The following is a 72,089-nucleotide window of genomic DNA, read 5'->3' as shown; positions in this document are numbered from 1 at the left end:
TTTGATCTCACCATAGAAAGGGATTTTTGTGTCGTGGATGGTGACCAACACTGAAGGACTGCATGAAAGCGTCTGGTGGCAATCTAACAAGCACCCAGTGCTTCAGACACTTATATTGATTATTTTCAAATCAATTGGTATTACAGCTCGGTCTTCGGGTTGTATCAACTATCCCCTGCTACTACATAAATCATACCCAATGGAATGTTCGGTAGCTACTAATGGATCCAAATGTTGTTTGCTTAATCACAGTTTATGTTCCTGTCAGTTGTCGGTCATTCTGATGAAGGACAACAAGATGGCAGTTGAAGTGTGGCAGAAGGGAAGCATGTGTGATTGGAAAATGTTGCTGATTAATGTATATATACCCCCTAGTATTAAAGCACTGGATGATATACAAATAGCTCTCGAGGAGCTTCTGCTAACTGACGATGGGAACTTTGTTTAATATATGATTATACTGTAGGAGATTTAAATGCTAAATGTATGGATGTAAATACTTACCCAGCATATTCTAAGGTTTTTAAAAAAGTGCACCATGATGCATGGTATTGGCAATTGTAAGGGTAAAGACTGGGGCGCATTTATGGGACAATGGGACCTTTTTATGTTAAATGGCAAAGCCCATGGAGATATACCTGGGAGCTATACTTGGAGGGGAAATGAGGCCGAGGCCACATTAGATTACTACTTTGGAAATAATGCTTGTCTAATTGCGACAAAAGAATTAAGGATTGTCACTACAGAATATAGTGATCACAATATCATATCACTGAGTATTTATATTCAACATAACAGACTAATTGTCAGTAGGTGCATTGAAATCCATACTAATCATGCAGGTAATTGCATTTATTGGTCTGCAAATCACCTACAAAAAATTGATAATTTAATATCCAAATTGCAGGATATTGACCTCATAGCTTTGGGACATATGCAAAGTGATGAAATAGACAAGTGGATTAGTACACTTTATATTGAAATTGCTACAGTTGGTAATAAATCCAAGAGTGTATTTTGTGGCAAATCCTTGCACACATTTGATGTTGCAATCAGAGACACAAAGAGAGCTATACGAAAAGAGATACGCCTGATACAGAACTCTGGACTGGAAGCTCTGCTGATGGCCAGGTGTGTCCATGTTGTCAAGAGACAGTATCAAGGCTGGCTCAGGAGATGGAAGCACTGACCTTAATGTCAATTAACAAGAAATGTTTGACACTCTTAGTAGTGTTGTACCAGAGGAAAATATGGGTTATGCTAGCCAAAGCCAAGGGGTAAACAACGTTTAGTGAATCCAATAGGTGAAAAAGATTGGGTGGATTACATTCAAAAGCAAGGTGGTGAATCTATAGTGGCCCCTCACCCAGTTTATATGGCCCAGGGATGGCCTTTGAAATTTGATGAAGACTATATCCACTGGACTATTAGTAAACTTAAAAACTCGAGGTTGTCTGGCCCTAATGGGCTGGCCAATATAGTTCTAAAACAGAATACCAATATATGGGCCTGCATACTAAGGGGCTTAGGCCAGGTGACCAAGATCCACTTGCACCTGCTCCCCATCTGCAAAGGAAAAGAGAATAAGAGAAGAAATTATGAGGATATTATATAAAGCAAAGATTGATTGCATATTGTTCATCAACATTTCTATTACAGGCAAACTTGGAAGCAAAGACAGTATGTGCCAACGAGGTGCATTTTGAGCAGGAAGATGCCTGCAATATGCTGCATGCAAGGAACGTCACTGAACCGTGAACAATGTACTGTTGCAAAGTCCTGACACATAATCATTGTATTTCAAATCGTTGGTCAGAGATCAGCCTATAACTAGCACCAGTGTTTATTATTAGAGCTGCATTGTGTACGCATACGCACCCTATTACTTAGCCCCTGACCTCGAAACGTGACATCGTTCACAGTCTCTAGTCAGAGCAGACAGAAACGTCTTCATGTTTATTTAGAGGAATGAAAATGCAGACTCGCAGCACAATATGGTAAGCGGTGACTCAAGACACGGTCTTGCTGCAGGAAGCAGAGATTGACAAAAGGACAACTCAGAATGAACGCTGGGCACACGAAATGGAGGGAAACTCTGATGTGACTCTCTGCGTGGCACAAAGGAAACATGGAATTACTCACCCTCCTTGGTTAATGTGTAAAAAAAAATGAAGTGCCAGGTTGCAAAATGTGTGTCAGGAGGCTGCAGGTCATCACATACCGTGGACACTGATGCTCTTACTGAGGCCTGCTCGGCAACCATTTAGATTGTGTTTGGCTTGGGATCATGTTGCTCTCCTATATTAACTTGTAAACACAGTCCCTTACTGTCCCTATTGTCTTTCTCATGCCCATGCTACTCAATAGATCTTAAACCTCAGTTGCATAAGTCTTGCACTACCCCTTTCACTCTGTGTCTTTCTATCTCTGCCTCTCCCTAACAGAGCATCTACCCCTGCGTTTCTCACTATTTCTCTGTCCTGCACATCCTATTTCTACCCTAGAATCTGTTGCCTACAACTATTTTAGAGTCGGATTAGGCATTTTAATAAAAGGATCTACAAACGCATATATTTTGGAGACACTACATTTCAATGAATGACACGTGCACACATTTCACAAAGGGCACCTCAATGACTACATCACACAACCAACCATGAACATCCTCCTTTTCGCACCATTTGAGTGATTGCTTAAATCAGTGAGGATATCTACACATTTGAAAGTGTATCCTGAATTCACAAACAGGATGTATTTTAAAATGGTCAGAACACAGAAGCAATAACTTGTGCCTGCCTGAACTGACCATTGACATGTCCAATGCAAGAGATTTTAATTTCTCACCAATTCAGGGCGGCAGCAGCATTAGGAACTGCTGCAGCCACTCCAGCATTCTATCCAACATACAGAGATAGATTTTTGAAACACTTCCTAGGCATTTGTCAATGATGTTCTTTCCAAGGTTTCTCATCAAACAAATGGCAACACATTTGTTCTGGTGCACTGCCCTCCAATTAACGCACAGATCACTGTTGTGAATATGGTAACCTGCATATGTTTTTAAATCATGCAATTAAAATAATGCAGAATCTATTTTTTATTATTATTCTACTTTATATTGTGAGATTTGAATTGAAAGGTTTCTCTTTAAGATTGTGCGTGTATAAATATAAAATGCACTTTTTAAAGTAGAGGTGGATTGTGAGAAAGGATGGCCTTAAATGAAGTACGTGAGGCCTAGTCGTCCATGTTTCTACTATTGAAAACAAAACAACGAAAGCGACATTGCACGCTGCTATGTTGCACACACGAGCATTGTGCGGCTTGCTGTGTTGTGCTTGTTTTGGCTTGTTTAAAGTGCGATTATCGATGATGGTACAGAACTCTGTTCTTTGAAGGTCTTGCACCCTGATGACGCTGGTCTCGTCACTGAAGTGTTGTGAACAGAGGTGTGGCGTAAGGTTTAGCACATTCAGCTAAATCAGTGCTGCCAAGAGATCTACACTAATGCCATCTCCATCTCTGAGAATGTGTGAGAAAAACATAGTAAACTGGTGGAGGTTGTCAGTGTTTGGGAGACTGTGTCTGTGAACAGTGAAATGGTGATAGCAGTCTACATGCTCGCATGTTTAACTTATTATACATAATGTTCACAATAATATACATAAGTAAGTTATACAAATATAGACTGATTCACAGTTGAGGGGATATTAACACATTGTGCAAAGTAATGGAGAGAAAACAGTTGTCTCCACTCTTCTATTTGGCATGAAAAGCTCAAGTGTTGGTTTTGCCCTTAAAAGTAATGAATCATATCCTATGAATTGTGAGAAATTTGACCATCCGCATGGTGGACGTGGGCTCGCCTGGGCTTTTTTGACATTTTTAAATAAATTGAATGATGGTCGACCGACCTCAGGAAAATGTGTGGGACTAATCCACACACATGTTCCTATGCTCACACCAGAACAAAACATAGACACATGTACTCCGGGGTGGACCCCTCCTACAGGAACAGTCCACTCCTGTCATATTTAGTTGGAATGTGACAGCTGAGTAAGGCACAAGGTCATCCCAGGAAGGGGGAGGCCAAACTTCCCCCTGCCATGGTGAGCCTGATTAACTGACAAAGACTCCATGGAATTTCCCTGCTCTTTTGTTAGGCCCTGCAGCTAATAGCAGCAATTATCATACCAGTAGAGGGTACTTAAAACTGGCCCCCAGGGGGCTTGACTGCAGAGGAAAACAAAGGAGACAATAACAGCAACAACCTTTCAATGGGAACTGTGTCAACCAGAAGCCAGCTCCTGCCTTTCAGTATCAATGACAGTAAACTGGCATGTCTGGGTCTATTGTTGCAGTAGGTCATCCCGCTAGATGGGGCACCCATTCATGAGGTAGGAGAATTTGGTTTGCAGAAGCCAGAAAGTCTGGTTTCTCAGCATCTTCAAGGGAGATTTGCCACTTTAATCAGGAACCACAATTAACCAGAGAGACTCTTTGACCACAGCAGACAGGAAGGTGGGTGGGATCTAGTAACACAAGGGAGTGAGCCCAGAGCTCTTTCTGTTGAGAGGAGGTTTCCGCCATCTTGGTTCTGGAATACCCCTATTTCTGTTTCACCCATTTACATTTTCCTGTAAAGTACTCTGGTTAAGACCTCACACATTTGTAAAAGTGTTGGTAGGGACCCCATGATTGATTTACTAAGGTAGGCCTAGCCTACACCAATTAGTGTGGCACACTTGGCTTAAAAAGAGGATCTGAAGACTTCACAAGAAGTATGAAAGAAAAGCTCATCTGTGGACCCTGGCTGAAGGTACAGTCTTCCTTACAGCTTCCATCAGTGAAGGAAGGCCAGGAGAATGCAAAGAGGGAAGCAATATCCCTCCGATTAACTTCCCCCAGGGAACAGTGGGAGAAAAAAACCCAGAGGACACTCCAGCCACTTCAGAACTTGTTCTGAGCCAGCACACAGCGTACCCTGCTAGGCTCTGCAGCAAGCTTCCTGGACAGGGAGTGCCAGCAGGCTGCTGAGCCCTACTACAAGGACACGGCAGCTGACTGCAGCACACTCCCAAGTTTAGGGCTGTCTGTCTTAAAGGACAATTCAAGCCCATTGAAGAAGCTGTGAGAAGTGCAACGACAAGCACCTACTGAAGAATCTACCGCTATCCACCCTTAAACACATTTTCGAGTCAGTTGAGTTCCTCGATCCACAACTGACTGCAACGCTGACCACTGTCAAGCCACAAGCTACGGCTGTCAAGCTGCAGTTACTGAAAGAAATGGCTGTGTTGTAATTAACCAACGCCAACGATGCACAACCTTTTGGGGAGATAAGCCTGACATTTCTTCCAGATTCCCTGAATTGGACAAGGAGGTTTAAAATTGTAATTGTATGCTTGTTTATTCCGATCCTGATTGATGGTTTAAAAAATGATATTTACACCTGGTCGACTGGTACCCAGGAATATGATTCATCACATGAATGATGTTGCATGATATGTCACAGCAAAGATGTGATACCCAACTTATTCCCAGAATTCCCATGAACACAGTTGTAGTGCACAAAATAGAGGTTGGCTGGTGCTGTTGTTTATGGTATGTAGAAATTTCACAGATTGTACTTCCTTGCTAGAACCATTCATTTTCTCTTTCTATACTCTTCTGGACGCAAAGGGTTCTGATGGCAGTGGCAGAGCTGGTGTTGTTGCTGCTACATGCTGACATTTTTCACATGCCGATCAGGCAGGCTTTTGTTACACTTGAGGAAGAACATTGTTTTCCTTCCCACCTATCAGTGGAACCAGTGTGTTTTCCTCGTGATCCTACTCTATACCACTTGTTTACAAAATCATGCAAGACTCAGATAGATCAATACCTTTATCTTGCCTATCATCAACATCATTTTCCTAAGACTGATTATCAGTGGATATCAGGGGTGGCAGTGGAGATCATTAACATCCCACACCCTGCACCTTTCTGCTCGTTTCTCCCCACTTATCAGTAGAAACAACTCACAATTCCTTGACCCCTTTTACCGTAGAGGTAGTGGACTGTACCTGTTCACATGTGATTTGCTCTTCATTTAACTTTTGGATGCTTGAGAAAAGATTCCCTTCCCCAAATGCACAAAGAATACCACGTTGCAGGCATACTTACATTCACAGAATCAATTCTCTTGCCTAAAACAAAATCTAACATGTCTTAATCATAACTTGGCAAGCACCACGCATGTGTTCACGCTATTGATAGTTGGCACACTAATTAACACCCTCTGAATATAATGTTATCTCCTGCCTGACTCAAAACAATGCAATGACTCTCTACACTGACAAGAAATGTCACATACATTTATATATTTCAGGGTGGCCAATCACTGGGATTGCCTCTTCCCATGTACTACAATGGAGCAGTCACATACCATCACTTAATAGAATTGCCTCCTGTCAACCGAGAATCATATTTTCCTCAACAATTAGATGTTTTTCTGGCTAAAACAAGATGACACACTCACAGCCAATGAATGCCATCTCCCCCTTCCTACAATGAAGTATACAACTTTTTCTCTGCATCTAGTATTCGGCTGGTTGCCACAGAACAATTACACATTTAATTACAGCCCCTGAGTACAGTCTCTTTCCTAAAAAGAATTTATAAGGTTGGTTTTTCGCCACTTCCGCAAATGTGACAAATATTTGCTGTCACCATTAAAATGTGGAACACTGATTTACAGCCACTGTATCTCTCATTCATACCAAGAATTTATTTTAAAACATGTTTTCTACAACTAGTATTTGGCATGAGAAAATATGGCACACTTAATTATAGATACTGAATGCACTCTCTTGCCTAAAACACATTCTAATATTGGTTTTCCACAAGTTTGCAGGCAACAGGAATTTGGTCTGGTTAAAGACGACACACTAATTTAGAGCCACTGAATACGATCTATTCCATGCTTCCCTTCAAACAATTATGTGATTTGATTTTCCTCACATTGACAAAAAATGTCAAATGGATTTAGCAATGTAAGTTAAGGTGGTTTGTCACGGGATTCTCTCCTCTGAAACACTAAAATGGCAGTAACATATAACCACGTAATTTAATCTCATTGTTCATCCTACCTATCAAGAAGTATAGCATTTTTTCTCAGCATCTAATGTATTCTCAGTCCACACACTAAATACAATCTCATTCTTACCAAAAAATATAATTTCTTTCTCAGCAAAATGTATTTGATCTGGCCACACACATTTTACATACTTAATTACAACCACTGAACACACTCTCTCGCATATGAAGAATTCCATAATTTGTTGTTTTCAACTTTGCAACTTGCTACAAGTATTTGATCTTACCACTAAACGACGGTGCCCTGATTTACAGCTAAAGCATTTAATACATTTAAGCCTACAAAGGATCATTAGACTTTCTCTGTACAACTAGTATTTGGCCTGGCCTGAAAATGGTGACACGCTTAAAGACATGGAATGCCTGGTCTGTTTAAAAGGAATTCTAAGATGTGGTATTGCCATCTTTGTTAGCAGCAAGTGTATGGCCTGCCACTAATTTGAAAAAGTTATTTCCATTTGAGATGAAAATTAAAATGGGAGGTGGAGCAAGCCATTATCTCAAAGGCCTGCTTATTCCTGCCTCTACAGGAGCGCACATCTCAGAACAGAAATGTCTTACAGAGACATAGAATAAAGAAGACACCAACCATTTGGAACATCTGAAGGAAAAGATGCAAGCTCACTCTCATTGTCCGATGTCATGCGTGCACATTAGGTGTACAATGAGAAAGGTACATGTACGATCATGGTGGTGCAGTGAGAATGTGAAGGAGATTCAAGAGAGTAGAGAGATGGAACAGTGAGAGGAGGAGAATGAGAGAGTTACTGTAAAGGAAGAATAAAGGAACATTTGAAAGTATTAGAGGAGCAAAGAGAATATGGAATAGGAGTATAATGGAGAGAATGGAGAGGAGGAAGTGATAAGGAAAGAAAAAGCAAATAATCTTTAGCATGTGTCCATTCATAAAGGGTGAAGATTTGATTTGATTTGATTTGTTTATTTGTAAAGCGCAGCCAGGCCCTTGGGCAACCGGGCGCATCATCTTTCATACAGGTTACAGTTGTTACGTTACAGTTACAGTTACATACAAAAGATTGTTACAAAAATTCAATAAGACAGGCCGTAGAGACAAGGTTTCCCTCTCACAAAGATAGTGGGAGAGCAAACAAGTAGTAGAGGCGAAACAAGTAAATAAGTAGGATAGGTGCAAATAAAATACGTCAGTAGTTAGACTTTCATTTTGTCCATGTCCTGCAACCAGTGTTTAGTGTTGCGCTTGAATACATGGAAGGAGGGTTCTGATCTGAGAGCAGTAGGGAGTGTGTTCCATAACTTTGAAGCCAGTACAGGGAAGCTGGCACCTCCCGAGTTCTGGAGTTTGAATCTCGGTATGGACATAGTTTGTATTTGGGCCATTCTGAGAGGTCTTGATGACGTATGAGAAGTGAATTGATTCGTGAGGTAGGCAGGGGCAAGATTGGCCCTAGCTTTGTGTGTTAGAGCAAGTGTTTTGAGGGATATTCTATGCTCTACTGGAAGCCAACGCAGGTTTCGTCTAGTCTCAGAAATATGCGATTTCTTTGCTATTTTGAGGGCTGCCCTGATGGCGTTATTCTGAATTACTTGTAGTTTGTTAATATTTTTGCGGCTAGTACCCAGATAGAGGGCGTTACAATAATCAATTTTGGACAGAACTAGAGTTCTGGCGAGTGTGATACAATTAGGCGTGGTAATGAACTGCCTGCATGCAGTGATTAGTTTACAAGTATATGCGGATGATGCTGCTACCACGTTGCTTTGTCTAGAGAAGGATAGTGTGGTGTCAAGGTAAATGCCAAGAGTTTTAGTGTTGTTAGAGACTTTGATAGAGTTGCCATCTATCATGAAGGATTTGAAGGCACGGTTAATTGCTTCAGTTTAGTGTGAGTGCCGAGTATTAGCAACTCAGTTTTTTCGTCGTTAAGACAGAGACTCTGTTGTGCCATCCATGCTTGTATCACTGAGTAGATTTCGTTAAGGGTTTTGCTGTCAGTTGCATAGTCTCCAGAAATGGGAATGAGTGTCATCGGCATAGTTAGTATACGTAACACCCAGATAGTCAAGGATGTCAAACAGTGGCTTTGTGAAGACATTGTAAAGCGTAGGTGACACGCAGGAGCCCTGCGGAACCCCACAGGGAACCGGGGATGGTTCAGCAGAGTCAGTAGGAGAGAAGACCCTCATGCTTATGTTCGCCAGGAAGGAGCTGATCCAGGAAGTGGCAGAGTCGGAGAAATAAGCTGCAGATTTCAAATGGTGGCAAAGTGTTTGGTGATTGACCAAATCAAAAGCTGCTGACAGATCAAGCAGTAGGAGGAGTGCCAGTTTTCCATTGTCTTTTAGTACTTGAATTTGTGTGGTGAGATCTATCAAGGCAGTTTCTGTGCCGTGTCTTGGATGGAAACCAGATTGCCTCAGTCTCAATAGATTGTTAGATTCTAGATCAGCCTGTATTTGCAGGTAAGCTGCTCTATCCATTATCTTTAGTAAAAAGCGTACCGTAGTAATAGGCCTATAGTTAGATGGATTGGCTGGGTTACGAGTCGGTTTTTTGATTAGCAGGATGACCCAAGTGTCTTTTAAATTATCAGGCACTACTCCAGTTTTGAAGGAGGCATTGATAAGGTTGATGATAAACGGTGCTAGGTCATGTGCAGCTGCCTTGATGGTCGGAGCAGGGCAGGCGTCGCTTTGGCAATTGGATGGTTTGAGTTTCCTAATGATATTCTCCACATCCCAAATTGACAAAGGTAGGAATCTTACTAGGATATTGTTTGTAATCAGGGTCAGATAGTAACATACATTTTTTCACGTTGATTTTGGATTGAAGTCAGGCTATTTTATCCAGGAGAGCCTTCTGGATGTTAGTGCACCATAATGCATCTGTGGTACATTTATCGACAGGAGCAATAGGCGATTCCAATTCTTTTACAATCTTAAAAAGTTATTTTGTGTTCGACTCCGCTTGTAAGATCCGTTTGTTATAGGTATCTTTTTTAGCAAGTATAATGGCCTTTTTGTAGTTGGATGATGCTAGTGTCAACTCATTCTTATTAGTTACTGACAGGCACTTTTTCCAATGTGCTTCTGAAGTTCTCTTAGTTCTCTTAGTTTTGCGCAGTTCCCTATATTGTGGCATGAACCACGAATTCAGGTGGCGTTGAGGTTTAGATTTACGCAGTTTTAGGGGGGCGATAGTATCCAGTGCTTTAAGTATTGCCTGATTATAAATATCCAATAAGACTGTGGAGTCAGAGGTGGAAGTATTGTTGAGGAGGGGTAGTATTAGAGGAAAAAGTTTGTCAGGCGTAATGTTTTTCTTGTTTCTGGTGAAGGTAGGCGGGGCAATGATAGGTGCGGGACAAAGTGTGGTAGTTTTGATGGAGAATGTTATTTTGTGGTGATCGGACCAGATGCATGGTTCATTAGATAACAGATCGATGGTGTAGTTAAGGTTAGTGAGCCAGTCTAATGTTCTTCCTTTAATGTGTGTGGGCTCGTGAATGATATGGGTGTGACCAAGATCTGACAAGGTGTTGGCTAGGTCAATGGCGTTTGTGTTTAAAGGATCATTAAGTCCAAGATTGAAATCACCAAGTAAGATACTTTGTGAGTTAGGTTTGGTATTAGTAGATATGAGAGACTCAATGTCCTCAGTGAAAGTGGAGATAGGTCCAGGTGGACGGTAGATAAGGTGCACAGTTGCTGTATGGTTCGGTGATAATGGGAGTTTGATGGACAAGGATTCAGCAGAAGGGATTTGTAAGTCCTGAATGACTCTAATGTCGATAGTGTTTTTGAAGATGAAGGCAAGTCTGCCTCCCTTCACCTGGTTGGTGTTTCTATCACATCTAATGATAGCATAGCCATTGGGAATAGCTAGGGCTAGAGGGGGCCAGATGCTGTGTTTAGCCAGGTTTCAGTGACCGCAAGTAGGTCAAGCTTTTCGGAAGTTATAAAATCAGCAATGTCCAAGGCCTGGGCAGGTCGGGACCTAGCATTCACTAAGGCTGCTTTAATGACGGAGTCTGTTGCAGGAGTTTTCTGTGTTGGTAGGGGAACGTCAGTCGGGGTGTTAGAGGCAAGGCTAATATCTGATTCATTAGAGTGATTGGCTAGGTTGTTTTGCAGAGGCATGTGTTTTTATTCTCTTGTGGGGGTGGAGTTGAGGAGTTTTGGTCCACAATCGAGCTCCTAATCTGATATTTCTCCATGTGATGCTCGGGTTGTAATAGTGTGGTGTGAATTGCGCATAATTGCTTGTGATATTGTTGGGAGATGCTAATGAACTATTATAAAGCTTAGGATATGAGCACTGGTTTAATGGGGAGGCTCTGGAGTTCAATCTCAGGTTTCTGGTGGTACTAGTGCAGGATTGATTTGGTGTTGCTCTGGTAGCAAAGTGTTGCATCCAAAGTGCAGGATCGTCCAGGTAAGGGTTAGCGCCGACCATAGTGTTAAACCCCAATGTGTGGGTGTTAGCTACATCAGGAGTGAAGGTGGACGTGTGGAAGCCAGTATGTCTGTGAGATAGGAATGTCCAATGTCTGGTGTAGATGTACAGTAAGTGAAGAAGAGTAGATAGGAACCAATACAAAATGGATGTAAGAGAGGTGTTTGTAAGCAGGAATAGTGTGCTAATACTCTAGATCTAAGGGTCAGATGGTATGCTAACTAACAAGATACAGTCAGCCTACTATGAGAGACATTTTATATTCCAGATATTTTATGTATGCAATCCCTTCTGTACTAGTGGATAGGAATGGCAGATACACTTGTATTAGTCAATATAACAGGCAATACAGAGTATAGCTTATTTGAAATTACAGAGTGCTGCTAGGCAACAGAGATCAGGATGCAAAAGTCATAGGCAAGCCGCATAAACATGGAATCAAAATGGAACCAGACCATATATGCCTGCTAGACATGCTAAATGCAAAAAGCTAATCATAATATGCCAGAGAGCTCAAATGACAAGGAATTCACTGCAAGGGAGGCGCTGTGCCAGCTAGACATGCTAAATGCAAAAAGCAAATCACTGCACAGTACTGTGCCTGCTCAACATGCTAAATGCAAAAAGCTAATCATAAAATGACAGAGAGCTCAAATGACAAGGTATTCACTGCGAGGCACCGTGCCTGCTCAACATGCTAAATGCAAGAAGCTAATCATAAAATGCCAGATGGCTCAAGTGACAGAGTATTCACTGCAAGGGAGGCGCTGTGCCAGCTAGACGTGCTAAATGCAGGATGCTAAACATAAAATGGCAGAGGGCTCAAAATGACAAAGTATTCACTGCGAAGTACTGTGCCAGCTAGACCTGCTAAATGCAAAAAGCTATAACATTAAATGCCAGGGGGCTCATTTGTCTTAGTGAGCAATCAGGATGCAGGGGACACGGCCGTACGTTGTCAGGGAGTGTGGAAGGTTAACTTTGCGGCAGTGGGTTGATTTAAGGGCGGGCCACCTGGGCGTGTGGGCAATTTCAAGGCATAAAGGAATACAGTAAAGATACTACAGGCAATTACAGAATAGGGCTAAGGTTACGACATGAGCCCAAGATATGGAGCTCAGCATGTAATGCACATAGAGTCACGTATGTTAATGGAAGTTGGTAGTCTTACCCGGTGTCGGAGGGGTTTCCAAATAATGGGTCCAAGTGGGCGTGGGAAGCACAACCAGAGTTCCTGACCCTGGTCTCTGCCGTCTCTGGACAGGATCAGGACAGGAGCTAGTTCCTTGTTGGGTTCCTTAGTGGGTTGGCCGACACTTGCCTGCCGGCGAGGGATTGGACCTCTTAAGGGGAGAGGAGCCAATCAGGGCAACCTGGAGAGCCTGGTAATGGTTGCCACAAGGCTGCATCAGTGGACAGGCAGAGAATGTGAAACAAATGTTAAATCATTTTTCTTCCTAGTGGCTCTGCAGACTAATCCAATAAACTCACCAGACAACTTTTAATATCTGCATGCTGAATTTATGTGACCAGTGAGAGGGACAACAGTTCTTCCGGGTTCCCGAATTTTAATAAACCAAACACTCTGGGGAGTCCTAATTTAGGCTGCCTCTGGCATAAACAAGAGGGCTATTACGACAGAAGCAGTATCACTAAAGACTCAATAGTGAAGAAAGCAGACAAGTACAATGAACGTGTAGGCACAGTTTTGGATTTGATTGCAGATAACTGGAGCAATGCCTTGTCCTGTCGGAGCTAAACACCGGGAAATCCATAACATAGCTGTCATTGCTATTATGTTTCAATACAGACATCCCACCCTGTCTACAAGCAGACAACTGTGGCACACTTTTCGCCGCACCTTATTGTGTTCTGTTGTGACCTCGTTTGAACTCTCCCAGTCTGGATACTTAAAACACCATACGCTATGCAACCTTCTTCCTGTGGCATTGCAATCACCCCATCTGCTAGCATATATAGATGTAAAGGCTGCAACAATCTTTTTCAGACTTTGGGCCTCATTGCACTGTAGGTGGTAAACCATGGCGCTATTAGTACCATGGTTCATGCAGTTAATTTACCGGTACCGCTTTGGAGGAAAGGGGAATTACCGCCCTATTCCAAGGTTGGGAAGGTGGTAATTCCTCCTTCCTCCATTGCCCTTCCCCATTCCCATTTTGGCCCCATAGGGCATAATGGGAATGGAGAAGGTGCTAATTATGGTACCACAAATTGTGGTATCGTAATTAGCACCCCGGTCCCTTTGCGGGTTCGTTTTTTAACGCCTGCTAAAAGCAGGCGTTAATGTACCAACCCGCAAAGGGACCTCGTAGTAAGGTAGTAAGGGATTACCGGTACCGGTAAAATACCGGTACCAGTAAACCCTTACCGCCTACCGTGTAATGAGGCCCAAAGAGATGCAAAGATAGGATAGTTGTTCAAAGAAGCAGCTGTTTCTTTTTTAAAGTGCCAAGGACGAGTATACTCGTCCTTTTTACATAGACTTCAATAATAGCCTGGCACGTAAGGGGTTAAACCAACAGTATCCAACAGTACGAACATACATCCCAGGAAATATATTGTCCTGGGCCCTCCATCATCATCAAGGACGTGTTGAACAATAAGTTAGCTCTCCACTTAGCATAGATATGGTGTATGACATTGTCTGCCACGTGCAAATACGATTCTATTTGTTGACACGATTTGATCAAGTACTGGGGTTTCATCATGTCGATAGAAGCACATGTTCATCCCATTGGGGAAACTTCAAACGTGTGTCCAAAAATCTGCTTTTCTTTGGGAGCACATCACAGATAATAGTGGCCAAAGTCAAAAACAAAAGGCACCCTTGGTTCCCCACATAATATGTGAATTGCAGAACTAATAGCAGGTGAGTAGCCGAGAAAAGTGGGCGTCTCTTTTGAGAAACTTTGATTAAGTATATTTGCACAATTTCATGAATTACCTTATCTTTGAGATACAGGGTATGGGTAACCAGTGCAGTGATCTCAAGGCTGGAAAAATGTTTCCATAATAATCCAGTCTAAATCGGATTCAGGGACCAGTCTGAAGTCTTTTCATTTCACCTTTAAGAGCACCCAAATAAACATAGTTGCAAAAACCTAGCTGAGCCAAGCTAACAACATTTAATGCTGTACTTTATGCCATTCCTCTTAACGATTATCGAGAGGGCTGCATACATCCAAATACAGGCCTATCTAGAAACCTATAATATCCTTGGAATGTGCCAATCTGGCTTCTGACCTGGTCACAGTACAGAATCAGCTCTTCTAAACCTCAAAATCCAACTTGACTAATTTAAAGATGAGGGCAAGCCTGCTCTCCTCCTCCAACTTGAACTCTCTGTCGCTTTTGACGTAGTAGACCACAACACACTATACCACCACCTCATAGCCTCAGTAAGATTCTCCCACAAAGCCACCTTATGAACTGACTCCTTCCTGGAAAATAGGTCCATGAGAATTATGTCAGACACTGCCAATGCCCCACCTATCCCAATACCTTGTTGGTTGCCCCAAGGCTGCTGTTCTCTCTCTCACTCTACAATACCTTCAGCAAACCCCTTTTTGACCTCCTTGACTCAGTTAGCATCTCCTACACTTATTACATAGACAACACCCAAATCCTCCTCCCCCTGACAGGATCATTCCAAGAAGACTCCATTGCCATCAACAATATCTAATCCTCCATACGGACCTGGATTACCTCAAACCATCTATGCCTGAATGATGATAAAACAGAGGTTTTACTAGTTGGATCACTGACCATGCTCAAGAAACTCAGTGCCAAATTATTCTCCTTCACCAGAGATCAAATCCAAATCCCTGTCTCCTCCTTGGTAAATATGCTAGGTGTCCACTTGGATGCCACTCTCTCTCTGACCAAACAAGTGAAAGCAATTGCCTCCTCATTGTGCATACACAGCAAAACCTATCAATGATGCTTGACACTTCCTCACCCAGACTAGCTGCCTTACTATCAGCAGAGGTATCATTGGAGCCAAATTGGACTATTGCAATGTCCTCTTTGCAGAAACCTTAAAACAGAAGCTGCCCAAATTACAGGTGATTCAAAACAATGCCCTATTATCATCACTGGACATCTCCAAAAGGGGCCATATCTCAGCTGCCAGAAAAAAAAGTGAATTGACTCCCCATTTAAGAAAGGATCATCTTCAAAACTCTCTCCTTCATGCTCAAGTACCTCTCAAACACAGCCCCCAATAGTTTACCCAGAAAATTGAGAGATCCAAATCCACTAGACCTGGAAGTGTCACTCATACACACTGTCTAGCCCTATGAAAGGTGAAAAGAGTGAGAGGAGGAGAGACCGGTTTCCCTACAGTAGCTGCAACCTAGTGGAATGCCCTCCCCGCTGACTTAAGAGCGGAAACCTCATACCGGCCCATACACAAGGCCCTAAATACTTGGCTCTTTGTTTAGGGGTCCTCCAGGTACCTACGCCTTATCGGAACAATAATGGACCAGCTTTGCCATAACTCCTTTCTATGGCTTTGTCAATTGATATGATTGATATGTCTGTTGGCGTACTAGCCGCCTGCTTCAGATGTCCCACCAGATGGAAACAGCACCCCGATGCCCTCTGGCTTCAGCGCTTTACAAATGCAAATAAATAAATACAACTGGAAACTGTGGAACCAGGAAGCGCGGGCTCGAACCCCCACTTTCCAAATTTCACACATTATGTGATAGTGTGCCAATCACTTTTCATCACTTTGCCTTATTTTCCTTAACTCTCTGTATGGAAAGACTCATTCACATGTGTATATAATCTTTAGTGTTACTCCATAAATAATTTTTGTATTAATCATTCATAAAATGCGCACTGCTGGGGAGGCAGTATACCAAGTGAGGTTGTTTTGTTGTGAGGGGTGTGCAGAGAGGGTGCCAGGTGTGGGCTTTGTGCTGTGCTGAGGTGGGAAGACAGTCATGGGTTTCTTGCTGTAGCAGATCTTCATTCTCTCTTATAGTGAAGCCAGAACCCGCTGGCTCAGCTCTGGCTTGGCTCTTATAAGAAATTGTCGAGCTTCCTTACCTCTTTAAATTGTTTTACGAATAACAATAAAATGGGATGGGAAGAGGTGTAGCCTGCTATCAAACTGAAAACTGTGACATGAGGAAATTTAGCCTCAAATCTCAGCTTTACCATTTCACAAAATTATATATTATCCTTCACTTTACTATTCTTGGTATGTGGGACCAGCTTCTCTAAAACCTACAAATGTGCATTAAAAGAAAGCAATAGCAATAGTGTCTAGTATATATACAAGAGTCAGTGCGGGTAGCTGAGGGATTGGTACTGAGTTTTGTTGTAGTGGAAGCTGGGGCTGCTGCACCATGGGTCAGAGAAGTGTACATGCTCCGCAGGCCAAAAGTTGCCAGTCCTCCCCTAGCTCCTGGGAGCTTCTAACCAATACTTTGATCTTCCTACTTACATGCGAAAGATAATCAAGTCTGATTGTATGGGGTTCAACCACAGTTTATTTTTGGCCATCCAGGTAGACACCTTCACGTAACAGGTCTGAACCAAGTCCTTTACAAGACTTGCTTCACTTTCACACTTAGAAGAATTTGTGTGTCTTCAGAATACATGCAAAATTAAAAGAAGATCAAAGGCATTGAACAAATTATCCTAGGGTTGTCCATACAAATTATGCAATAAACGAATCTGGGGAGCCACACAATGACACTCACCACCGAAAACTCTCCTAATTTGGATTCTAATATGTGTCCATTTATTAAATTGGATCCATTCTTCAGAAAATATGCCAACAATATATACAATTCACAGGAGAATACATCTTGCAAAATCTGGTGGCCTATGTTTTAGAAGGATCTAATGGATCCAATTAGAACATCATACAATTACCTGCATTATCCTCCGGCCTCTTGATTTTGTGAAGCACCTGAAAGGACTGATGTTGTGCTTTCTCCTAAGTGGAAGCCGACTTGTAAATAATCTACAATACTGTGTTCGTCCAAACACATTGGAAACATATACATTATAAACTTCTCGGGGGTTTAGCTGGTAAAGGAAGTAGGAAAATAGGATAGAAACTATTTGGATCCGATTGGCGCTCGATAGATTTCTTGTAACACATACATACCACATATTTACTTTTAATTATGGGCAGACAGCCTGATCGGATGAAGGTAATAACCAATCTTTTGAAATCGCCCTGAATCAAGGGGCATAGATGTTTTCTTATTTTGATGAGACAAGAGCACGGAGGGTATCATATTGATTCACAGGCAGAAAAACCTTCAAGATGATGCCTACTATGTAGTCCTGGAAATTATGTTGATCATTTTTTGTCTGATGGTCACCTTTGAACGCTGGCTCAGCAACGCAACAGCAGGTGTTCATCAACTCCTGATATGAGATAGCGTTTAATTTTATGTGCAAAGAACATAGCATGATCATCACAAACTTTTTGGGATGATTTGATAAATGTTTTGCTGCAGCTCAGGATTTGAAATCTCTACCCCGGAAAACATGATACTTTTACAACAAAACATCACCTTTTTAATGAGAATTCGTATTACGTTTTAAAAAGTGTAATATTCATATGTTGGCAAACTTTTTTGATATAATTTCGTTTTCGCTTGGTCGAGAAACACTCTTGTCTTGGCCATATCTGTTGAGAACAACGTTAAGTGCATTGAGTTTATTTTGGATTTGGCCACTTTTAAATACCTTTAAACTTAGTGCCAAGATTGGCCTTTGTGAATAGCACAACAACACCGTATTCATGTCTCGTAAAAACCCTTCAACCACTCTTGCCAAACCATTGCAGACTAGGAAATCCACCCTTATTGCCTGGAAGAATAGTAGATTAGGGGGTGAATAGTGTAAACAGGCTGGACCATAAGAAGGAAAAAAAGTCATTCATACTAATAACTGCATCCCAGTGGAAAAGGGGCTTTACATGTAATAACATTGTTATTTGTGAATATAGGATTCATAGGAGTACTCTTGCTTTGGTTGAAAGATTTAACGGTGGATCATGGCCTAGATCAGACACCATCACACTGACTAGATCAGCATTAGTTGAATTTGGTCATGAAGCCATGGTTACGCCACATAACACTGTCATACATGAACTCGAGGAATTCATTGGCCAAACTGTGTCTTTTAAACCGATACAGGAGACTAAAATGGAAACAGAGTACAAGCATGAGCTGCCTCTTATTTTAATCTGATATTTGCCATTTGCCAGGAAAGTAGTTCAAGGCATGCTGGGAGACAACCAGATGCATACATAAACATTATGTGCAGTATTACCAACAACCCCAATACTCCAAACATGCTCGATTCTCTCACCTGCACAACCTGGCAGAGAGAAAGAAATGAGTGCAATTCGTTTGAAACCATGGCCCTCATTACGACTCCGGCGTTAACCAATGGCACTAATAGCGTCATGGTTAACACCGGTAACTTACCGATTCCGCCAATGGTAAATGGGCAATTACCACCCCATTCCAACGTTGGCGGGGCGGTAATTCCCCATTTACCATAGGCCCTTCCCCATTCCCATTTTTGCCCCATAGGGCTCAATGGCACTGGGGAAGACGGTAATTACGGTACCGCAAATTGCAGTACCGTATTTACCTCGAAAGTCCCTTTGCGGGTCCCTAATTTATTGGCTGGTCCATACCAGCCGTTAAGGTCGGGAGCCGCAAAGAGACCTCGTAATCAGGCGTTAAGGGTTTAACGGCCCTGACACCTTTTACGGCGCCGTTAACCCCTTAACGCCAGGATCGTAATGAGGGCCCATGATTCGCTCATAAAAGCTACCTCATAGTTGTATCACTTAAGAGACCATGGGGCCTCATTATGACATTGGCGGTAGCCGTGCCCGGAATACAGGCACGGCAGCCGCCGGTGTAATTATTTTTCTGGCGCCCACGAATGGGCAATTACCGGCTCATTACTGCCCTTCCGGACCTGGTAATTGCCCATTTGCGGGCGCTGGAAAAATGATGCCCCTCATTCCCATTCGGCCCCATAGGGCCGAATGGGAATGGGGAGGCCCGATGCACCGGCACCGTTTATAACAGTGCGTCAGACATGCTGTGTACGCGGGTGCCGCTCTGCCCGCCACATCCGACCTGGCAGGCAGAAAAGCACCCCCGAGCACAACTTGTAGTTTGCCGGTCCCGGAACTATGGTACTGGCAAGCTTACCGGTACCGTAGTTCCCGGACCGGCAAACATATAATGAGGCCCCATGTCTTCGTCACCATTTAATGGTGTGGATCACTTAACTCAATCATTGAGCTGTCATGGCAGCAAAATGACTCTTCTTGTTTCTGACTGCCTAGAAACTAATATTCTCAGGGCACCTACATCTGATGATTGTCATATAACTAATTTGGTACTGAAAACTGACACAGAGGAAATTCATGCCAGAAGATCTGATTCAGGAAAAGATATTAAGGTCCCTGTAAGTTCCACCTTCATGCTTAAGCCTGTGACCGCACTTCCTGTTCCTAGTATTTTAGACCACAATTACGTAGTGTGCAAGGTACATTAGACACCCAACGAAGCAGCATACCTTCCTGCATCCTCATGCTTACTTCTAGTGAAGGACTTAGTTGTATGTCAAAGTGAAAGAAGCCTACTGAATCAGAGAATTTGTACTCACCTCTAATGCCTCAGCATAATTATACTGGCTCTAGGGAAGTCAAACTTCATTGCTCTACACCAAGTTTTGTACTAATCAAGTGCCTGCCAGTTCTTCTTGCTATCATCTGGAAGCACTTGAATACCTTTTATAACCTCTTACTAACCTCTGCCAAGATTTGCATAATCTAGGGGTGGTCTAAATCCCAAATAGACCCAGAGGAATCTAACTCAGTCCAAACAAGACACAATGACAGAGTAGACAAAGTGCATGGCAATACCCAGCTTTATTCAAACAACAAAACAAAGCTGTGACAGCATACATGCATTCACGTCTCGCTACTCTCTACATGGTAATTGTAAAGAATGGAGGGGGGTCTGTACTTCTGCTCTCTATACAGCAGATGAGAGGCACAGAGGACCCCAGCCAAGATTCTCTATTATTGGTATGTGGTCGAGCAATCAAGGCCTGGCTTCTCAGGAGGTGATGCAGGCTGGTTCTTAAGTACAGTGTAGTCCTCGAGCCCCCCACAAAGGAATGTCCACACACTGTATTATTTAAAACACAGGCTTTATATAATTAAGTTCAAGGTTATGTACACAATCACAATAACTCACTTTGTGCTCAGTGAATCTACAATGGCAAATATATACAGTTCTAAAGTGGTCCCACAATTATTATCAGATCTCATTAAAGTGCATCAACTATACTCTGGTTAAATGTCACACAAATCACTTAATAAAGGCAACCAACAATAAACATAGGAGGTAAGCAGTTGGTTTAGAAAAATTGGCAGAATATTGGTCCCTACCACTAGACACAGTTCTGTGTGGAGATCCCCCCACCTGGGCAACCTATAAAGTAAAGATATATCACAAGCCCAGACCATATATTGTTCTAGAAGTCTTATTTCCTTCTAAGATAGTTCTACAACCCCAATGTACCTGGAATAGCAGAGTTCATCATCAGGTCGTCGATGGATCTTTCTTGAGTGGCTCTTTTAAGGCAGGAGCCAAGGATTGTCGAGATCCCACGAAGAAAGAGGATTGAACTACGACGGTGAGGTGGCAGCTTCGTTCCTAGCGGTGCTTATCATCGACGGAGCGTTGGCATCCTGCAAGGAAGAGGCGTGTTGGGCACCTCGGTGACAATGGTTCAGGACCGCAAAGAGATTGTGAAGAACTGTGGCCCATGTGTCGTCAGGCGTCCCTACAGTCGTCAGGTGGTGGGAAACCCCATGCTCCTCGGTGCGTCGGTGGCCTCAACTTTCTCCGGCGGGACAGAGCAGTCGACGGTGCAGGCGATAGCGTCCTTGATCAAATGTTACTTAGGCAAAGGGAGCACAGCGGCTCCGGTCGGCGATGGCGGTCGGCGACAGTGATGGAACACAGTGTCCAGGCGCTTCCCCTTGTGATTCCGCGGTGGTCCCCGTCTCCGGTCAGCAGCCCGTCATAGGTCTGTCTAGCAGGGAGCTTTGGCAAAGATTAGCTGGTGCACGATGGTCCCTCGTAGCTTGGGAAGAAGGCGCCAGGTCCTCTCTGGGTCAGTCCTTGGAGACACAGCAGCTTTCAGATCGACAAAGTAGAGCAGCAGCAAGACTTCTCTTCCAGCAGGGCTTCAAGGTTAAGCTTCAGTTTCAACTCCAGTTTCTCCTCAGCTTCTGAACATGAATTCTAGTAGTGAGAGGCCCCCAGATATACTAGTTGATCTCCCATTCATCCTGCTGGGGCACACTCAGGCAACCAATCAGTCAGAAGGGCATTCATGCATGCAGGCAGCCCATCAGGTGCATAGTGCAAAAACAAGGTAACAGGCAATAGAAAGCAGGAGGCCACAGGGGCCATCTTGCTTCCTATCAGGAATCAACTGATTCCAATGGCAGGGCCTGGGTATCCCCAAAATGGAGGATACTCATAGCACCTGTCAAATTCAGCATGGAGCTGCCACCAGTCCATACCTGCTATGTGGGCCACACAAAGGTGGCCCACAGTCTTCCCAGACTCCTGGGAAGAAAACAATACAGAACACAAATGAAAAAAGACTACAGGACCAGGACAGGGAGGCCCTGTCCCTCCAATGCATTTCCAGCATCACAGTAATCAAATAAAATTGCTGAAGTACTGAAAACTCCTCATTAAATGATGACACAGCATGCTATTAGTTCACAAAACCTATGGGGAATAGGGATAGATTTGTGGGTTTGGCTGCCTACAGATTTCATAAGGGCTTTTAACACACAAGAGGTTGAAAGGGCAGCTGGACCGGCCACATTGCCAAGATCATCAAACACACTAAAAGTGTTGGTCCATTCCAATTATCTTACTTATATATCACATTTTATGACACACTATTCTATCCATCCAACCAATGCTAGCTGGCCCTGGATGTGTTTTTTGCCCTAGGATGTGCTGGTGAGCCTGCTATCCAGGGTGAAGGATAGGGGAGAGAAAACTGACCCTATCTCATAATAATAAAGTTATTTAAATATAAATATTTGGTACACAGAGGACAAATAAGTGAGTATGGAAAGGAGTTCTTTCCCAATGCTCCCTTCTCATCTGCTAAGTGTATTTAAAACAAAGCAATTAGAACAGGTACTCAATTAGTACATCAGCATCCCCGAGAAAAGGTTGACCGGTTTCAGTGGTCTCTGCATACTTCTACCACTTTCTTCAGGACCAGGGGTCACTTATCTCTTCTTACAAAAAGCCAGTGGTCAAAGGTTCCTGGCCTCAGGACTTGCTAACAATTTCTTTTGTTTTAATTCCTCCTAGTTCACATTTTGATTCCTACCACGGGGAGGCAATAAACACATATTCCAATGCTTGGTCATTTATGATTATGTGTATGGCATAGATTTTTTTAATTTTAATTTTATTTTTATTTACCACCCATCAATATTGCTTGTAGCATACCTAAAGCTCACCTTGATTTAATCATGTTTAATATTGTTGTCGAGATGTAACTGTTACTTCATCTCTGTAAATATTAAATACTGAGATCTCAGTCAGAGCAATAGTGCATCAGGAGATACTTTATATAATTATTTATAAAGAGCACAGAAACATGCTTCTGAGCTGCTCACTAACCTATGTCCGCATGTTGTGGAATCACAAATTGCCAGCGCAGTGAGGCAATCCTTAATGGTACATGCGACAGTCATTTTAATTAATGTCAGAGGGTCTGGATATGCACTGCTGCATGTCTCAATAACATGACTGCTCGTTTATAGGATAGTCAAGAAGAAAAACGCTGGGGCCATCTTAAAACGTACCACACACACTGGCTTCCCTGCCAATAGTGGGATTCTCTCACATCCGCTTCCATTATAATAACCCTTCTTAAGCATACAAAAAAATCTGAATTGACATGCAAAATTTCACATAGCAGGAATTCAAGGTCTTTTTTTAAAAAATGTTTTAGTAAACATGTGAAAATCATATCTCCTGCCTTCTCCTCCATAAACAAAATATATTTATTTTCTTCTTATAACCTCCAATTGTATTACAAAGGGTGTATTACATACACCACCTAACTTTTCCAACGTGTATTTTGGTGTTTCGCCTCACAGAGGGGTCTCTTAATTCACCATATGTTTGTGTCGGTCCCTAAGGGAAGAGGCTGCAAAGACGTCAGCCATCTTAGAATGGACCAAGCACGTCCCATTATTATCTATAAATCAGTTACTTTTATGCTGTCAGGATAAATATTGGATATGGTATGCCCATCTAGTCCCACTAGGAGTCATGCAACATACTGATATGAAAATAATCAATATAAGATGGTGAGGCACAATGGGATAACTCCATATAGTGTAACTAAAAAGAGGAGCTCGCTTGAATCCCTTGGGTGTTGGTTACATTGTCGCCAGACTTTGCCAGCAGATGCTTTCCTGCAATCCTTCAGTGTTGGTCTTTAAGAAAAAGATCCACAACTCTTCTCTTTTAAGCAGAAGAGAAGTTATATTCCCTCTTCTTTGAGAAATTGTAATCTTTACAATTATAGTTCATGTGAATTCCATGTATGTGTGCCCCTGATCAACAAAGTGTTGCACCATCGGGGCAGTACAGTTCTCATCATCTTCATATTAAGTTTATTCTGAAGCAAATTATCCATAAACCATACACAAAATAGAACTGCATAGTAATACACAATCCAATTCAACATTTTCTTTTTTAAAAAAAGTCCACGGCATTAACTTACAACCATTAAATATGTATAAAAAAAGATTAACATGTACATGTGTGTAAATCAAGATAAAATCCACAGGAAGCGTCCAAAGTACAGTTCTTTGTTCTTATACATGGTCTGTGTTCACAGATCTGAACTTTTATTGGACGTGTAGTTATAACCACATAGCTCAATGTGCATGGGCATGTGATGAGATATATAACATTCAGAGTGTTGCAATTAGTAACTGCTTTCTGACAACATAGAAAACCCCAACCAATATTAATGTGCATACTTCTTTTTGTCTGTGTGCATGAGTTACAATTTCCACACTGGGCATGCACTTTGGGCTTAGAGACATCCCATAAGGTACCTTGTCATATCATCTCTTTTTCAAGTTAAGTAGTGTTCAGGGAGTCCTGTAAGTTCCTTCTGCATTTCATCACAAGCCTAGGTAGAGAGAGATGTATTTTACCTACATTCACAATTGGCCACAGTTTGACTATTTGGTTTTTTATGCATGTGGCTTATGGTGAGTAATTTAATACTGCTGCAATTGTATCTGTGGTCAATTTGCGAGCAGTATGTTGTGTTAAGGTTTTATACCTTGGTATATTTCTAGCTCATTTACGATCATGACACACTATTCTTCTTAAAAATCCTTGTGTCCTTAGTATCTGGGACAGTTGTTCTGATTGTAAGTCATACTCTCTCAATGTTGAGCTGTTTCTTCAGTACCCTAGAAATTGACCAAAGGGCAAATTAGTTTTTAGACTCTGGGGATGGTAACTTTGGAACTACAGTAGGTAATTGCAACTTGAATGTTCTTGATAGACAGTCGTAGTTAGTTGTCCCGCATGGACAGTTATGATTAAATCCAAGAAGTTGACACTTGTCTTACTACGTGTCCTAGTGAAGTTCAAGTACCAATTTTGACCATTAAGCCAAATAAAGAAAGTGCCATATTCCTCTGAAGTTACCTCAAATACGAGCAGTACATCTTCTATGTACCGTGCCCATTTTTTGATCTGACCATAGAAAGGGATTTTTGTGTCGTGGATGGTGACCAACACTGAAGGACTGAATGAAAGCGTCTGGTGGCAATCTAACAAGCACCCAGTGCTTCAGACACTTATATTGATTATTTTCAAATCAATTGGTATTACAGCTCGGTCTTCGGGTTGTATCAACTATCCCCTGCTACTACATAAATCATACCCAATGGAATGTTCGGTAGCTACTAATGGATCCAAATGTTGTTTGCTTAATCACAGTTTATGTTCCTGTCAGTTGTCGGTCATTCTGATGAAGGACAACATGATGGCAGTTGAAGTGTGGCAGAAGGGAAGCATGTGTGATTGGAAAATGTTGCTGATTAATGTATATATACCCCCTAGTATTAAAGCACTGGATGATATACAAATAGCTCTCGAGGAGCTTCTGCTAACTGACGATGGGAACTTTGTTTAATATATGATTATACTGTAGGAGATTTAAATGCTAAATGTATGGATGTAAATACTTGCCCAGCATATTCTAAGGTTTTTAAAAAAGTGCACCATGATGCATGGTATTGGCAATTGTAAGGGTAAAGACTGGGGCGCATTTATGGGACAATGGGACCTTTTTATGTTAAATGGCAAAGCCCATGGAGATATACCTGGGAGCTATACTTGGAGGGGAAATGAGGCCGAGGCCACATTAGATTACTACTTTGGAAATAATGCTTGTCTAATTGCGACAAAAGAATTAAGGATTGTCACTACAGAATATAGTGATCACAATATCATATCACTGAGTATTTATATTCAACATAACAGACTAATTGTCAGTAGGTGCATTGAAATCCATACTAATCATGCAGGTAATTGCATTTATTGGTCTGCAAATCACCTACAAAAAATTGATAATTTAATATCCAAATTGCAGGATATTGACCTCATAGCTTTGGGACATATGCAAAGTGATGAAATAGACAAGTGGATTAGTACACTTTATATTGAAATTGCTACAGTTGGTAATAAATCCAAGAGTGTATTTTGTGGCAAATCCTTGCACACATTTGATGTTGCAATCAGAGACACAAAGAGAGCTATACGAAAAGAGATACGCCTGATACAGAACTCTGGACTGGAAGCTCTGCTGATGGCCAGGTGTGTGCATGTTGTCAAGAGACAGTATCAAGGCTGGCTCAGGAGATGGAAGCACTGACCTTAATGTCAATTAACAAGAAATGTTTGACACTCTTAGTAGTGTTGTACCAGAGGAAAATATGGGTTATGCTAGCCAAAGCCAAGGGGTAAACAACGTTTAGTGAATCCAATAGGTGAAAAAGATTGGGTGGATTACATTCAAAAGCAAGGTGGTGAATCTATAGTGGCCCCTCACCCAGTTTATATGGCCCAGGGATGGCCTTTGAAATTTGATGAAGACTATATCCACTGGACTATTAGTAAACTTAAAAACTCGAGGTTGTCTGGCCCTAATGGGCTGGCCAATATAGTTCTAAAACAGAATACCAATATATGGGCCTGCATACTAAGTATGTTATTCGACAAAGTGTGCCTGACACAAAGAATCCTGGTGTCATGGCAGCAGTCCATCCTCTTTGACAGTGTATTAGAAATGGGATTGGATCATGCCTGGAAATTATAGACTCCTTTCCCTAATAGATGCTTCGGGGAAGATTCTGTCCACCTTACTACTAAGGGAGCTCCAGACATGGCCTGATGAGTAAAATATATTGTTATATTTACAGACCGGGTTTTGACCTGGCTGTGGTACCACACATAATCTAAGTATTTTGGATTTGTTGATAAGAGGTACACTTGACTCTGGAGGGCGCACAATATAGGTTATGTTCGTCTATTATAAAGTGGCCTTTGATGGAGTTAATAGAACTATGTTGTGGGATAAACTGCTTGACTATGGCTGTCCAAATTGTATTGTCAATGCTTTAAGGGGGTTACATGCTAATACCCAGGCCCATATACGCATGAATGGGGAGGGAAATCTATCCATGGAAATTTCCGATTGGGAAAGGGGTGAAGCAGGGCTGTACCTTGGCACCCATACTTTATAATGTATTTACAGCTGATCTTCTGTCTCAGCTCACAACAGACAGGGGATGTTGCCCCAAGGCTGGTGCAAGTAACGTCCCCTGTTGTTGTACGCCGAAGACTTGATATTGATTAATTACACCTACATGGAGGCCAAAGTGATGTTTGAGGCTCTGATTGATTATGCAGCTGTAAATGAGATGTCCATAAATCTGGGTAAGACAAAGATCTTGGCCGTCTCGTCTAAAAAATGTGAAACTCCTTGACTTCCAGACCTCCCTTGGTAAGGTTGAATATGTGGTATCTTATCCCTGTTTGGGTTTAGCTATGTGTAGCAGTAGGGCCTATGAGTATATAGTGGCTACCAAGAAGATTAAGGCCCTTCGCATGCCTCAATTAATCCATAACTTTGCAAAAACACGGCTGGGTTCTCAATGGAGGGAATTATTACCCTTTATAAACAATGCTTCTGTCCCATGGTCCTATATTGTCTCTAGAGGCATTGATTATGAGAGATTTGCGATGGCTATGTCACATCGAAGTAGTTTTTTGGAAGCACACATTGAGGTTGAGCAAATCCACCCCCATGGAAGCACACATTGAGGTTGAGCAAATCCACCCCCATGGAATATTTACTGTTAGAGCTGGGGTTGGTTCCTCTGAAAAGTGACTTGATCAGAGGTGATCTTCTACATATTAAAATCTATTTGCGCCCAAAATGTCAATTGTTGACATTATTGAGGACTGGTGTAAGTTCCTCCTTTGGGTGTGGTACAGGCCAATTTGATGCTTCGGCAAGTATCCTATATTAGGACATTGGCTGGTGCATGGGTTTTCTAGAGGGATAAATTATCAATGCCTGAAAGGTATTTGTAAGCATAGAGTTCAACAGTGGGACTGGGTTAATAATTATACTCATTTGGCCACGATTAGAAGTTATGTGTATGTATCTAGAGTGGTGCATAAATATCGGAAACCTCAGAGATACCTTAGGCAATGCCCAAATGTAACGATTAAGAGATTTTGATTAAGAATGCGAATGAACAACAACCAATATTTGTGACCGTTGGTGGATATTCTGTGATTCCCCTTAAAGAGAGATGTTGTCCCCTGTGTAAAAAACATGGGATACTGGAGACTGCAAAACATCTATTCACGGAATGTTTGTCTTTGAACTCTGAATACATAAATATATTAGGGCATATGGTGTATGGCTATGATTTCATTCAGGATGATACATTCTGGGGCTATTGTCTTACTACATAAACTGAAAGGCTCCATTTTGCATTGTATCGTTTGTGGATTATTATAAGCAAATGATTGTTAGCCGATAATAATTATCTTTTGGTCATTGGAGCCTGGCTATCACTTTTAGGTACCCCTGATTAAGGGAATTTTGTTTTTAGAATACATTTTTAAAAATGTATAGTATTTATTGTTTTAATCATACATTTATATGTTAGCTGCCTCGTGTTATTAAGGCTGGACCTAAACATTGGATATTTGACTCACTGTTATTTGCAAAGAGTTACAGTACTTTGTGCTTATCTTTACAAAGTTACCCAGTCTTAGGGTTATTACTCGCCTAGTTTAAGTATGGCACCTTTAAGTGGATGTATGTTTAGAATTTGAGGAATAGAATACCTGTGTGTAAAGCTCAAAACTCAAAGATCTTTGGGAAACATGAGGCGGGAATTCACAGTTCTAAATGAAATTAGTTTTAATATTTTAAACTGTGTGTACACACTGTACAGTATTGGAATGTAATAATGAAATGTAATGAATAGTTTTTAGTTTGAGATATTTTGTAAATGTTCTTTTATAACTATATTCAAATAAATAAATAAATAAACCCAGTTCTCTCAGAACTCAGACATTCGTATTCCAGAAATATTTACAGAAGTCTGTGAGATGGTTAATAGAACAGATTGATATGGCTGGCACTAACACCAGTGAGATGGGTGAACAAATACAGCAATTGATACAAGTGTTTCTTTTCAGAAAATGCTCCCTATCAATTGATATGATTGTGGGCATACACCGCTTCATTACACAACACCTACATACCTTAATATGGCACAACTATTTGTAAAACAGCACAGGTTCCCACATGTTTTTGTGGAAACTATCACAGAATTGATAGAGAAATATGCATTCCCATGGGATTATTAGTCTGATCCACATTATCTTTAATAATCCAGTGATAGGAATATTAAAACCCAATTAACAATTGAGACTCGGTGCAGACCTAAGTGACAGAACAAGCGAGTGCCTTCTCCCTTATATTGTTCAGGTACAGGCACAGATTCAAGGTTCTAAAGTAAAACCTGGTATCAATTTGATGAATCTATATTTGGATACTCTATGAATACCAAGTTGTGCTTGCCTTTACCTTTTGGGGTACAGAATGTATGGATCCATACACCATTTTGGTGTAGTAATAGCAGTATTGAGTTCAAAACATACCTGTATAAATCCCTAATTGGCCATGCAGAATGAGGGAACGTGGCCTATTTAAATGATGTATTATTCAAAACTAAAACTGTGGAAGAACATTTGGTGGTGATCAGCCACTCTTTAACCCAGTTAAGGAATTCAGGTGCAAAGCTATCCCTTCCGAAAACGCAGTGGTGCAGAACAAAAATACAAGTAATAATAACTGATGTGGATTATGTTCAAAATTGATTTTTTTCAGCTCTGGATCAAATGGAAAGCCAGGGGATTACAGTATGCTAACAACAATCCTTTGACGCACGGGAAGTTAATTCAAAGAATAGATGATTTAGTGACATCAAACAATGTAACTGTGAGGATGCAGTGGCAGGGCACCATAAGGTGTTAAACTGGAGGTGGGTAGCCACGCAGGACAGCTTGGGAGTGGAGAGGCCAGCACAGGTGTGAAAGTTCTGAGAAACACTAAATTAATGAGAGCCTTGTGTTTGTTGGTTGGCGGGTGTACCGGGCTGCAGGACGAGAGATGTGAGGAAGAGCAAGGAGGAGGGGAGGAGATGGAGAAGCTGAAGCGTTTTGGTGGGCCTACTGAACGCGCATGGAAAGCCCGTAATAAAACAGGCTATGCTAAAACAGAACACCGCCATCGAAGGAGAGGTTAAACCGGCTATTGATGTGGAATGCCACCACCAAGGGAGCAACCAAACCTGTATGAACAGGCTATGCTACGCTGCCACCAAAGGAGAGTTTAAACTGGCAGGAACAGGTGACTATTGATGTGGAACCCTGCCAACAAGGGAGCCAATGGGCCTACAAAATGTTGGTCTTTCTTGTAAAGGGGACATCCAGTGTGAATTTAACGTGGTTTTTATTATTATTACAGCACACTGTTAACCTCTGGATATCCCATGGACTGTTCACAGTCCTGGTCGTTGTTGTTGCACAATGAGTACTTCTTCTTGCAAATCCCAGAGGGTTAGTGGTGGCAGTGGTGGGATTGAGACGAGAACACCATGGAAACCACACTGAAAGCCCTAACAGAAGGACAGCAGCAACTTCTGTAGGCCATACAGATACAGAGCCATCAGGCTCAGGCGAATAGACAGACCGTTCAGCAGGCACTCCAGGTTCAACAGGCACAACTAGTAGATGGTGCCACTGTAAGGAGACAGGATCAGGTGGCTGCCATGGTGTTTCAAAAGTATATCCCGGGGGAGGATCTGGCTCATTTATTTGTCCATTTTCATTGTGTCGCAAGGAATGCCCAGTGGCCACACGAGAGATGTAGCCACTACATTGCCCCCTTAATGATGGGGAGATGCAGAGACCCTATCAGGTGTTGGATGTATTGACCCACTCTGCTGTGATAAGCGGCATCACTCTGATATTTATGGCACAAAAAACTGCAACAATGGCGGCAAATCCATTGTGCGTGGAAAAACCTACAAAACCGCGTTCTGCAACACAACAAAAAGATGGATTCACAACCTGCCACCCATGGTGCATGTGTGGTGGAATAGAGCACACACTATAGAAAATGTGCCAGTGGGCTCCATGACGAGCAAACAGAGTGCAGAAAGAGAAGCAGCGCTTTGCAAATGAAACTCCAACATGTACCTATAAAGGACATTTGCTTTGTTGCCAAAAACTCCGAAATGCCTATACACAATACTTTACAACATTTTAAATCTTGGTGGGTGCTAAAATTCATGTAATCTAATGAAGCATGGTGAATATATAAAGTCCTAAAGTGTGTAAAGTAAAACATTTCTTCAGAAAAACTGGATTGTCTATAAACTGACAGCCCCTGTCAAAATCTGGGTGCAGTAACCTGGGCTACCTGTGAATGACAGCTGTCAGATGAGCTCCTGATGAAACGACAAAGTATTTAAACTAAAAGTATGCCGGATTAGCAAACATAAAGGAATTGTTGCTAAAAGGAACACAGATCTTGTGTTTTTGATCCCACAGATTTAAACCTAAGAAAGTAATGTATTTATGTGATTTGATGCAACAAGTTTGGTTTCTGCTGGATTTTTAATTAAGAATAAATTAGCCTGGCTGAGCTGCAACCCTTTGGAAGTGGAAAAACAGGTTTCTTCCAAGGGGAGGGGAAATCCTCTCAGCAGAAACTCACTGGGAGATTATAATTGTGGGTTAGCCCAGACTTTTGTCTACAGAAAGAGAATGAGCAATATCAGAGCCTTCAGCCCAGGAAACAGAGGTGTGAAAGGGGTCGTAAACTGCTCCTGGAAGGAACTACCCAAGGGAGGCGGTTGCTCCTGGACTGCAGGGAGAAACAAAGGGACAAAGGGGCAGGACCATTTGCTGTTAAGCATGAACAATGAACAATGAACAATTAACAATTTTTAAAGACTCATAACTTGTGATACAACATGGTGAAAAATATAAAAAGAACAGATCTGTTAGTCTAATTTTTGGCTGCACGTTTCAAGAGGCAGCAGAACTGTGTAACATGTTCTGGACAGGAATGGCAATATATGGCAATATATGTGGTTTTATGTGAACTGTGTTAATGGTGTGTTTAACACTTTACACACACATCCCTATGGTATACACACACATTTGTGGAACGTTGCAGAAAGTTTGGAAATTGTGTTCATGGCGAAAAGGACACAATTGTGTAGAAAGGTGACAAAAGATCCCATAGCTGCAGGATTTTGAGGAACAGCTACTACATAAAATATGGAATCATTGTGTGTGATTTGTGTAGAGGTGACCAATGTAGAAATATGTATTTAGGAAATAATCCGATTTTGAGACCAGTGGCTAAAGGGAGGTTTCTAAGGACTGTAAAGTAAACCATAAAATGTGACATTATCCGGCCTTGGTCCAATCACTCAGATGCAAGGCGGAGATGAGGTTTTGATCCAATACCAGCTCACAGGGGCAAGCTTAGTTAAGCCGGACCATAAACCCTTTTGTGATGTCATTTGAAAGGATAAATAAAGACAGCTGACAACACATAGGGACTCACTGATCCACTCAGTTTCCTGATTCTGGCAAAGCATTCTGATCCAGCATTCTACATCCAGCTTTAACATCCTTCCAGATACAGATGCCTAGACTCTTGCCAGCAGTAGAGAACCATTGACTTTCTGCAATGCCTAAATTCTATATCTATTCTCGCAACCCAGTGAAGCGCTGTGCTATGAGAAGGCCTTCTGAACTAGTGTCCTGAATATCTCTGGCTTGCTACCACAAGGCTTGCTTGAGGAACTCGCTATCTAGCTGATGTGAGATACTCACAAACAAGAAGGGCAGATCCTGTGCAAATCCGGTGACCAGCCTAGCTGATCCAGTCCTGCGCCTGATGTGCTGTCCTTCCTTGATAGACCAGACCCAATCCATGACCAGAACTGATGGTCCAATTTATTAACTTATTCGGTGAGTATTAATAGGAAGAACAGTGACCCATAATATATCTGCATTGTATGATCCCAATCTCAAACCCATCCCATCTTTAATTCAGAACCATAGTATTGCTAGAACTATCTTTGCGCTGACTCTTTTCTCATCTGTGTTATTAAACCCTAACTTCTTATTGATCTGATTAAGAAAAGTGATTCCCAAACCAAACGGAAAATAGAGTATCACACATGAATTGTTATGAGCAGCCCTGAATGACTGATTCCTGTGTGGCATTCTCTTTTCTGTAGTCCTTGATATAGTATAACAAAATCTGCCATTTCTAAATCTGAATTTCTGTTTTCCATTCTAGCACATATCTTGCAAAAATGCCTCTTACTAAAACCTCTATACCTACCTCCGTTTTTATGATAGAAGTGAAATTTCAACTCCTACTTGTACCTAACACCCTTAGCTATCCAGAGAACCCAACATGATTTTTGCTGTAATGGGCCAATCGCACATTGGCCCATTAGAGCGAAAATCATGCAAGGAAAATTTGCCGCAAATAGAAATTCTGAAAGGTTTTTACACGTGCGAATTAGCTTTAAACTGACTGCTTCTCACTTGGACTTTGACATTTGAAAGGTTTTCTTTTGACTAAATCATTGTTTGTGATTGTGTGCAGCTGTTCAAAGCGTCTCCCATAGGAATGTATAATAATGTACCACATTTGGTGTTTCTGCTCAGTCAATTCCAAAGACAATTTCAAAGCCATTCTGACAGCTGGTAAATCCATTCCGTTTTTCTCTTGTGTTTGAAGGGGGAAGGTGGGAGTGATATTCTGTTCGATTTGTGCTATTCCTGAACACCTGCTCTCTCCTCACATCTATTTAATTGTCTATTGGGTTTGAGGGGTGTTGCAGGGGGAACCCCTAACCGTAGTGCCATCTGTTCCAAACCAACACAAAAGTGATTCCTAGTATATTAAAGATATTATTCTGTGTTTTGTCACCCATTGTTGATTGTTGTTACCTATTAAAATATATTTGGCCTCATTAAGACCTGGGCCGTAAAAGATTCCCGGTAAGGGTACCGCTACCGGTAATCCCTTACCGCCCAATTACGAGGTCCCTTTGCAGGTCCCTACGATAACGGCTGTTTTCACCAGCCGTTCAGGAAGGGACATGCAAAAGGACCTTGGAGGTAAATACGTTACCGCAATTTGCGGTACCGTAATTACCACCTTCCCCATTCCCATTGAGCCCTATGGGGCAAAAATGGGACTGGGGAAGGGCCAATGGTGAATGGGGAATTACTGCACGCCAACCTTGGAATGGGGCGGTAATCCCGCCATTCACCATGGCGGATTCCGGCATCAACCATGGCGCTAATAGCACCATGGTTAACGCCTGGGTCGTAATGACCCCCATTGTTATTACAATTCTAAATACATAAATAAATATTGACCTTTGTAAACTAGCCTGATTCCTGGTTCAGTGTGACCGGGGGGGGGGTCTCAGGAGAAGGGTGTGATATGAGTGGTTTATCGTTCAGAATATTGAATTTATAGATAAAAATAAATAAGGGTTTCATTTGTGCACTACATTCTGGGCGTGACTTGGGTGTGTGCCGGATTGAAATCACTTACAGCTTGGGGACTCGGTGCCGGGATCCTGGATTTTACATACCACTTGTGACAGTCTAACACAGCGTGCTAGCCGACGGGGTATATACACCTTGTTGGGTTACCATACTGTGCTACAATGTACAAGCACCCCTCAAAAGAAATACTGAAAGGAATTGGACCTGTTTGCAAAAGTAAAATAACCCTGAGATAAGTCAGAAGGAAATTAATATTTCCAGAATGGCGACCCCAGTGGAAAATAATATTGCGAGGGAACAGTCAAGCACAAATTGTTTGTCAGGGGTGAATACCAGAACAGGACAAACAGGTATGGCTACAGGAAATACAACAGCAAATCACTGCAATCAACCTGGATATCTGACAGGATAAGGGTCCATTACATCAAGCACTTAGCAAATTGTATATGGCCCCTAAAATAAAAGAGGAGCAGTGCAAAATTGCCAAAATAGCGGCCTACCTGTACCTCCACATAGGAAAAAGCACACAGACCAGATAGATTTGACAAAGAGGCAAGGGGAAGCGCTGCACAAAATCCAGACCAATCTGGACTCTGCAGAGCAAAAGCTCCAGGATAGCCAAGAATCTGAAACAGAGGCTAGGCAGTATGCCACCAAACTCCAAGAAGATCTGGCTATCTTACTACAAAAAATGCAGAGCAAGATGCCCAGGTACAGAAACTGCAAAAAGAGTGTCAGGAAAGGTTGGACTCTCTACAACAGAGTCAACAGAATCTGGAGCATCAATTTAATTATAATAGAGTATGTGCAGAACAGATAGTCACCTTACAAAACCGTCTAGAATCCTTAAAAGGGGAAAATAATAAATTAATTATGAAGGACTTAGAATCCCAAGCAGAATTTGATGAGGAGCGCCACAAAGCTGGGGTATTTATAAAACAGAGGGACAACCTGGCTGAGCAGAGGGCCACTCTAAGTCAGGACAGGGACACCTTAGGCGAGGAAGTCAGCCATTTAAAAACAAAGTTGGAGCAAAGAAAGCTGGCCCTTCAGGAGTTTGGGGAAATCAAAACTGATTATGATATGCTGTTAGAGCACACCAGGCGGGGGTAGGATTCTCTGGCAAAGAACAATCAAATCGATAAGGACCAAACTCAGGAGGTGAGTCTCCTGAAGCAAAAATTGGCCCAGTATTCCCAGACCAGGCTGGAAGCACAGAGAGACAATGAGGCTCTGTGAAAAGAATGACAGGCTCCACAAACAGATAGCCATGCTAGTACAAATCATAGAGACCAGTAAGGCCTTAATAGAGGAGCAAAAGGGTCAGATTTTGGCATGTTATCAGGAAGTAGAGGCTGAAAGAGATGAGGTAAGATGGGAAAGAGAAACCCCTGAGCATAACCTCAGGATCCCTGGCATCAGGGACTTTAATCCCTTCCGTTCCATGGACTCTGCCTCCCTCATTTCCACCTGCTCATATGAACCAAGGGCCACAATGATGGTAGACTTCAACACAATGGGAAATATGGGACTGACAGATCAGCGCCTCCCAGAAATGGATGTGCGGGCATCTATGTACAGGTTCCCAAATATTAGGGCCAGCCTCTCTGATCAGGGAGACTCCAGTGAGGGGAGAATAAGAGAACTTGATCCTCAGAGATATCACCTACCAGGGGATCAGTCAGTCAAATTTGGTGGGGAATTCCATGAAAGTAGGCCCACGAAGAGCATCTTAAAAACCTCTTCCCAGCTAGAGCAGTGGGGAAGGGGAGTACTCAGCTAATCCTGGGAGCAAGGGAGAGTCAGAAGACTCATCTGAGCACCACAGGTTTCAAGGGACTAGGCCCCCACATTCTGCCAGCCACTCCCAAGCCTGCAGAATCAGGGAGAGCCTAGACGATCAGACAGCCACCTCTGCTAGCAGTGCCTCTGAGTCAGAGGATGAGTGGACAAGGGTGACCAAAACTAAAAAGGCCAACAAATTTAATAGGGCCCTACTGAAAGATCCCCTGAAGCAAATCAAGGCTATCAGGAGCATCATAACGCCCTACCATAAAAATGCCAAATATTCAGTTTAGGAGCACTTCGAATTGTATGAGCAAATGATAGAGACTTTCCACCTTAAGGGCAGCCACAATGTTATTCAGTATGTCAAGTGGACATGTTCACATGAATACTCCAGCTTCTTTGCGGGGCTCGAGGATCACAACCACTCAAGATGGTCCACCTAAAGGGCAGCCATCTTAAAGCATTTCTCAATACACAGAAACCCTCAAGAGGCCCGCAAGGCGGCCTACAATCTGCAATGTGGAGAAGACCAGGCCCCACAAGAATTTGTCCAAGAGCTGAAACATGTCTTTGCGCAGAACACCAGGAGGGTGCACACAGACAATAGGGAATTCATCAATACCTTCTTTCATGCACTCCCTAAATACATTATGACCCAGCTGGTCAGAGGCTTTCATGAGAAAAGATCACTAGACTGCGTCATTGAACAAGCAACTCACATTTACGCAGTGCAGAAACCAGTAGAAAATAAAAGTGCCAATAAAAGCCCAAAACCAACCAACACCCCTGCTGCTGCTAATGTGGCGGAGGTGAAGGTTGCCCCCATTTTATATCTAGAGATGGGGGGCCTAAAAATATTCCTGTGCAAAATCCTCCTAACCAAAGACCCAGAAGGCCCACGGGCCAATCCCAGACAGGTAGTCAGAGAGGTAACACCACAAATGGGACCCCTAACTCCCCTGACTACATAAGCCCCCATTACAAGGGCAACAGACCCATCCTGGGCTATGTGTGGACTCCCCCCGCCCAAGGGGGGGTCCAACCAGGCAGCTGCCAACCCAGGATACGTCCCTCCTCACTTTCCCCAGGAGGGCAGTAATCCCCCAAATGCCGGCCTGAGTTTCTTGCCCTGGTACCCGCCAAACGTCAACCCCCAAAACAACCCTTCTTTCTTTCCCCACTTTCCTGAGCTCAGACAACCTAATATGGGAGAGGGGAGGCCAAGGGTGGAGGGGTACCAAAACTATCCCAATCAAGGGTATTATGGGAGAAGGGATTGTTACCCTTCCCGTTATCAACCTAGGGTGGACCAGAGAACCCCATACCAACCAGAGCGGGTTTCCCAGCTGGAGTGCCAGGTCCAGAACTTGGCACAGGATCTGGGTCACATGTTGAGGGCTCAGCAGAACCGTCAGATGAACATGGTGGCCCAGAACCCCTCAAATCAAGGGTCTGGTGCTCCAGAGCAATGACAGGGATAGAACCCCAACAACCCACCGGTTCCCATAGAGGAGGCACAGGGGGATGAGGGGTGTAAAGCCTTAGAGGAAGCTTACTTCCCCACTTGTGAAAAGCCCCTTGAAACCCAGGAACCGGAACCCGAATCTCCTGCCCCTGAAAATCTGCAACCTAAGGAACAGAGGGCAGGTAGGAGAAATAGAGAGCCTAAAAAGACCCATTTTGTGGAGGAGGTTAGAATCTTCCAATTTGAAGGAGAGGGGTCCTTAGAGGATCCGGGGAAAAGGATTGTCTCCTTCAGGGATGGGGGAACTCCTCCCAAAGAAAAATGGGTCCCATGAATTCCTGATCAAGATGGTAGATGTGGGACCGAGTTAAAACTGCCCAACCTTGAACCCCAGAATGACCAGCAAGAAAATCACCTTGTTCAAACCAATTCTGGTGACTGCCTCCAAAAAGGGTGGGGGGGGACCCAGAATAAGAACCACGGGAGCCCAAAACTCCCCCATATCCAACTGTCACCTTTTTCTTACATGTTCCCAAGATCCCAAACAAAATCTTGCCCAAATCATCCCTCTGTCAGAATCAAGAGCAAAGAAATTAACCCAGCAATTGGCCAAAAAAGCGCATTATCTTTGCCCCATTGAGGAGAAGGAGGGAATATTTTATGCCCCGGTATAGATACAGGGGCAATGTACATTTTTGGCACTGGTGGACCCTGGATCCCAAGCCAAAATTCTGTCAAAAAGGGCCTTTGATCAGCTGAATTCGGGTCGGGGGGAGAAATATCAAATCCCTCTCACCCCTCTTACTGGACAACTTCAGAACTTCGATGGGAATGAAATTCCTGTTGCGGGAACTGCAGATTTAGACATTAAAATTGGGCGACACAAGGTGAAGCACTCGGTCATAGATGTGACACCCGAGGGCACACCATGTTTACTAGGGAATGACATCCTGCGTAGATTGTCTCCCCTCATTTATTGCGTAAACAAGGTCCTCTGGACCCAGACTAACCGACCAATCAAACTAATTTGTTTAAATGGCACATGCCACATGGTTGAACAAAAACCTGACCAAATTGAATTCCATTTCCAAAATAATCAAATCCCTCACGTGACAGTAATTGCAGTAGGAAAACAAACTGATGATGGGAAGTCCTCTCTATTTCTGAAAATCAACATTCCTTCCAGTCTTAAGTGGCATTCCAAACTGGAAGGGAATACTCTGAAATTCTATACAAATTCACAATCAGAAAATCCCACTCCTATACTACAAAATTATGAGAAATCAGCTCAGAGCTTGGCTGACATTCAGAAAATTGGAGAACAGTTGTTCATCCCTATTCAGTTAAATTAGGGGAAGGACTCTGTTCTCGTCTGAGTGTGCGTGGACAATGGTAAGAGTTTCATCAGGAAGCCATGTTCCGAAAACTCCCAAAAGATCCAGCCATTCCCACGTTTAGATTGATAGACAAATGGGAAATGGACCTGGAAACACCCAATTGCAAACATCTCTTGCCTAGCAGGTGTATGCTCAAAATTTCCATAGGCAACAAAAGCATAGTCCATAATTGTTGGGTCATGCGAGATGTCCCTGCTGCATTTTATTTAGGCAGTGACATTCTCAATCGCTTTGCCATTAGTTTGGACCTAATAAATTCAAAGCCTGGTCCCGATTAGCGGGTAATCCCATGGACTTTGATGACCCAGAGAAAGCATTTCGGTCAGCTCAACTGCTGCCATTTGCAGTTGAAATTCAGATTGGAGAGGATTTCACCACCCCAGAACGGACCGGACAATTCTCACTTGAAGTAAAAATTAAAAAAGGACAGAAACGGAAAAATCCTGACACCTATGTTCATCTCAATGCTCATTTCCAACAGCAAGGGTTGGGGTTAAACCCAACACCACTAGTCAATACAGAACACAACACCATTCCAATAGAGGAGGATAACAGCGACCTTAGGAGTATCACTCTGGGCGCAGGCACCATTATTGGAATGGTGGTTGATGACCAACATTTTTCCATAGATTTAGGTAACAAACTGGTAGGACCAAACCCCAATGACTGTTTTGACAGTGATAGCGACAATGACACAACACCAGACAGGATCCTCACCCGAAATTCGGGGAATTTCCTGGTGTACTCTTCCTGCCCGTATGGTATGGAAGATGTGACCTATGACTTCAGGAGGGATGAAGTGTTCTTTCAAGTGCACCAGGACTGCCTTCCCCACCTGAAGCCATCAGTCCAATTAAGTACCTTGACCAGGGACTTCTCCACCCAGCTGGAAGAGGCGGCTGAGATAGCCAAACCAGATGTCTTTTCAGGTTTCGGGCAAATGGTTGAAGAGAGAGTCAACCTAGCTTATGCCTGTGAGACTCTGGAGCAAAAGCAAACATTGAAACAAGTTTTCTTAGATTTTCAAGATCTCTTTGCGGTGGACTCATATGACTGTGGTTGCACCGACATCCACACAACAACAATTCCCACAGACCCTGGCATCACTCTAGTGTTTGTAAAGCAATGTTGCTTGCCTCTCGCATAAATGGAGTCCCTTACTGAAATAATTAAGAACCTTGAGTCTCGTGGGATAATTTGTCCAGTCCACAGCACCTTCAATAATCTGGTGCTGGGGATTTTGAAACCAAACGTCCAGTAGAGACTCTGTGCTGACCTAAGGGAGCTCAACAAACAGGTCCATACTTCCTGATGGCCTCGTCACTACATTGACCAAGGGCTGGCCCAGATCCAGGGGTCAAAGGTATACACTGCCATTGACCTGACCAATGGGTACTGGACTGTATCTGTCAGTAGGGAGGACTAATACAAGCTGGCCTTCTCCTTTGGGGGGCAGCAGTACAATTGGACCCTGACTCCCTTCGGATACATCAACTCTGGCAATGAATTTAACATCTTTCTGCATAAGGCCAAGTCCGACTTGGGTGAAAGGGGTAACCTGGCCTATGTAGATGATGTTCTAATCAAAAGCTCAACTGGGGAGGAATACATAGCAGGGATCCGTTATGTTCTGATACAGTTGAGGGCTGCCGGAGCAAAACTCTCTTTCTAAAAGGCACAGTGGTGCAGGACCACTGTCAATTTCTTGGGGCATGAGATAACTCCTGAGGGTCTCTGTCCCCAGGAAAAGAAAGTAGAAGCACTCCAGAAACTAAAAGACCCCACAACTCTGCGGGAGCTAAGGAGCCTCCTTGGACTGACTAATTACAGTAGAAAGTTCATTGAGGACTACGCAGAGATCACAAGACCCTGATCCATCTGATGAAGGGGGGGTCAAGTGGGAGTGGGGTCCAGAATAAGCCGAGCCAGTAACACAAATAAAAGAAGCCTCTCACAAGAGCTTTGCCTAGCTTACCTTTTCAAAAACAAGGAGTTCTTCTTGGAGACAGGTTTCTTAAATACATGCTTGACTGCAGTATTATATCAAAAGCATGACAAGGTCAATAATGTAATTTCCTATGCGAGTAAGACTTTATCGTCTGTGGGGGAAAAATTCAACGATTGTGAGAAGGCACACCTGGCAACGGTGTGGGTATTGAATAATTACCGCCCGTTTATCCAGGGGGAACACATCATAGTGGAGACTCCACACCAACCTTTGCAATATCTTCAAAGTGACAGAATCCAGGCCGGATATGTGAGTAATTCCTGAATTACTTCCTAGATTCTGTCAATGCAAGGCTTTCCTGTGAGGACAGATATGACCAAAACAAGAAGAGTCCACTCGCGCAAGGTCTGGCTGACTTGCATGATTGTGCCAGAGAAAACTGTCTCGAGGACGAATGTCTTAAAATCAAGGACAACATGGAGGCATACCTTAATTCCCCACACAAAGTCTATGAAGAAGACCAGTGTGAGGGAATGCCCACTGTCTATGTGGATGGGTGCTACTACCATGTTGACAACAACAGGGAAAAGGAACTTGCGGCAGGCCTGGGGAATAAATGGGTGAATGATGCCCCAGAACCCTCCGCTGGGTACAAAATCGGTCCCCGAAGTAGTCAAGTGGCAGAGCTGCTGGCTGTGCAGCAAGCTATCCTCAATGCTGTCCAATACCAACTTCACAAATTGGTCATAACCACTGATTCAGATTATGTACGGAACGGGTTGGTGGAGCACCTGGCTATTTGGAAAACCAGAAGCATGCTATGTGCTAATAATGAACCATTAAAACATGGAAAATTAATACAAAATATTGGTGGTCTGGTCACCTCGAATGGTATGACCATCTACTGGAAAAAGATCAAGGGTCATTCTAAAGTAGAGCGACCAGACAAAACTGGAAATTACCTAGCTGACAGCTGGAAAAAACCAGGGCCATCCAAGGGGATCTACTTGAGATCGAATCCCTGTTGGGGAAAATCCAGCTCACTGCTATCAATAAGTCCCAGACAAATGCTCACAATGATCTCTCAACTGCACAATGGAGTAAGGATACCCCAGATGCTGATTTGATTACGGCTCAAAAAGGGGATCCAATAAATGCAAAGTTTTATCAACACATTGAGGACCCTGAGAACTTTCCCCTGACGGATACTGATTACATTGGGAAAGAGGACCTCAGAGTGTTGATGAAATGTCCAAAAATGTTCAGAATCCAAGACGGTTTGTTGGTGAGTAGATCCATATCTGGCCATGACCAGTGGGTGGTCTCTACCTCATTCTGAAGCCTGATGCTAAGTCCCGCCCAGGATGCAGCCACAGCCGGTCATCAGGGGTTTCATACGACATTAAAAATCTTGCAAGAGGTTGCATACTGGCCACACGTGGGGTCATACCTCGACCAAGACTTGAAGGGGTGTCTTGTGTGTGCACATTTTCAGCCAACATCACTCACACACTGTGCTCCCCTCCAAAAGAGGGGGATGACACTGCCAGAATTGCAAGTTGATTTTTTCAGGCCCGTGATTAGCTCCTCTAGGGGGAACAAGTACATGTTGACCCTCACATGCTTGTTTACTAAATGGGTGGAATGTCTCCCGCCCCCAAATTGCAAGGCAGAAACAGCAGCTGCCCTGATGATCAACCACATCTTCTTGCGTTTTGGACTACCCCAAAGGATTGAGTCAGACTGAGGTAGACACTTCACTAGCAAAGTGATGACAAAGATGTGGGAGATGCTGGGGGGCAAAAGGAAACTGCACATTGCCTATCGGTGGTCCGCTAGTGGAGGAGTTCAGAGGTACAATAAAATTATTGTGAGCATATTAAAAAAGTGTGTGGCAGATTCTGGGCAAAGTTGGGACATTCAATTACCCCTTGTCCTGATGGCCATCAGATCTAACCCTTCTTCTGCAACAAAAATGTCTCCATTTGAGTTGATGACTGGACGAAGGATGGTGCTACCTCAGCATCTGTTCTACAGAACCCAAGCGCAGACCTTGATAAATGCCTCCACAAATCATGAGTATGTTGAGAATCTGAGAAAACACCTTCAACATGCTTTTTCCTATGGTCAGCGGAATCTAGAAAGTTCTGCAGACACTATGAAGACCCACTATGATCTTAAGACAACTAAAAAGGAATATCAATTAGGAGACCGGATCTACTTGTACAATTTCCAAAGGAACCAAGCCAAAGAGCACACATTTCTCCAAACTTGGCAGTTACCTTTGAAATTGTGGTCAGAATCTCACCAGTTGCTTAAAGAATCTGCAACCCCAAGGGCAGTTTGACAGAAGGGGAAGACAAGTGGGTCCACATAAACCAGCTGAACAGTTGCCACCCCAGGCATACTTTGCGGCAAATAGAAGGGCTTACTGGAATCTAAGAGGGGGAAGTTCCATACACCTTGAAAAATTATTAATCTTCATTGATTGCACCGAAGAAAATGAGTAAAGGATCACAGAAGAATAGGTGGGAAATATTGGCAATTGTTAAAGAATGCAAGTGTCTTTGCCACTGCTGATATCCCCCGCAGATGTGTGGACACAGTATTGGGAATATTTCCATAACTATGCTGTGTTCTATTTTCCAGCGTTTGGACTAAAGATCATCCCAAGGAGGACCACTGGGGGACCGGGACGAAAGAGCCAAGGAATCAGGAGTGCCGCTCCATACTCCCAACCAGAACCAGCAAGGAAAGCGTGTCGCCTCAATCACTGATGGGAGAAGCTGCTGAATTTCACCACATGGACAGAAAAGAACATCCCAATTTCCCGACTTCTTCTCGACTGGAAGACAAAGCCAAGTCAGGAGGGGGGACCTGTGGGATGTATTGACCCACTCTGCTGTGCTATGCGGCATCACTCTGATAGCTATGGCGCAAGAAACTGCAACAAAGGCAGCAAAACTCTTGTGCGTGGAAAAAACCTACAAAAAATGCATTCTGCAACACAACAAAAAGATGGATGCACAACCTGCCACCCATGGTGCATGTGTGGTGGAATAGAGCACACACTACAGAAAATGTGCCAGTGGGCTCCATGACCAGCAAACAGAGTGCAGAAAGAGAAGCAGCGCTTTGCAAATGAAACTCCAAAATGTGCCTATAAAGGACATTTGCTTTGTTGCTAAAAACTCCAAAAGACCTATACACAACACTTCTCAACATTAAAAATCTTGCTTTGTGCTAAAATGTATGTAATCTAATTAAGCAAGGCGAATATATAAAGTCCTAAAGTGTAAAGAGTAAAACATTTCTTCAGAAAAACTGGATTGTCGGTAAACTGACAGCCCCTGTCAAAATCTGGGTACAGTACCCTGGGCTACCTTTGAATGACAGATGTCACATGAGCGCCTGATGAAACTTCAAAGTATTTAAACTAAAAGTCTACTGGATTAGCAAACATATAATAATTTTTGCTAAAAGGAATACAGATCGTAGTTGTGTTTTTGATCCCACAGATTTAAAGCTAAGAAAGTAATGTATTTATGTGATTTGATGCAACACGTTTGGTTTCTGCTGGATTTTTAATTAAGAATAAATTAGCCTGGCTGAGCTGCAACCCTTTGGAAGTGGAAAAACAGGTTTCTTCCAAGGGGAGGGGAAATCGTCTCAGCAGAAACTCTTTGGAAGATGATAATTGTGGGTTAGCCCAGACTTTTGTCTTCAGAAAGAGAATGAACAATAGCAGAGCCTTCATCCCAGGAAATGGAGGTGTGAAAGGGGTCATAAACTGCTCCTGGAAGGAACTCCCCTAGGGAGGGGGTTGCTTCTGGACTGCAGGGAGAGACATAGGGGCAGGACCATTTGCTGTTAAGCATAAACAATGAACAATTGTTAAAGACTCATAACCTGTGATTCAAAGTGGTGGAAAATATAAAAAGAAAAGATCTGTTACTTTAATTTTTGGCTGCACATTTCAAGAGGCGTCAGAACTGTGTAACATATTCTGGACAATGGCAATATATGTGGTTTTATGTGAACTGTGTTAATGCTAAAACGGTATAACTTTACACACACATCCCTATGGTATACACTAACATTTGTGGAAAGTTGAAGAAAGTTTGTTAATTGTGCTCATGGCAAACAATACAAAATGCTGTAGAAAGGTGAAACAAGATCCCACAGCTGTGGGATTTTGAGGAACAGCTACTACATAAAATATAGAATCTTTGTGTGTGATTTGTGTAGAGGTTACCAATATAGAAATATGTATTTAGGATAACATATCCAATCACTCAGATGCAAGGCGGAGATGAGGTTTTGATCCAATACCAGCTCACAGGGGCGAGCTTAGTTAAGCCGGACCATAAACCCTTTTTGTGATGTCATTTGAAAGGATAAATAGAGACAGCTGACAACACATAGGGACTCACTGATCCACTCAGTTTCCTGATTCTGGAAAAGCATTCGGATCCAGCATTCTACATCCAGCTTTAACATCCTTCCAGATACAGATGCCTAGACTCTTGCCAGCAGTTGAGAACTATTGACTTTCTGCAAGGCCCAAATTATCTAACTTATTCTTGCAACCCAGTTAAGCGCTGTGGTGTGAGAAGGCCTTCTGAACTAGTATCCTGAAAATCTCTGGCTTGCTACCACAAGGCTTGCCTGAGGAACTCGCTATCCAGCTAATTTGAGATACTCACAAATAAGAAGGGCAGATCCTGTGCAAATCCGGTAACCGGCCTAGCTGATACAGTCCTGCGCCTGATGTGCTGTCCTTCCTTGATAGACCAGACCCAATCCATGACCAGAACTGACGGTCCAATTTATTAACTTATTCTGTGAGTATAAATAGGAAGAACAGTGACTCATAATATATCTGCATTGCATTATCCCAATCTCAAACCCATCCCATCTTTAATTCATAACAATCGTATTGCCAGAACTATCTTTGTGCTGACTCTTTTCTCATCTGTGTTATTAAACCCTAACTTCTTATTGATCTGATTAAGAAAAGTAATTCCCAAATCAAACGGAAAATAGAGTATCACACATGAATTGTTATGAGCGGCCCTGAATGACTGATTCCTGTGTGGCATTCTCTTTTCTGTAGTCCTTGATAGTATAAGAAAACCTATCTGCCATTTCTAAATCTGAATGTCTGTTTTCCATTCTCGCGCCTATCTTGTAAAAAAATGCCTCTTACTATAACCTCTATAACTCCCTCAGTTTGTATGATAGAATGAAATTTCAACTCCTACTTGTAACTAACATCCTTAGCTATCCATAGAACCCAAAACCACAGTGTGATTGGCCCGTTATAGAGAAATGTGCACAAGGAAAAGTTTGCTGTGAATTGAAATTCTGAAAGGTTTTTACACATGTGAATTAGCTTTAAACTGCTTCCCACTTGGACTTTGGGATTTCAAAGGTTTTCTTTTGACTAAATCATTGTTTGTGATTGTGTGCAGCTGTTCAAAGCGGCTCCCATAGGAATGTATAATTATTTAATTATTTTTGACCACATTTGGTGTTTCTTTACTTTACTTTACTTTATTGCATTTGTACTGCGCAGCAATGAACCCGTGGGCATGATGTCGCGGACAAGACTATACAACAAAAAACATATATGTGCACAGATAAAGCTGGGGGAGAGAATGAAAAATTCAACTGGGCTTTATTGAAAGAGCCATGTTTTTAGCTTTCTTTTGAAGGCCTCAAGAATAGGTTCCAGTCTAAGGTCCAGGGGAAGGCGATTCCAGGCGATAGGGGCTGCTGTGGCAAATGCAACCCTTTCAACTTTGAAGGATTTGCTTTTGGGAATTAAGAGCATATTGGTATCCTGGGACCTAAGAACATGAGCAGAACACTTAGGCAGATAAGTTTGTTGATTTAATGGGGCATAATGCCCAGAAGGCTCTTAAATGTTAATAGCATAAGGCGATACTGGATTCTAGCTTCTACATGTATCCAGTGTAAAGCTTTTCTTGCTGGTGTAACATGGTCCCGCCTGGAAAGGCCTGTAACCACCCTCACAGCACCATTTTGGATAACTTGCAGTCGATTAAGCTCCCTTTTGCTGATACCAGTCAGCAAGCTGCAGCAGTAACGCATTTTTGCGCCTACTATGGCTCTCGCCAGTGTTTCGGCGTTGGCCTGAGAAATCATAGGTCTAAGGTGAGTGAAGAGTTTAAGATAGTAAGTTGCCCCAGATACAACACTTCCCACATGAGCATTCATAGAAAGCCGTTAATCAAGAATCACCCCTAGCGACTTAACTTTTTTGAGTGTGTCTAGTTTGACTTCGCCAAGCTGAATTTTGCTATACCTGGGATCGAGTTTTAAGATCCGATTAGTGAATCCCACAACCATAAGCTCCATTTTAGTTCTATTAAGCACCAATCCATTTTGTACCATCCAGTTCTCGATGCAGGTGTAGACTTTGTTGATATGCTCTTCATCTTGTGTGTGGTGTCCCGTAAGGGGAATGATACATTGGGTATCATCTGTGAAGCTAGTGAACCTGATATTTTCATGCACCAGCATAGAGAAGAAGGGGACGGTAAAGATATTATAATAACAGGGCGACAGACTAGCTCCTTGTGGGACTCCATACTCAATCAGGATTGTGTCTGCTTCAGCTAGGTCTGAGCATACACAACTGACCCTGTTTTTGAGAAAAGAAGCCACCCACTGCAAGGCTTTGGTGGAAAAAGCTGCCACTTGTTCGAGCCTGGTGACCAGCAACGTGTGGCCAACCAGGTCGAACGTGGCTGAGAGGTCCAGCAACATGAGCATGGCAGATACTCCCTTGTCTATGTTGGTAAGCAGCCTGGATTTTAGTTCCAGGAGGGCCGTTTCAGTGTTATGACCTGCTCAAAAGCCTGATTGCCGATAGTTAAGAATTGGATGGCTTTCTATGTGTTTAGCTCTTTGTATATAGGCAACTCGGTCCAGAATCTTCATCAAGAAGGCCAAGTTGGTAATGGGCCTATAGTTCAAGGAGTCATCTTTGGCGAGCCTGGTTTTTTGAGCAATGGAGTGACCCAGGAGCGTTTCAGTTTGTCTGGTACGGCACTCTCTTTAAAGGAGGCATTAACAAATTGCAAAATGGCTTACAACAAAAAAGGGGGACATTCTTTAATTATAATGGCTGAGAAGGGATCTCCCCTACAACTAGTTGTTTTCAGGTGTTTTTACCACCTCCGTCAGCTCTTCCAGCAAAATTGCTGAGAAGGAAAATTCTGGAATTAGTGGGTTTCTAATGTGCTCCTGAGGTTCTGGGGTGTTGCTTTCATTACTGGCATTTGCCTTTTTAAGGCTGATATTGGCTTTGATTCCCTGTAGTTTCAAGGCCATGGCATCCTGGATAGTCTGGCACCATTTCTTGTCTTTAATGACTTAATTGACCTTGTGGACAGGCATCGATTCCTGCTCCTTTAGTATTTTAAACAATTCCTTGGCCTCTGATCGTGCTTCCATAATCCTATTGTTAAAGAAATTATTCTTTGCATCTAGGATGGCCACTTTATACAGACTTGCTGCCTCTTTACAGGCCACGCGAAAGTCATCAGAATAATTAGTTTTCCATTTAAAATACAATTTACGCATAGCCACTTTTAGAGTGCGTAGCGCTGGGGTAAACCAGGATTTTTTGGGGGTAACAAGCTTGTGTTTTTTCACTTTCTCCGAGGCTAGGCAGTTGGTTATGTCATTGAAGGTATCCATAAGTATGGTGGAGAGTTCCTGGGCTGTTTCTGGGAGTGAATCTTTAGTCAGATGTTTGACTAGTGGGGAGATGTGTTCCAAGGTGAGCAATTTTGAATTACGTCCCGTAGTTGACCGGGAGATTTTGCTTTTTAGTTTGGCAGGAAAAGGCAACCAAATTGTAAAGTTAACAAAGTAATGGTCTGACCATTGGCAGGGCGAAGTGGTAAGATCAGTGATAGATACATGCATTGCTGCAAGCCAGTCCAAGGTGTGTTCTAGTTGATGAGAAGGTTGACGATTAAATTGGGCGAAGCCGAGTGAGCCCAAAGTGGCCTCCAGGTCAGCTCCCTTTTGATCGTCTTGATGGTCAAGCCAGTAGTTAAGATCTCCCAATGTAATGAAGCTAGTGTGAGGTTTGAGACAGGCCATGAGGTGGTTGGATAGGGCAGAAACAAAATCCTCAGAATGAGAGGGGGGTCTATATAACAATAATAAGTTAATGGTGGTCTCAGCATTGCAGCCTATTTTCACCTGTAGGGATTCTATACCTTCCAGTATATTAATGGAATTCCCCCAGATGGTGATGTGTTTTTTAAAAAATCAATGCCACACCCCCTCCCCTCCCTTCTTCCCTGTCTGCTCTCAACATGGAGTAACCCTCAGGAATCGCCAAGTTGAGAGAGGTACCTGCGGCGCTATGTGCCCAGGTTTCTGTAAGAGCGCAAATATCGATGTCCTGCTCCTCAATATGCGCTGCTAGTTCTGTAGAATCTTTAATAAGAGATCTGGTATTAAGAAGAAGACAGGACAACTGGCTCCGGGGTAGGGCAGGACTAAAAACCCTGCCTCTCCCCTCTTGATTCCCATGATCGGCACTTCCTACTAACAGTCCTATGGTAGTTCATTAGCCATAATAACATTAGGCCCATCTGGTAGTGTGGTAAGTGGAGCTTCCCCCCCACCTGCAGCATGTTTTCAGTAAGATTTTTGCAGGGTTCAGGCATAGAATCGTGAACCCTAGTGTGGGATCTCTGGTCCCCCTGTGTTTAGCCCTGGGTGATCTCCAGGTGGTGCATAGTCACTGGGTGACTAGCCAGTGTGGAGATAACTAACTCGGTTGATCTACCTGCATTCTTTATGAGCGACATACCGTGACATTCACGCGCCAGGCTTTTCTGTTTTTCTGCCTCAATTATTCTGAGGACTTCTTGCAGGCCCATGATGCACGAAATCGGCGCCAACGTTGTATCAGAATAGGGTCAGGGTTTGCTTCCAGCCCAGTCCGTCGTCCTACACGTACTGACACAGACTACCTAAACCCATCCGTGCCGGCGCGTTCGCGCTGGGTTTCTCCTGAAATTAGCTTCCGGACTAAAATCCTGCTGGGGATTGTAGTCTATGGATGCCTGATTGTACGTGCAAAAGGCAAAACAGCCTCTGCTTCAGCATGTACTGTTGACGTTTTCAAAAAACGAAGCTAAATGTCTTCAAAGGCAGCAAAACACAGTCTTGCACACTCAGGGCACAGTGTCAGTGCAACAATCAAAAGCACTTTTCCTCCTAACAAATTTAAAAAACGAACATTTAAAATGATATAATTGAGTGTGGCACAATGTCAGTGCAACCAAACAATGCCCTTTCCTATTAACAGCTTAAAAAAGCGAGCGTTTAAAATATAACAATTAAATAAATGCAGATTAACAAAATTAAGCAGACTATCTATGGGATGCAGCCACGAGTCAGCCCTTATAAAGACTGGCACAGACTGGCTAAGCCCATCCGCGCCGGCGCGTTCGCGCTGGGTTTCTCCTGAAATTAGCTTCCGGACTACAATCCTGCTGGGGATTGTAGTCTATGGATGCCTGATAGTACGTGCAGAAGGCAAAACAGCCTCTGCTTCAGCGCGTACTGTTAACGTTTTCAAAAAACGAAGCTAAATGTCTTCAAAGGCAGTAAACACAGTCATGCACACTCAGGGCACAGTGCTCAGTCAATTCCAAAGACAATTTCAAAGCCATTCTGACAGCTGGTTGGTAAGTCAATTCCGTTTTTCTCTTGTGTTTGAAGGGGGAAGGTGGGAGTGATATTCTGTTTGATTTGTGCTATTCCTGAATACCTGCTCTCTCCTCACATCTATTTAATTGCCTATTGGAGGGTTGAGGGATGTTGCAGGGGGAACCTCTAACCATTGTGCTCATTATTTGATTTCTAGTGTATTAAAGATATTATTCAGTGTTCTGTCACCCCATTGGTGATTGTTGTTACCTATTAAAATATATTGTGATTAAAATTCTAAATACATACATAAATATTTACTTTTGTAAACTAGCCTGATTCCTGGTTCAGTGTGACCAGGGGGGGGTCTTAGGAGAAGGGTGTGATATGAGTGGTATATCGTTCAGAATATTGAACTTATAGATACAAATAAATAAGGGTTTTATTTGCGCACTACTTTCTGGGTGTGACTTGGGTGTGTGCCGGATTGAAATCACTTGCACAGGCCGCCAATCCCACAGGAGATACTAATTATGCAGATATGAAGAAAGTAGAGCTGGAGAGACTCGGCCACGATGTACTGGGTGAAGTTCCGGGAGACAAAATCATTGATTTACTGATCTATTCAGGGAAATAGGTGGGTGAAGCACTGGGATGACCCAATAACGATTATTTAGACCACCGTAGACAACGATGGTACTTTCAAGAAGGGCCGAAACATATGTCGACCTATAGAAAAACCAAATGTTTTTTCTGATGTCATGCATACTACTAACAACTAATATGCTTAAAGAAAATGAAAATTGTTGAACCCTTAGTTCACAGAACAAACAAATTGGTATGAAAGGTATGAGTGGTGTATGAAAAAGCCTATAAATGTATTGTTTTAAGATGTGGTTTTTAATCAAATATTAAAGTGATTTATACATTTATAATTAAACGGTTTCTGTTAAATAATTTGCTCTCCCAAGCGGTAGTTACTGTAGATTCATGAAACAGTACCTTAGTACCTGCATCTGTGTTGTCGAGAGACTTTTGAGAGAGGGGTAGTCAGACTGGTTAGTTCCTTTTTCTTCCTAGAATCTCCCTGTTTACAGTTCTGACTCCCCGAAAACAAAAAATTGGGAGTACCCACTGATATAACTACAACTGCACTGGGAATCTATGCATCGGAAGAAAACCAATTAACAACCCTTTCCAGTGATAAATGATGGCATCAAATGATGCTGCATGGGTGATACCACTCAGCTATTGAAGCACAAACAAACAGAGAATAAAGAGAAATTTGGATTCCTGACATGTGGTCAGACTGGGGGTCCCTGCCTGAAAGGAGAAGTGCTGAAGTGGGATTATATTTTGGAGAAAGATGGAGGATCTCTGTAAAATCACAAGCATTAGCTTTGTTGAAAGAATGCAGAGGTTCTTGAGAAGTAGTCAGCTTTAATTAGTTATGATGGAAAAAATATATCATCATCTATTAAAAGGTGAATTTGTAAGCATTGTTTCAAACACTGTTAAACTGGAGCGTGATCAGATACTAATGCAACAGAAAGGGGGAAATGAGGGTCGAAGGAAATTAAACAAAATTATCACCATATATCATTTTTAATAATTCAATGTGGCCGCATAATGCAGAATTCGACATGTACAAGTTAAAACAACAAATGAAATACAACAGCCAATGTATCACAAAACTACAGGACACAATGATAAACAGAGATGTGCAAAGAAATGTAGAATTGTGTAAAGGACAAGGAGAAACAAATCAAAAGTAACAATTCTAGCAGCAGCTTCCTTTCCTGTTCAATCGGGTTCCGGAGAAGGTAACCCTCTTGAATTACAATCTAATTTGATCTAACACATTCCAAATCAAACAAAAAGAACACATCACAATATTGTCAAACATGGAATCACATTGGAAGATATAATGAGGAGCAAAAAGGCGAACCAACAGAAATATGACTTATTTCAAGTATACTAGGCGAGACAATCTAAATCCCGATGATTGTCTTCCATCAATGATTGGCTTGAGATCTAAGTCAAGGGGTGTAACACTTCCCTTCCTTCCTAATTTCAACTATAGCCCCAAGCTGGCTAAGTTTTCATCAGGAGTGGATTCCTGTTTTTCAGCTAAATCAAGCATGTGCACTGCGAACTGTTGTCGTGAAGACCAGATCAACAGCAGCAACAGGCTGGAAGGGCATGATGGTCCCATTTAACACTGGATGGAGGCCAGGGATGTCATTTAGGGGTTGCCAGAGTTCGCAACTGCGACCTCTGAGGTCTCCCTTGCAACCTCTGTGGTCTCCCTTGCGACCTCTAAAGAAAAATGTGGCTCCTTACTTCTAGAGTGGCTGGCTTTCTCGTTCAGGCCCCTTAAAAAAAGAAGAAAAATAAGAACAGGAATGCCACAAGTCTAACACTTTCAGCACTGACCCTAAATAAGAAAGAATAGGAATACCAAATAATGTGTCTTTCTGGAATTCTATACAATATTTGCTAGACTCATTAAAGGTTTATTTCAGGCACACTTCAGGGGTGAGTCACTGATTTAGTCTGTTCTTCAACACCTCAACTACTCAGCCTTTCATCCTTCTGAGGTCGATAAATGAGTACCAACACAGGTTGGGTGATATTGGGTGTACATTTTTTCAATATAAAGCGCTTAAGTGTAAGGCTATATAAGAACACATCATTATCATTTGGTCATGGACGTCTGGTTGCATTCACAGTAATTTGGTAATATTGGCCTATATACACTGATATTAATGATACATATGGTGATCTATTCTTGTATGAAATGTACATCACATTATAGTGATAACGTAACAATATTTTTCGTAGTGTACAATGCTATGTGATGCCACTTCCTGTTTTGTCAACGGGTGAAAAGTCGTGCTCCATCGCTTCCCGTGATATCAATTCAGGGCGGGGTCAAATGACATCACTTCCTGTGATGTAATCACGGGGATCGAGGGTCGTGTGATGTCACTTCTGCTACCCCTGGCATTTTGGTGAAATAACGTCCGTGATGGAGGCCCGGAAGTGCGACACTGTACTCCATGATCAGATATGACCATGAACTCAATTTAAAACACACACACACCTGACAATGTATCTATTAGTAAAGTTATAATCAAACTGAGAATGTAAAACAAGGGAGAATAAAATTAGATGAGAATTATGAAGGACACACATTATATATTCTCCAATTGAAAATGCTGTAAGCTAAGGGATGGAAATGTCAGCAAATCACAGACAAAAGAAGCAGTTTAAATTGCAAAGATACACACAATAATGTATTCTGCTTGGCAGTTGGGCAAAGCAAGGACATAAAGTAACATTTCAGCTCTAAATTCATTATTTATGCTTAGACAACCTGAAAACTATATATTCTTCATTTATTTTACATTTAAATTCACCTTCTTTACTTTTCAGAGTATAGTTTGAAATCTCGGCAAATCATAGCATAGTCAACTAGGAGTACTCTGGAAAGGATACATTGTAAAGAAAACTGGGGGCTGATTACAGAACCAGAATTCCGCATTATGCCTATGCACTCAAGAAAGAATGTGATATGTGGCGTTAGCACATGCATTCACAATCGACCCCCTAATAATCATTCTATAACCATTGCATGTTATGAGCCAAATAGGTTGGGTAAAGCAGGAGACCAACTAGTTATTTGCGACCATAACACCAAAGAAGACGTTGAAGGCAGTTGGGGAGATTCAAGGTGGGAATCTGGGAAGATCAAGGCAATTTTTCAAATGCCAATACTACAGTAGGCTGTGTTTCTGGGCTAATGGATCTCCCACACACATCTGCATGCAACCCATAGATCACAGGTTCAAATGATCGCAGAGTGGGCTCAACTTTTCAACCTTCCGAAATTAATGTGAACAAGTATCACTGGAATGTGAAAAAATGTGGATATTGTGCCTAGAAAAGATGCCATGCTTTTCTTACCCAACCTAATAAAAACGCCCTTCCATTACTGGTTTTCAGGGCAAGTCGGTGGGTAAAGAGACGTACTGCATACCTCTATGAACAACCCATAGGCCGCAGGTTTGATTGCAGGAAAAGAGTGCACATGCTTTGAACCTTTAGAAGGCAGTGAATGTATTATCACTGATATGGGGAAAAACTAGCAGTATTGGGGAAAAAAATCCATGTTTGGTCTTTGCTATAGTACAGGAGTGATATAACTATTTACACTTGAAAAAAAAAAATGAACGCAATACATAATTAATGTAGAGTAAACCAGAAGAGGCTAGCTATAACAATTCTTAGGCCATCATCCTAACTAGTCAGTACAAAGCTGGAACCAACTAGAATCTTTGGTAATAACTCACCATTGTCTTTGAAATGAAACAATCACTTTAAATACGACCTTGTGCAGCAGAACTAGCAGGCCCAGCACGTACTAGAGAAGCTTGCATAGTCCAAGAACGTTTGCAAAGGTATCACCAATGGGGCAAGTGTTGCCCTAGTACAAAATCAGATTATTTCAGTGCATTTCTAATGATTTGTGTTTCAGTGTAGTGTTTTCTAAGGTACTAATTGAGTATGGTGTTAGCACTAGGGCATTGTTCTTGTGCAAAAAGGCATTGGAAGAATACGCAATTGCTTTAAGACAATTCTTTCCCCAATGACAGAACCATTGAGAAATGGACTTGCAACGCTGAAAAGCTTCTATAATATGGGGAGAACTATGCCACTTAATTTCTCAGGTTGGTTATGTATTCTTGCAAACCCTAATCTATCTGTAGGACCAACGTAACTAGTACTTGAAATGTGAAAGGTTGGACAACTCTTGCTAAGTCATACAAAATGTCATCTTTAAATTCTCTAAGTAACAAATTGATTTGTGTTCTTTCTTACCTTTAGTTTTAGAAGCTGCTGCCTGAGCCATGCCAACTATAAAAATGACATCTGCAGTTCCTTGTCGTGGTTCACATGAGCTTATGCAGCAAATTACTTAATGGGCTTCATTACTAGTGTGCCGGTGCGGAAAAAATTGCGGAAAAAATGCTGGTAATTTCGGCTCAGGCTTTTTTTTACGGACAAGCACACTTCAAGTTTGCCAGTGTGGGCCACAGATCTCCCGGCAGACCTGACATGCTGGGAGTTCAGGCCCCTAACAGCAAACAAATGCCTGAATCACCGGCACTGTTACTGATGGTGCCGGTGAGTCCATGAAAAGGGGAACTTACCATCACTCCGCTGTCCGTAATATCCCAATAATACCGGGATATCGGGCAGTGGAGACGGCAAGGGTAGTTTGTATCCCTCCGGTAACCAGCAGGATACCGGCAAACTTGTTATCAGCCCCAATGTCTGATTGGTCAGAGATATGGGAAAGAAACAACAAAAAGGTTGTTCAATGATCCAAAGTCAAATCAAGGATGACCCTGGGAAAAAGCGAGCTCTGTCAAATTCCCAATCATGGATCATGACTTTCAAAAAATCCGGAAAAAGAACAACACGGTTAAACATCATCATAAACAGACACGCATCAAGTAACCAGTTCACTCTACTTGGCTCCCCAACAAATGTACAATTGAAGAACTAACCCCAGTGCAATTCATAACATCCTAGGAGTAGCTGTTACAACTTACAGTCTCACTTTTCAAATGTATTTATTCTAATGTCAAGGTACAATGTTTAAATTCTTGCAAATGACAAAACACACCTTGCATCACAACTAAAGATTTAATGGATAAAACAAACCCTTGAGCGCTGGGAAGTACGTATTTTTGTCAATAGTTTAAGGCAATATGATCAGAACAGCACTGGGCCTCAAAAGGATGAGCTAAAGAGTTGCTACCCACTTCTAGCTCCTCCCTACAGTTGTATGCACTACGTGTTGGTCGGTTACGGGTGAAGAATGTGGGTAATGATCAGTCAAACTGCAACAGGTAATCGGGAGAACTCATGTCCTCGTTGTACTGCTTAATAACAGTGTGCCACAACATCTCTGGGTGCCATGCTGAAACCCTCGAACATGAGTTTCACACTGACTCTGAAGCCTGGTGTGCAAAGCTGGCTCAGAGAATGACAGAGGCTATGCTGGCCCAACACTTACAGGCAGCATGCAGTTCTTGAGGCCTAGATAGCACCTGAAATAGTTGTATATCCTGTTTGGTATTGCTCTTTGGAATTACCATTGTACGGGCTGTGATAGCAGGCCACTAGACTAGAACGTATATACCACTAATTGACCACTCTGACGCAGTGCTGCACAGGGCTATTACCTTCCCCGACCCAACAACACGTGTGGAGCACTCCAAGCATGAAACAGGCATAGATCACAGAGTGAGGATGTTCCTTGCAGCTAATCAGGGGGTATGTATGTCATTTATTAAGTGCAAACTTAGCTGAGATGCAACAGAGTATGGTACAATGGGAACACACCTAGTGGCTCATAAGTAACGGTGTGGAGGAATCAGATGAGCTGGGATGGGTGCAGGCCTCAGTTGAAGGGATGAGCGCCAGATCATTGGAGAATTAGGGTTGAGTGGAGTGATTAGCATTTGGCAAATGTACTCATGAAGAATATAAAGAGCCACTAACCAGAGACTACTTAGAAATGTTGTAGTGTCATTCAAACAGAAGAACACTTACAACCGCCTCCTTCCTAGGTATCATGCATGCACATCAACGCCGTGGCCCGCACTTACCCACTTGGCTGCTCTATCCGCGTTGGCGCCTGCAGTGTGTGTCTCCAGCCAGGTTCTCTCGTCCTGAGGGGTGGCGCAGGTTCAGTCCCCGGTTCCACAGGTACCTCTGATGGTTTTGGGGTTCCCGCCATAGCCGTGTCAGTGGGCTTGTGCAGGGAGACAGTGTCTGCCCTGCACGCATGCACGCTGCCAGGAGAGTAATTTATTGCCATGACAGCAGTATCTGATTCTGTTCCCGCCCTTCCTGCTTCTTCTGCTCTTTATTCTCTCTCTTGCTGTCCTGCGGGCGTGTCTTAATTGCGCTCCGTTTGTGACCATGGATTGTGCCAGTTTCCTTTTGCCTTCTGGTCACTGTTCTCTCTTTACCTGCATTTCGACCTTGCCCTGCTCCTCTCTGCATCTCTTTCTGGCACCTTTACTTCCTGCCTGTTCTTGCTCTCCCTGCCTTGCACCATATATTTCTTGGACACCGCCTTGACTGGAATCCCATCCTTCAGTCAGGATACCATTAGCCTCCCCCGGTCAGTGCTTGTACTGTCCCTGCGCCACTTAAAATCCGGTGGAGCTTATCGTGGTTTAGGTTGATGCTGTCAGGACCCCTTTTCTGTCTCACCCCTGTCTGAAATAGTGGCTCTCCCACATACTCAGTATTTGAAACTTGATCAGAATCCCATGATTGGGCTACAACCTGATCGCTTCTGAGTGGCACAATTCTTCACTATAATACCATTCGCTCTAGCAGGATAATGGGTGATAAGGTAAGGGTACCACTTAACAGACCACAGCACCTCCAGGAGCAAGACATCAGTGACTACTTGCACCAACCCCCTTGACAGATGGCTTGGCACCACTTGAAAAGGGTCCCTATAGGTTCATGAGGTTTATTGATTTGCACTAAATTAGATGCTTCACCGATTACCTAGTTACCTTAGGTACCACACACCTCTCAGTGGCACTGAAGAAGCAGACCACCCCTCTCCCCTGTGGGCCCAGACATTAAATGTGTGATTTTGTCCAAAATTCAGTTAAATGTATCAGAGTATTCAGCGTTTTTTAATACTGATGCCGACTGGAACTGATTCCCGATGGCATAACTCATATTTTAAACTCCATGAAATTTGATTTGACATTGTCAGGGATACTGTGCTAAAGACGGGAAATGCCAGATTGTCTGGTAACTACGTTTGCTCCCTACAACATCAAACAGACAATGTGTCACACATAAGAAGGAGGGCCTTACTCTCTGTGTTCCTTTGTAAGTCTCACTTCTTTTCCCCCTCCCTTTCTTGCTATTTCTCACTCATTGTCTTTTTTTAATCTGCCATCTTTGATGTACTTGTCTATCATGATTGTTTTTATTTTTATTGTTATTTACATTCTATCCAGGTTTATGTATTTCGATCAAATCCCCTCCCCCATCCCCTTTCGTCTACTAATGTATTCCCCTGGTTTGAAGGCGTCCATTAAATGTTGCACACATTCAGTGTCCTTGCCTGGCCCCATGTTTATTACTGGATACTCTTCCTTAATCTGACATAAAGAGTAAAGATGCCATGTGTTTAGGGGAATTTGCATTGTTCTGAATACACACGTATGCTACCTGGCTTGCGGCCAGATTCCTTGTTTCTGTTCTTACTGAGATGAATTTTAGAATAGCAGATTATGTTTGCAAAACTCCGTCTTGTGAAATGGTAGTGTGTACAGTATCGGTGACAGAGCAGAGACATATGCCCATCTTAATGTTGCATATTGAAGTTATTTTATTTTGCAAATACATATGATTTCCATGCCTTGCTAATGCTAATAAGCTATTTGCCCAAGGAACTCAACACATTACTTTTCTGAAAAACACACATGTAATATTGCAGAGATGGTACCGTGAATTACAGAATTAGATGATTAGCTGTTGGAATTGAAAACCACTTTGGTCTCTTCCAGAGGCAGTTTTGGTGCAACTGAAACAGAAGCTTCTTTTTTTAAGGAAGAGGAGCCTGGGTACACATTACAAATTGTAAACTGTAAACATGCATTTGGTGATAAGGTACTGTATTCAGTGTGCATTCTGAATGCAATTGATGATGTGCAAAGAAATGCAGGTGTATGTGATAAATCACTTTGTAAACAAGGAGTGGGTGATTGGGAGTGATTTACTCTGCAGTCAATGAGCGCAGGGGAAGAACTGTATACCCAGTGAAAGAATACGAATCTGTGTGAATACAGTGAGCATAGGAGAAGTGATTTGCCAACAGAGAGTCGATGCGTAGACTGTGAGTATGGGGGAAACAGTAGAGCTACCAAGTGTGGAAACATGTGTAGCGAGTGAGTAAGGGAGAAACCCTCTGCAGTACTGGTTTAGACCGGGACTTCAGAAGAAGCCAATAGTATCATTGCAGATTTCTGTATGAGTAAGGTACAAATGCAGAATCTGGCAGCCAAGGACACAATACAGGAAGAGAAAGGGTGTAATAGCAGGCAGGGTGAAGGAGGACGAGGAGAGAAGAGCGAAGACAGCACTGAGAGGGATATAAAAAGGTGCGAGATGTGTGTGAACGAGCAAGATGGTATGAGCTAGATATAAGTTCGGGTGAGAGAAGTGAGAGCAGAGGAGAAAGGAGGCAAAAGATAGTAAAGAAATGAGATGGCAGAGCAGAGCTGATGATAGTATGCAGAGAACAGAGTAGAGAGGCAAAAGAGGACAAGAGGAGACAAAGCAGAGACTGGATACCATAGTCATGAGTAGGGCACATATAGAGCAGAGTAGAGAGTAGAGAGTAAAATCCACAGGGTAGAGAGGAGAGAGAGTGTTGCAGGATGGTGTCTACATTCCCTTTGTGGGCATGACTAAGCAGAGCTGACTGTTTACCCTCAGAGGGTAAGGGCTAGATGAAGGCTGTACAGCCTTATGTCTGTCAAACCAACAATGTTCTAGAGAAGGCATTCATGCAGCAGTGCTTCAGTTTATGTGTACTTAGCTATCTATTTTATTTTAAACTGAACCTTCATTTGAACTTGACAGCTAATGAGCCCATATGTGTGGCAATACATAACATTATCCAGGAGTAAAACAAGGGAAATTCAACCACAGACATGTTATGGTAATGGTGCTTATGGTATTCTGTGCTGTTTATATTTTTCATAACTCAATTAAAAATGCAAATATCTGAATTGCAATACGCAATACACGTATAGAACAATGCCAATAGACGTATGTAGATGCTAAATTCACACTAGCACAAACATAGAAAATGAATAGAGAGACAACCAATAAATAAAAGTACACTTCTGTTGACGTTAAATCACATGGAACATAGAGCATGCACTTGTATTGAAAATTCTTCATTCATAATACTTGGTTTTGAGTGGTGGTTGAATTGGAAGTGTGGCATGGTTGATGTCCATGTATCAGCATGTAAACTTCATTAAAAGATACATCATCTGGACTAGAACGCTTTTGAAGAATTTCCTGAATGTATACACATAGCTATATTTGTGTGATGCTAGTGATGAATGTATTATACGTACAATTTCACAATTTGATTGCCAAATTGTTTGAATTGGCAGTATGTAGTGAGGTTGACTGCCATACCATGATATGATACAATATAAGTCATTTATAACGTGCCTGTAAACAAGTGTTTCTAGGCGCTAGGAGACAAAGGAGGAAAGTCAGAGGGAGGACAAGGCAAACGATCTTACTAGGCCTTATGTCACTCAGATTGTGCAAGTATGAGAATGAAAAGTGCAAGGGAAAGGGAGTGGAAAAGTGCAATGGAGAGGGGAAGGCAAAACAGGGCAGCAATGTTCTTAGTAAGTGCAGCCAGGCCAGCTCAGTGCTGGGTAGTACAAGGAGAACAAGGGACTGTAGGGTTACAGTTACAGTCCCTAAGCGCGTAGTAGGACCAGAGGCAGTGCAAGGGTGACTGATCAAGAAAGAGCCTGGATCCCAGTGAACTCTGAGGGTAGCCAAGTAACCAGTCGGTAGAGCAGACAGGTAGGTCAGGTAGGACAGCAGGGGAAGGAAGGGGAGAGAACGCAGAGGAGAAGAGGAACGTTTTGAGCTACTTCTGGAACTTCTGGTTGTCCGGCTCAAGTTTGAGAGGGACTGTAAGGCCATTCCAGAGGGAGGCACCTGCAGAGTAGAGAGATCTACCCCCCACTCTCTGCCTGGAGAAGTGTCTAACCCTTAGAGAGTTGGAGGTAGCTGAGCAAAGGGCTCGAGAAGGAAGGTATTTTGGAAGAGAGCATTGGATGTAGTGCATGCTCCGGCTCCTGAAAGCCAGTGGAGAGATATTAGGGCTGGAGAGATACAGTCCCTGGGCTTGAGGCCAAGGATACGTCTTGCAGTTCTATTCTGGATTAGTTGCAGAGGGCAGAGGGCAGATGGCAGAGAGTAGAGGAAGGCAGATTGAGAAAGAGGCTGTTTCAGTAGTCCAGGTTAGAGGGAACCAGGGCTCTGGATATGGTGATCTTCTGGGGGAAAGTGAGAAGGGAAGTGTCCCTTTGAGGAGGTGCAGCTGGTAGTGGGACTTCTTGATGACATCCGAGATGTGAGGAGAGAAAGACAGAGTGGAGTCAAAGATGACACCGAGGTTTTTGCCTCGCAGGAAGGTGAAGGAGGAGGGCCCAAGGCTGGCGGCCAGAGTGAGTGAGGGAAAACACGGGCAGGGGACCCAGTGAAAAGGATCTCTGTCTTACTGGCATCAAGGCAGAGATCGTTGGAGGTGCACCAATCCTGAATCGCTAATAGACAGTCATGAATGAGCGAGCGAGGACAGGAGGCTGATGGGAGCTTGAAGGAAAGCTGAGTGCCATTCGCACAACACTGAAAGTTAGAGGAAAAGGTAGAGATCAGGTGGGCCAAAGGGGCCAAAGGGGCCAAATAGTGGTTGAAAAAACAGGGTGAGACTAGACCCCTAGGGGAAGCCACAGGTAGAGAGAGAGGTGGCAGAGGAAAAAGGGACCAAGTTGGGTCTGGGAGGGGTGGGCCAAGAGGAAGGAAGTCCACCACTCCAGGGACTGATCCGTGATGCCCAGGTTCTCACGGAGTCGATTGATCAGGATGGCCTGGTTGACTGTGTCAAAAGCAGAGGAAAGATCAAGGAGGATGAGGACAGAAGGAATGCTGGAATCAAGGTTAGAGCGCAGTTCTTCTGAGGTGTTCAGAAGAGCAGTTTCTGTGCCTCTGGCAGATCTGAAGCCAGACTGATGGTAATGGAGAAAACCAACAGATTCAGTGTGGAGAGTAAGCTGGGAAATGGCCAGTTTTTCCAAGAGTCATCCCAGGAAAGGGGTTATAGATATTTGATGATAGTTTGATGGGCAGGTAGGATCAGCAGACTGCTTCTTGAGGAGGGGCTGAACAAAGGAAGTGCTTAAGGGAAGATGGAAAAGTTCCAGTGGCAAAAGAGGGATTACAAAAATCAGCCAAGGCTCGAGTGAGGGTGTCAATATGTTCCTTGATGGTTCTGGCAGAGCAGGGGATCACCTATCTGGACAACACCTTCATAGACTGGACTTGTTTAGAAACCTTGTCAGATGTTGTGTGAGAGAAAGAGAAGAAAGGAGGAGAAGAGAGATAGATGGCCAAAGGTGGACTGAGAGGGAAGAGAAGTATAGGAACCCTTAGTTTTTGAAGAGAGGTGAGAGGCCAGCACCATACATAGAGCCTGTGAGGGAGCAGGAGAGGTAGAGACTGCAACAGGACAGGATTGGCCATTATCTTGCAGATTTTAAAGAGTTTGGCTGTGCTGTTAGTGGCTGCAGAGACACAGGCGTTAATGTGTGTTCTCTTCTTAGACAGGACAGAGAGTCTGTATTGCCTTTGGAGCAGGCACAGGCCAGTTTGTAAGAGGATGCACCCAAAGCCCCCCACATCCTCTCAGCCACCCTGCACTTGTGTTTCAGGACATCAAGCTCGAAATCATACCAAGAGTTGCACTTGGAGGTGGGCTTCAGGCGGACTCTCATGACAGGGGCAAGGATGTCCAGGGTGGTGGAAATAGAAAGATGCAGATTGCAAAGGGCTGTGACAGGGTGTGAGTCAGCCGCAGTAGTAGGAGGAGCAGACAAAGTTGATGCAAAGGCATCCACTGACACACGCTTTATGGGTTGAATGACCAAGAAGGTAGGTGGCAGAGCTAGGGGGGGCTTTGCCTGAGGGATAGAGAGTTTCAGATGCGAGGAGAGTAGAAAGTGTTTAGGTCAAGAGAGAGGAGTGGTGAGCGGGTTAGAGAGAGTAATGTCTGAGCTGATGAGCACATCCAAAGTATGTCTGTCAGAGTGTGTCTTGCCAGAGTGCAGAATGGAAAGAGAGAGAGGTTGTGGAAAGGCCGATAGAAAGGATTAGAAGCATCCAGGTGGATGTTGAAATCTCTGAGGAGTAGAAGTTGAGAAGTAGACACAAGGATAGAGTAGTTGGACCATTCATAGAGGAAGAGGGTGACCTGGCCAGGTGGCCTGTATATGGTGGCCACAGTTAGAGAGAGACCAGAAGAGATAGGGAGCCTGTATGACAGGCATTTAAAGGAGGAGTGGACCTGTATAGATCAGGGCTACTCCACCTCCAGGATGTTGGTTCTCGACTCAGCGAGGATCTTGTAGCCCATAGGGAGGAGAGTGCCAAAACTCATGACAGAACTGTCCGTAAACCATGTCTCAGTGTGAGTAAGGACATCTAGGTCGAGTTCTTAGAGGAGGTGACAGATGTCAGAGGAGTGTTTGACAGCAGAACGAGAGTTGAGAGTAGTGATGTGGAGCAGGTTTCCATGTTTGAAATATATCTGTGGAGGGGTACAGGCTTGAGGTACACCCTGCAGAGGTGGAGAGGGGCCCGAGGGTGGGCAGAGGAGGAAGATGAGGGTGCCAGAGAGGTGGTGAAAGGAGTAGCAGGAGGAGGGCGGAAGTTGATAAGACGCAGGAAATGCCTATCAAAAAGGAAGAGATTGGGCTGAGGGCCCTGAAGCAAGACAATGCAATTCAGATGGTCTTAATGATTAATGAATGAAGATATTAATGATAGTCTTGGGGGAGTGGAACGGGGCCAAGATGACCTCCCACCTAGTGCCACTGTTAGTGGGAGAGGAAGTGAAAGGAGAGAGAATAAGAGACCATATGAAGTGTCCATAGATCTGGAGAGGGAATGACAAAGAGGATGTTAGTGAGAATCTGTTTGGTGGAAGCACTGGTGTAGATATTAGAAAGAAGGAGGCCTGAGTTGGAGACCAGGATGTCCCTCTTGAATGTCTTCCTTCCAGATTTAGTGAGAGGGTATAGGGTAAGAGATAGAGTAGCAGATAGAGACGATAGGAGGAACAGAGAGCACCATAGGGGGTGCAAAGTAGGTAGGTGGAGGAGAAGGGGGTGGGATAAGGGAGAGAGACAAACTGCCCTGTGGCACCCAACACAGAATGTGCAGGAAGGAGGGTGAGGAGTGGGGCTGAGGTCTCAACAAAGGTGAGTTACTGCCAACACTCTGTTAACAGGGTTTTGGATAGCTAGTAATAGATGAATAGATTTTCATCTATTACTGGCACCTGCAAGGAAATAGATTAAGTAAAAGACTATACATAAGGGATTTATGATAATATAACTTGGATTAATAGCATCAGATGACCAAAATACATGCACAAATAAACATGTATTTAATTGACAACCATAGACACAGATCTCTATGGGAAGGGAGCACCATCTATCCGAGTCAAATAACGATGTAAAAATATAAAGTTGTGTCGGAGATGAATTCAACTATATTGCTCATGTTGACGGAAAAGGTAGTTGTAAGATGATATAATGTCATTATGAAATTTGTGCTCACTTGAGAAGACTGCCTTCTTAAGTGGCAGAACCATAAAGGTTTTCTCACCCTCTGTAGCTGCAGATCCCATACCCATCACTTGCGGTTTTCCACATGGATCCTGATTCTCGCCCACACTGTACAACCTATTCACCAAGCCCCTTTTCAATGATCTGGACCATCTTGTATCACCTACACTAACTATGCAGATGATACCCAGATCCTCCTCCCACTTTCAGGGGATTATGACAAGGATTTGGCCTTGGTGAACAGAGTGTACATCATCATCCAGGCATGGATGGCCTCACACAGTCTATGCCTGAATGATGGTAAAACAGAACTCATCATCCTGGGTACCCATACTAACTAAAAAAAATGGGACCTGACTACTCTTCATTCTTAATCAACGGCAACCGCATCAAGGTAGCGCAGGAGGTAAAAACATTAGGTTTTTATCTTGATTCTACGTTCTCATTCTCCAAACAGGTGACACGCTAGCATCCTCTATGCCCTATACGTGCAAACGTATAAGAACAGGTAAGGCATTTCTCGCCATTAACAGTTGTAGCATCCTGGCCAGAGCACTCATCCTGTCCCGCTTGGATTATTGTAACGCCTTGTACATAGGTTCCAACAAATCCATAATTAGTAGAATTCAAACCTTACTAAACAATGCCCTTAGAGCGGCATTAGGCATTTCCAAAAGAAACCACATCTCTGAGTATAGACAACAGAATAATTGGCTCCGAACCAATGACACAATCCTTCGAAAAACTTTGTCACTCACCCATAAATCTCTCAATAACGCTGCCCCTATCTACCTCTCTGAGAGATTCCACAAACAGACTTCCATAAGATCCACCAGATCAGCAAACAGGGACCGCTTGTCCAACCCTAAATTAAAACTAACCACGATTGGAGGTAATAGTTTCCCTGTTAAAGCGGCTAAATTATGGAACCCCCTGCCTCCTACAATGACAATAGACCAACCCTATCTCAACTTTAGAACCAACACCATCCTCTGGCTGAAAGCCAATGACTATTAACTCACATGATGTCAACTGTATTGTAACTAATAACGCTCAAACCTAGTTGCAACCCCTATCTGCTCCTAGCATATAACATTTGTAAATATGTAAATTTGTAAATTCTGCCATTGTAAGAAAAGTATGTCCCTGTCATGACCTAACATATGTTACCCTGTGGGGATTACTACAACACTGTACATTATGCTATGCTTCTATTATTTGTAAAAAGCAATTTTACCTGCTCTGTAATTTATGCTTTACACTTTGACTCCCTGTAACTAAGCTTTGCATTATCTTGTAACTGTTGTGCCTGATACCTCTGGGTCTGGTGCGCATTATAAATAATAAACAAACAAAAAAACTAGGTCTGAATTTACCAGAGAATTTAGCAGAAACTGAAGCCATTTGCACCAGCACTCTCATTAGAGGAATGCGTACACTGCCAAAACATTACTTAGGCACACAGGTAAGGATTTTTCAGAATATCCATGTTAAGAAAATCATGAATGCCTAAATATATGAATTTCCTGCATCTGTAACTTTATCTGGAAACAACATAGTTTTGACGTTGGTTGTCTGGGATTGCCTGGCTTCACAGAGCATAGCATCATCTGGAGAAGACCAAAAACCTCACTTATTAACTTGTTTAACATTCCACATCCTGCATTTTAAACTAATGGAGAACGACTGTTTGAAGGGGGTTGAGAACCATAGATTGGAATGATTCTGGGAATTGCGTGCCTTCTGTGATTTTCGTCTTTGTGTTTCCATGACAATTCTACCCTACCTCAAGAGGTATTTGCATGGGACTCAAAGTAGGTCAGGATTCTCATTAAAGATTAGCCGGTGGATATGCACCTTTGATCCTTCTAATGTAGCCATTTATTCTGCGAATCTATACACCAATCACATCCATAGGTAAATTCTCTCATTGTGTCAGAGTTTGCTGTATCATGTATTCTCCTTTACTTGATGTTTGCAATGGAACTAGTGGCCTTTTATTTATTTGTTATTGTTTCAAGGCAAAAAAAGGGATGTTGATTGTTCCAGTGGCCATGTTTTGTGGAGTATGTGTTTGCTTTTTTCAGTGTTAGGATACAATGTGTTGATTCACACTAACCTGTTTTCTTGATTCTTCTTGCCCGATTTACTTAACAGGCTCCCTCTTCTGTTGAATCTTGCTCTTTTGCAAGACCTTCTAATCAGTATCTTAGCCCCTGTCAGGTAGCACAGCATATATGCATTGAAACATGCTATGTAGGTTTATGTATATGTCATTGTGAGAACATGACATTCTGTGCAATAGTACAGCGATGATTAGTGGCTAAACCACTTACTCATCCCCATTCTACTATAAAACTTGCAGTGATTCAATCATAAGGGTGAAACAGGGACAGCTGAACAGGTGTACATCCTTGCACCTTATGGTAGCGAATATCCAGCACAGTCTATACTCTTCAGGAGAGCTGATTCAGTTACAAAACAAACAACAATTGTATGGTGGTACCAAAATAAAAGATTATCCAACCAAGGCTGTAGACATAAAAACTATTAGTGCACACAACCTATTTAAAACAATAAAGACCCACATCTGTAAAAGAAAAAAACACTGAGAATGCAGACTTGGGGCCTCATTACAAGTTTGACCTGAGCCCTTAAATGCAGTGGTAACGGTGTTACCGTCACATTTAATGGCAGCCTGTGGTGGCTGCTATGATTCTGAGTAGGCTGGACTACTGCAACTCATTGTACTTGGCGTAGCCTAAGGGGTTGGTAGGATGATTAAAACGTCTCCAAAATCTGGCAGCCAGGGTGGCAACAGGTACCCCTATCGGTCCCATATGTCCCCAGTTCTGCAGCCCTTTCATTGACTCCCAGAGGCTCAGCGCATCCAGTTTAAAGTCCTCTGCATTGTTCATCGCGCTCTACAGAACAAGGGAGCAGAGTATCTGTGCGCCAAGTTTGACCGTTATGTTCCTAATTGCCCTTTGCGGTCAGCAGCGGCGGGCATGCTACGTGTACCGCCCTTCCACCTTGCTCAGTTGGGGGGGCGCGCCTTTTCAATTGCAGCAGCTCAATTGTGGAATACTCTTCCACTGTTTATGAAACTGATGCCTAATCATCTAGCTTTTCGGAAAGCTCTAAAGACTCATCTGTTCTGAGCTTTTAGCATTCGTTTGGCAGAGATATGTTGTTCTGTGGGTGGCCTTTCAACCTCTCTAGCCCCATGATGCCCATGGGCGACAGTGCGCTCTACAACTGCCCATAACATAACATAACAATGGCTGGGTAAGTCACAAGTTGGGCGGGAAATGGCATTTTTACCTCCAGATTTATGTTGGAGGTAAAAATTAAATTTTTCTGGCCCGTTTTCAGTGCTATTACCTCCAGCGGTAACAGCACTCCCAACCTCATTGGGTTCTATGGACCCAATGGGGAATAGGGAGTTACCATCCCCTGCAACTCGTGATCCAGTGAAAATTGCACCAGACCAAGCTGCGGTAGCGCTATTAACATTGGGCAGTATCCCGATGGTATTACCGTCAGTATACCACCCAACTCATGATGAGGTCCTTCGAATAAAGGACACTATGAGTTGATTGGCAGGGGTGCTCAGTGAAACGATTGTAGCAGCAATGGCTATTTTTAAGGATATGTCTTTTCAAAGGCAAAATGTTGAACTCAAATTCACCATGGTTCTTTAATCTGGACCAGAGGTAGACGGACTCTTCAGATCCTTTTATTTTTGGGTCTTGCATGCACAACACAGGCTTCTGAGTGCTTTCCAGTTGTTGAGCTGTTATCAAGATGGTTACATTTCATTGATCTTGTGGCAAGTTTTCATTGAGTCTACTTTTAAGTAGAGCTCTCTGTCGATCGAGTCAGCGCTTCAGACAGTTCGAGGCAATGGGTTCAAACAAATTCAGTCGGCGGTTGAGTCGGGTAAAAATGATGCATCTGACTGGTTCAGTCAGAATTTGAGAAGAGAGTTCGTATTGCTTCCAGTCGGTCAGGTTAGCTTTTGATTGAGGAATAGACATTTGTTCTGCTGGGTCGAGTTACTGCTCAAGATGAGGCGAGTCTAGTGCGTCCACATCGGAGAGCCAGTGGTGAAGTCGGGCCATTGAATGCGTGTGTCGGCATCACAACAGCTTGAAGAAGCAAATACGTTTTTAGAGTGCCAAAATAAGCACTGCATCTACTGTATCAGCTTGTAGCAAATCTAGATGGCTAAAAAAGGTCCTGAGGTGGTAGTGTAAATAAGGGGTGATCTAGGGTATCCACGGACAAAGTGAGACCTTAGTTAGACCCTTCTACTCCAGGAGGCCTGTCTGGGAGCTGCAGGTGTTCCTTCGACACCAGTGAGCAGGATCCTGGATATAGTGCAGTATCATCTCCAATGTTCCCTGAGGATGTTTAGAAGTACACATTTTATTTGGCTTCCTTAGCTTTAGGGAAGAGGATGTTGGAACAGTCTGTTTTCCAAACCACACTCTAGAGAATACTTCTTCTTCTGTCCAAGGATTTATCAACTGAGAGAATGGTTTCCTTCCTTTTAAAAACAAAGTGGTACAGCAGATCAGTACAAAGAAAAACAGTGCTCAGGGGCCCAATCCGGGCTGCTGTAAAAGGTGTCCTTTGTCTTCTGACATAATATCCAGAGTGTTGTGTCAGCTGGGGGCTAGAAGTGTAGAAGCAGAATCCAGCAGGATCCCAACTGGTGGAACCTGTCACTTGGACTAACTCTATCCTCTGGCCACTCTAACTACAGCCCCACTCCATATCTGCTTACTTCAAAAGGACACCATTGACCAGCTCCCTAGTGTGAGAGTGGCTTGGTTGTGTCAATATTGCCTTTGAAGCATCTCTTCCAAGGGGACCTACAAGTAAGAATCCCTGTGGCCGGGAAAGAAGGTGTCACCTTCCTCAGGGGAATGAAAGAAGCAGCTTACTGGATCAGGGTCACATGTTGCTGAGACATCCGTGCCAGACAGCTAACACACATTAGCCCTGACACGGCTAAAGCAGTATTCACCAAGATGATACTAATATGATGTCCAAGTTCTGCAGCAATATAATTTTCTGACTCCTGTTGCATCCATGCCATAAGCAGACATGTCTTATATTTACAATTTAATGTGCAGTAGGGTACGCAAATATTATGTTTTGAATCAGAGGGGAAGATGATCAAAAAGCTTCCTCTGCCTGTTGGCACTTTGTCTTCCAGGATTGGTCAGAAATGTACATATGACCGTGTAAACTTCCCTGCTTAATCTGCATGGAAGTTCTGTAGAGCCAGGAGACTGTTACTGCAAAGGCACATAAATGCACCAAGTTTCTGGCATGGAGCATTATAAAAGGGAGATCTGGTTAGCAGACATCCCTTTTCAGAAACCAAATTAGCTGCATAGTTTTATTGATAAACAAACAAAATGGTGGTCAGTCAAAATGTCGAAAATAAAATGTAGAATGACAATAATGTGGAAAAATAAATGTAGAAAAAAAAATGTCGAATTCCCTTTTTTTTATTATATATTTATTTTGGGGTCCGGGAATAAAAACAAAAAAAGGGGGTTGGGAGGGGGGAACCCCCCATTTCGAATAAAATATGTCATAAAATAAAATTCGACATTTTTGTTTCTACATTTATTTTTCGACATTTTGACTTTCTACATTTTGTCTTTCTACATTATCACTATAAACCAAACAAAATATTAAGGCTTTCACACCCTTGCTTAACCTTTTGGGATTTTTCTATCATCACGCACTCATAATTTCTAGTGGTAGGGATCATTTATGCTTCACATGCTGCATGTTTCCCAGCTTGTTCTTTTTGCTGCAGTTATCCAACCCTCTGGTTCCCCTGCCATGGCACTTGTGTGGTGTTCAACTACTCTCCAATCCTGCCCCTCACAGCATGCCTCAGAGTCTTGTGGCCACATTCATGTCCCAGTTTACATTGAACCAACAACACAAGTGTTCCTCCATCTAGGTGCACTGCTTGCTACCCTTAGTGTCAGTCATTACCCGTAAAGATTGCAGGTCCAAACAGTCCTAAGATCATCGGCGAATGAACTGCAATGATGTTTGAATCAGCACAAAGAGATCATCTCAGTGATGAAAACTGCACTCTCTTAATGCTGTAAGAATAAACATAATAACTATAACCCAGTTCATTAATATTCATAGGCACATTATAAATGTGCATCTTAAGCAGCGAATAATGCGTTGGACAATATTTAGTAGTATTCAGAAGGTTTCAGTGAATACACGATAATCTGGGGAGTATCATTCAATTGCAAATGGTTCACATACACATGAGCAGATTTTAAATATGGCTTGTTAATTGTTGTAATGCTGACTGTGTACAGTTGTACAGCAGACAC

This window comes from Ambystoma mexicanum, chromosome 2p (assembly GCF_040938575.1).
Source record: "Ambystoma mexicanum isolate Mex_15411 chromosome 2p, UKY_AmexF1_1, whole genome shotgun sequence".
NCBI lineage: Eukaryota > Metazoa > Chordata > Amphibia > Caudata > Ambystomatidae > Ambystoma > Ambystoma mexicanum.
The sequence above is the reverse complement of the archived record's forward strand: the minus strand, read 5'-3'. Positions refer to the sequence as shown.